The 72,089-nt window shown below is 35.5% G+C and overlaps 2 protein-coding genes across 2 annotated transcripts; both read left to right on the top strand.

Annotated features, from left to right (window-relative positions):
* The first annotated feature begins 39,955 nt into the window (after positions 1-39,955).
* Positions 39,956-42,657, top strand: LOC110925340 (protein FAR1-RELATED SEQUENCE 5-like). Its single transcript, XM_022169294.1, has 7 exons — positions 39,956-40,444; positions 40,765-40,897; positions 40,993-41,117; positions 41,246-41,281; positions 41,375-41,426; positions 42,124-42,413; positions 42,502-42,657. Exons 1-7 carry the CDS (start codon positions 39,956-39,958, stop codon positions 42,655-42,657), a joined length of 1,281 nt encoding a protein of 426 aa, XP_022024986.1.
* Positions 42,658-67,735: 25,078 nt separating this feature from the next.
* Positions 67,736-68,717, top strand: LOC110921288 (EPIDERMAL PATTERNING FACTOR-like protein 2). The gene is made up of 3 exons (XM_022165578.2): positions 67,736-68,033; positions 68,232-68,257; positions 68,373-68,717. Exons 1-3 carry the CDS (start codon positions 67,961-67,963, stop codon positions 68,610-68,612), a joined length of 339 nt encoding a protein of 112 aa, XP_022021270.1. The 5' UTR covers positions 67,736-67,960; the 3' UTR covers positions 68,613-68,717.
* Positions 68,718-72,089: the final 3,372 nt, after the last annotated feature.

The raw sequence follows: 72,089 nt of genomic DNA, 5'->3' as shown, positions 1-72,089 counted from the left end.
CCTAAATATCCTTTCGCGAGTACCACAGCCGGTGTTATTGTTACAATCACACGGATTTCTACCATACTGTCATCGCTCCCTTGGTTGTTGTCGTCTTGAATTATCAACTGCCATTACATGCCGTAAGCACCTTCATTTCCATACTGTAAGCTACTATCACAAGTACCTTGATGTCACGATAGTTGTTGCTTCTAATGTTGTTGCTCGAAACAGGACTCTACGATCCTTCACCAACGATGTCCATCTCTTCATATTTCGTGCTAAGTTCCAGGGTGCTACTCGTTGTGTTGGAAGTTACACAATCCACATCCTGGTCGATTGTCATCGTTTACGTCTCGATTGATTCCTAAAAGTCGGCTCCCATAAGTTGCTGGCTAGAATTAAGGATTCGTTTGGAGTCAAATCGTTGATGTTCATTGTCAATAATTGGAGTCGTTCAAATGCTGAAGTCGGTAGAGTACTATATTTACCCTTATGCCCATCGTTCTTACAAGTTGACTGGGTAAAACACGGTAGGTTTCCAGAGTGTTGCAGGTGTGACCGCCCTTCAGGGTCTGAGATGTGAGTATATTGAGTTCCAACAACAAAGAGGAGTGAGGGGGAAAAGAAAAGGGGTATAAACCAATCATGGACGCTGCAACATCCACTCAGGGACGTTCGTACAAGCACCTAGCATTCTACTTAGTTCGCTAGGCGTTCAAAGGGACGTTCAAGTAATACTCGATAGCATTGCGATTTCAAAAGGATTCAAAGAGAGGTGAGAAAGTCACATTTGAGTAGGAGACGATCACTGTTATGACTCCTATTAGTTTGTTACGTTTCACACTGATCAATTAACAGAGCGGAACCCCTCCTTCACTTGTTAAGCCTCACTGGGATTCGCATGCACCCCACATTATTATTATGTGTGCACCCACAATAATATTGTGATTTGCATGCTCATCTCAGCTCCTCCTAACTCATGTCGAATGGTTCCCCCAACTCGAATAGTAAACAAAGAGCATCACATAACATAAGTCACGAATGTTTAGGGAATTACCATCCTATCAGTCATATAACACGTGCAAGGGATACGTAAGTTCATACTATCGTGTTTAACGTGCACCAGCATGCAATATCATATGTAAGTGTCTACTAGTTACGTAGTACAATGAGTATACGAAAGACGAACCTTGCAATCTGGAGCTGAGTGTCATGATCGATTTTCGAAGGTGTTCGGTTATAGTCTGGTTTTACAAAAACGTTTTAAAACCTAGTTCACTATAACCAGTGGCTCTGATACCAACTGTAACACCCCCAAAATTCCACCTGCGGAAACCCCGCGAGGCGTGTTACGCATCAGAGTTCGAGCCACCAATCACATTGAACCAATGATAAGTATTTAAGTAAATCATGACATTAAATACCAAAATAAGATGTCAACATGATATCAATTCTCAAATGTTATGTAGCGGAAGCATGTAATCGTTTAGCACTCGTTTCATAATAATAATCAAAACCAATGTATCAAATGTAAGTTAATCCCAGAGCCTCGATCCATGACCACTCCAACACTCCCAGATAGCAAGTCCATGTTCCAAACGTTAATGACCTACAAGCATGCAAACAAGTGTGTCAGACTACGCTGGTGAGTTCAAGGTTTTGTTAACGTGTTGAGTTACCAGATGTATGTTAATGCGATTCAATGTTGTGTTACGATGTTGCTCATGCTAGTTACCCTAGGGAGTACGCCCTTACGTAACCGAGGAGTGTGCCTCTTAGCAACCCACTATGTTGTTCACGCTAGTTACCCTAGGGAAAACGCCCTTACGTAACCGAGGAGTGTGCCTCTTAACAACCATAGTGAAACCCAGATAATTAGTTCACCCCCGTCCTTACGGCCCGGTGTGAGGTTTCCCACCTAATAGCGCTATCAACTAATTACCCCCATTGCCCTCCAGGCAATCAGGCAATCCGATGATAGATCCCATGTTCAATAACCAAAACCGATTAAGTTGTTTACCCAAGGTTTCCCTTCCAAATGTTTACCAGTTGTCCCAAACCACCGGGACGCATGCTTGAGAAAATGCATTGAACTCACCTGAGATTGCTCGGTAAGACTAGTTATTTGTGTAACATAATTTGATCAACCAAGGCTTAAAATGATTACACACATCAATCAGTTTCAAACTACATTCAGAACACATATCTTTTACGCATGCCACACTTGTAATCCATTCATACGAATCGCACATAACATCATAGCCTTCACAATAGTCATTCATGCATCATACATGTCATTGTTCATTCACATAGCAGGGGTTTTGGTTCACGTATATAGTTACCTCACACATTATTCTTCACAAAATATGTAACAAATAACATCGCAATTAATTCCTTGTTGGACTACACACCCGATAATGGGATTCACACACTAACAGTTTGCATTTTAGTACAAGTGCACTATACTTATGCGGCCCAATAGAATAACCACTAACAAGTGGGCTGTTGAGATGATGGGCCGTTGCTATTACCCGGTCCAAGTCACCCCATTTACCTGTTGCGGCCTAGCTGACCCAACCCGACCGACCCAGCGGCCCACAAGATGTGTAGGCTTTAAGACAGCCCTGCGGCCCCTAACCGCATCCTGGCCCAACCGGCCAGCATTATGATCCGGTTTGTTTACCCCGGCCCGGTTACAACTTAAGCCCATTTACATGAAACTGGAGTAGTTGTTAAGCCCATAGTTCAAACAGAAACCCAGCTATTATTTGCCCAGCTATTATTTGCATCACATGTTTCATTTAATCCTGATTTACTTTCTTTGTTTACCCGAATCATTGATTCGTTATTTACCCTTTGAATATACAAAATCATTATCAGTCATGATCCCGCCCGGTTCCTACCCGAGAATCCCCAACAGTTCACCGGCAACATTAAACATCCAATTCTATTCAACATAATCATTGATACACCACGTGACCAATTATTTGTTTTTCATGCTAACAGTCTTCTTCTTCGTAAAACATAGTTATTGTATCCCACATGTACGCATATAATGTCAAACAATGTTCGTGTAATAGTACAACCAACGAATCAATTAACACATATACGTATCCTTGAACATCTAGCATAGTTCTAATCCCTAATAATGCACATGTAATCGATCCCAACCCATCGTTATTGAGGCCGATCCCCACATCAGATTCACTGATTAAATTGTTCGAAGAATTCGATCCATGTTCTACCCAGGATCAGCCTATACTTGTTACGATGATCAATCATTCATAAACAATCATATACGTTTCATTAACATACGGTTTCTCAACATAAATATCTAACAGTAATAACCCTACGTTACACGTACACTTACTATTTTGTTGATCGTGCTTACACATAGACAAGAACAAACAATGAATAACATAGTAAGGGTTCACTAACCAGAATCTTGATTACAGAATGATACCACCCGAAGGAAAGAGGTTGGTCTACTACTGCCGTCGGTCACTTCTAGAGAGCAATAGGGTTAACAAAAGTTGTGGCTTCTTAAACTCATTATACGTACAAGGTGAGTAGTAAAGGGTGGGCTCGGTTTTGGGTTGGTCCAATAAACAGCCAACATGTGCGGCCCATACACAATTCAATTCATAATAAAGTCACATGCAATTGGTTATTGATTGGAGTCTAATGTCAGTTTAAGATGAGATTCATTGAATATTGAATATTGAAGCAATTACTTTTATACACCAATTTGGCAGACCATGTATATTTAATGAATATTGGTTTGAATGAGATGTGTTTAGTGATTCAATGATAGGTCTCGGCCCAAACGTCTAACAAGTTTAACGTGAGAGGAAACGTTGGAAAGGAATAGTGAGAAATTACGAGTTGTCACAAAGAAACTTGATTGCAAGGTTGGAAAAGCTTTTAGGTATGATTCCATGTAAGGGAATCACAAGAATCATGTAAGACATTGTACATAAAAATCACTAGTAGTTTGGGGATCTCATCCACGTAAGTGTTTGTTTGGATATTCTGATGTTGTATCAAGTTATCATGTTATAAATCACCAGTTTGATACGTATATTTATTATGAGGGCTTGTTGTGCAAAAGAAAAACTAAAATTTTGGTAAAACGAGATAATTCAGTTATTATCAAAAGGAGAGCATAAATCTAAAGGTAACATTAGGGGTATGTTTGGCAAAAAGTAGCTGGTGGCTGGAAGCTGGTAGCTGTTAGCTGTAGCTAGTAACTAGTAGTTGTAGCTTTTTAGATATATTTGGTGTTTGGCAGAATAGCTGGAGCTCTTAATAAAATGTATAAAATAACTAAAATGGACATAACTAAAAAATTTAAAAGTTTGTGCATTAAAAAGTTCATTATATTTAGAGGTTAAAATAGTCATTTTTTCCCTGAAAGCTTGTAGCTCCTTCTAAACGCTACTAGTAGGAGCGTTCAACCAAAAGCTTCAAGCTCCTAACCTAAAAGCTTCAAACTTCTTTAACCAAACAAGGTTTTTTATTGAGTATAAGCTTTTTCTTAAAAGTTTAAAGCTAGAAGCTCCTAAAAGCTCTATGCCAAACATACATGATGTTTAATATTAAAAAAAAAGAGTGAATTGCAAGTTTTGTCCTTTATCTTTAGGTCTCTTTGCAGGCGGTGTCCTTTATCTTTGAAATTGATGACTTTTGTCCTTAATGTTTCCAAATGCTACACGTTATGTCCTTTCGCCCTAAGCTAGTTATTTTTTTCTGTTAACTCTGATCATGTGCCTTGCACATGAGGGCAATTTTTTCATTCCACCTTTTCAGGGACTAATTATGCAAATAGCCTAAATATCTCACCTAACTTTAAAAACCAAAACTAAAATCTACCATAAACCTAAAGGACTAAAACTTCATTTTTAAAGAATATCTTCACTGGTAACCATTGATCCCTCCAATCCATCTGAGCTCCAAATCCATTTCAATGGCGGACAAACCATTGATCCAACCGCCGCCGCGGCTCCTCTCGACCACAATGGTTTAAGCTTTTTCAACGACCTACGACTTCTAAATACCATGTAGGTGGTGCTACAAGATCTTTGCTTGATTTTGAATTATTTTTTGACCCTGCAATTTGTCCAACTATCACTTGTGTTTCTTCTCCATAGAAATGCAATGTAAATGACAGTTAAAATGCCAATTAGGCCAGTGATAAAACAAGATATTATGAAGAGAATTGATTCTGTAAGTTCAGATCTGAAATCGTCAATTAAACCACCACATTCATCCAGTCCCACCTCTCTCTCTCTCTCTCTCTCTCATATCTAAAAACACAGATCTTCCATCGCTGGAGATGGTCGGAACCACCGGACTTGTCTGGTTCAAATCTAGATCGATAACCATTGTCCTAAAATTTGGAGGAATTATTACTCAAAGATGCACTGTCTAAAATTCTTTAATCAGACCTTCTGTAATGAAATGAAGGTGAAATTGGATGAGATGACATTTTTGTGGGGTTTAGTCGAGCATTATGGACTCTCGTAAGGTAAGATTGTGAGATTCTATCCACCTTTTTTTCATTCCAAGTCAAATAGTCAATAGAGATTTGTATATATTTTCACAGTATGGAAGAGTTTACATCTCGGTAATTTGCTTATATATGTGTTTCAATTTTTGCAAAGGGGTGGGTGGTGGTAATTTGACAGGTGGGGGAAGTGGGTGGTGATAGGGAGTGGTGAGGTGGTGATTGGTGGCGGTAGAAGGGTGGTGGCGATGGGGGTAAATGCTCAGGGTGAACATTAAATGACATAACTACCCTCACGTGACATGCACGTGATAAAATTTAACTGGGAAAACAAACTGGGTTAGGCCCAAAGGGTAAAACGTGCTTGATTTTTAAACATAAAGGACAAAACTCATCAATTTTAAATATAAAGGACACCGCCTGCAAAGAGGCCTAAAGATAAAGGACACAACTTGCAATTCACTAAAAAAAAGAATAGGAACTCAAATTCTCTATATTAATATCACGTGTTAACAAATGATAATTCAAAGCCTAAAAACTAAAAAGCTCACTAAATGAAAGATAATTTATTTACAAAATGTTGGTGCATGTTATGTGACAACAGCTGTGGATTGGTCTTTGGGTATTAAACAGAAGATTGGATCATGAAGACTTAAAGAAAAACGAGTTCTATGAAGTCCAATCAAGTCCAAGTTTGTATTAAGTCTATTGGGCCCAAGGTTATGTAATTGCAATATGGGCAAAGCCCAAATTCGGAGGTCTTGGCTGTGTGTATATAAACAACCTTAGACTAGAGTTTTAGGGTTAGACTTTTGGAGATTGTTAGAGCATTCGAGTTTGAGAGAGAGTTTCAAAACAAACAGAAATCGGCTGTTAGGTTCTTGGAGATCTTAGTGATTGTAAAACGTTTCTAAGGTTTGATAATCACAGAAGATCAGTTTGAAAGATTGTGTGTTTGTGTGTTCGAGTTCATATTCATCTACACGTTCTTGTTTCTGTGTTCAAAGGTTTATCAACGGGATTCCGCACCCTTGATAGATTAACAGTCTTGTTACGATCCATACGGGATTACGGGGACCTACAATTGGTATTAGAGCTTTTGCTCTTGTGCGTGGTTCAAGACTCATCGATTGGAATCAAGGCAGTTGGTTTGTTTGAATATTTTTGAATAAAAATTCTCGGATTTTACGAAGAACAGGAAGAACAGTTGAAGAATAGTTTAAATTCGTGTATTTTGATCTATTTTGATTATTAGTTTTGACTGTTTTCGTGTTTGTAGGAGACTTTGCTTGGAAAGTTTGAAAAAGGAAGTGAATTTCGAGTTTTTGGAAAGAATTGCTGATTACTAGTTGCTGATTTTTCGGGATTGAGTGGCTGATTAGTTGAAATTCAAAGTTTAAAACTTGTGCGTTTGAAACTTGTGCGACCCAGATTGTTCTTGTGCGACCCGGATTGTTCTTGTGCGACCCGTTTTAAACTTGTGCGATCAGAAATCAGCTTGTGCGATCAGAAGTTAGCTTGTGCGATCAGAGTTCAGCTTGTGCGATTCAAAACTTGTGCGATCAGGCCCATTTAGTGACAGATTGGCCCAAAGTTAGTGGATTGTATGATCCAGAAGACCTTGTGCGATCCAGAGAGTCTTGTGCAATTCTATATTGTGCGATTCACTAGTGGTGGAATTTTCAAAGGCAAGCGTAGGAAATTTTTTAGTGTTTCGAGTTTAGAGAAATATCTATAGCTCATCTGAAGAAGCCGTTTGCACCGTTGAACTCGTGGGATTTTTAGGACAAAAAAAAAACCTCCGGAAAATCCCGAATTCAGTTTTCAACATTATATATCATTGGGTTCGTCTTTTCGAGACGATTCTAACGGTGTAATTTGGCAACCACTGTTTTCGGAGAAATTTTGTATGGTTTTATCAGTCTGTTACTTTAAGATGTCGAACATGTCAAGTTTGAATGAGCTTTTGAGAATGGAGCATGAGGTTGGCACTACCAACAAACCGCCTAAGATGATGAAGGAATTATCTGACATGGAAGGATCGTTTTCAATCCTTCATTGAATATCAGGACACTCGCATGTGGATATGTATCGAAGATGGGTACACAAACCCAACACACGACTTTGAGGGCAGACCACGTAGAACAGCTTATGTGAACATGCAAGAGGCTGATAAAAAGATGTATGAGGCTGAAAAGAGAGCCTTGGCTGCAATCAAAATGTCCTTACCTGATAGCATCAAGCATACCTTCAAGAAGTACACAAATTCAAAGGATATGTGGGATGCATTAGAAAAAAGATACGTGGGAAATGCAGATGTCAAGAAGAACAAAGTTGATCTACTGAAAAAGCAGTTCGCTGTCTTCAAGTACATGAAACATGAGTCACTTGAGGACATCATCACTCGTTACTACCATCTGATATCAGAAATGGAAAATTATGAGAACAATTGCTATACTGACGTAGAGAAGAATGACAAGCTGCTCAATGCCTTACCTACTAAGTGGGATATCTACACTCTCATGATCAAGGGAGAAGCAGATTATGAGACAAAGGAGTTGGAAGAGGTAGTTGGCAAGCTGAGAGCGTATGAGCTCAGTATGAAGAAGAAAGACACTGGATATGATCAGGTTCAAGATCCAGCAATTTACAATGGGCTTACATCTTCTTCATCTCACAACGCTTCTAGCGACTCTGCTACTGCGTTTCTATCGTGTGAGAATGAGTAGGTCACAGTAAATGAGGATGGTGATGTATGTTTTGTAGCTGCTTCAGGAGGATCAACAGGAGCCAAGAGAACATCAGCTTCTAAGCAAAGTAGTAGTGCTAAGTCGATGCCTAAGAGTGTGAAGTCTGCTGAAGAACATCTTGCTCTACTTGCCTCATTCGTTGCCTCTTATGAGAACTACATTCAGGGAAATATATCTGATCCTGCCACTTTAGATGAAGATTTTGATCAGATTGACCCTAATGATCTAGAAGAGATGGATTTGCAATGGCAAATGGCCATGATCTCTAGACGAGTGAAGAGATTTATGAATCTGACTGGTAGAAAGTTTGTGGGGAAGAGTGATGGTTTCGACAAGACCAAAGTGAGATGCTTTAACTGTCAAAGTTATAGGCATTTCGCTAGGGAATGTCAAAAACAAAAGCAGGATACTTCGAGTCAGAGTTCAAACAATAGGAATGCATCAAACAACTCTAACTCAAGAGCGTTGATCTCTTTGCAAGTGAAGGTTCATATGACTGGAGTGTTCACTTAGAAAATGATGAGAATGTCACTCAAGCATTTATGGCAGAGATTACTCCCGTTGATGATGGTGAAGCTACAGTAGATGATGCTGAAGTTAAGAAGGAAAATGAAGCTGAGCTAGAGAAGGGTGATTAGACAACAGATGCTCAAGAGGAAAAGCCAGAGTCTGAGCATGAAATGGAAGCTAAAGAGAAAGATGAAATTATCAATCAACTGAAAGCTCAAATTGCTACTCTCATGGCCAACTCAGACAAATCAACAGGAGAGGTAAGTGAATCTGCTACTTCTGTTTGCTTAAAATGTCGGGAATTACAGGGTGAGGTTGACAGGTTGTCAACTCAAAACAAAAGTCTGATTAACGAGATGTCTAGCATTAAGGAATCAAACTTTTTCGCTAAAAGAAATGAGTCACTATATTTAAAAAAAGATAAAAGGCTATGAAGCTGAAATTAATGCTTTAACCTGCAAACTCAACGAAAAGCTTCAAGTCATACAATTAGCTCATGAGATGATGGGTGAGAAAACAAAAGAGATTTCTGAAAAATGCAAAGAGTTGTCAGATGCACAACTTAAAATTGTTGAACTTGAAAAGAAATTAGGTCAATTCAGGGACTCTACTTTTGTTATGAAACACATGATGGGCGGGATGAAGAAAAGTAATGACAAGACTAGTATGGGATTCCAGGGCTTTAATGAAGTCCCACCTCCTCTTAGTCACGACTATTCTTTCCTACCTAATGAAGATGAGTTTACAGACTTTCTGTCAACATCACCAAGTAGTTTCACATCCAGTCAAGGTGATGTGTCTGAGAGTAATGATGCTAAGAAGGATAATAACAGCAAACCTGTTTTGAAAAAGAAAACTTCACATCCTAAGAATAAAAATCCAACTTCTCTTAAAAAGATAAATTTTGTTCAAGGAAGTGACATGAAAAACGAAACAGCTGTTATAGAAAATGAATCAAATGTGGAGTTTGCTAAAAACAAAAACATAGAAAAATCTGAAACTAAGCAAACTGAACCAAATCCTTCTAAGGCATCATCATCAAAACCAGGATCTAGTTCAAAGGCTTCAGATAAGAAGTCTTCGAAAAAGAGATCATGCTTCAAATGTTATACCAAGGGACATGTAGCTAGCTGCTGTCCTAACAAAAAGAGTGAAGCACAAGTTAGTGAGAAACAAATAGGAAATCACCAGAGAAGAAAGGTGATAATAAGGAGAAAGTCTCAAATTCTCCAAAGGAATCTGCTCCTAAGCAACCAGAGGGTATTGCTGGTGGTGTAGATAAGGCTGAAAAAGGAACTCAACAAGTTCCTCGTTTTCAAAGAAATCAACCAAGATTTCGGCCTGAATCTACATCAGGCAGATATGAGAGACCTAGAAGTAGTTCACCAAGAATGAACATTCATAATTCTAATAATTTCAGAAGTCAAGGTCAATATCAAAATCGATACCAAAATAATGGTAGTCGAACTTTTTATAACAATGGCTTTAGAAATTACAACAATCAAGCTTCTAGAAATCAAAACTCAAGGTTTCATAGGTCAAATAGTCCAAACACACCTAGTGGAAATCAAACCCCATTTCCATCAACAGGTCTGAGATCCAAGACTCCAGTTAGGAGTGATGGATATTGGATGGACGTTCCTGTAGTTGATGAATCTGGACGACCCAAGACCATCAAGGCTTGGGTCCCCCAATCTAACTAATCTTTTGGTTGGTGTGTGCAGGAGCTACTAAGGAGGATTTTCAACTTATGGTATGTTGATAGTGGCTGCTCCAGGCACATGACGGGGGATGCGAGGTTGTTTTCTGAATTTGAAGAATATGATGGTGGGCGTGTAAATTTTGCTGGTGCTAAAGGTGGTAGAATTACCGGACGAGGAAAAGTGACGAATGGGAAGATCACATTGGACAAAGTGAACTATGTTGAGCAGCTTAAGCACAATCTCATGAGCGTGTCACAAGTCTGTGACAAAGGTCACTCGATCCATTTTACTAAGTCTGAAGCATTGGTGTTGAAACTGGGTTTGGTTATTCCGGACGACTGGATAGTGATGCGTGCACCGAGGAAAAATGATACTTATGTCATGGACATGGGTGCCAAGGATCCGACTGCTGCTGTGGCGTGTTTGCTATCCAAAGCATCTGAAGCTGAATCGATGTTGTGGCACAGACGCATGGCCCATATTCACTATCGAAAAATGAATTACCTTGTTAAAAATGAGCTAGTGAAAGGGGTTCCAATGCAGAGGTTTCAAGTGGAAGACAAATGTCTTCCATGTCAAAAGGGAAAACAACACAAGAAACCTAATAAGTCTAAAACAGTAAATTCCATAGATGCCCCTTATGAATTACTTCACATGGATTTATTCGGTCCAGTGAACGTGAGGAGCATAGGTGGAAAGTACTATTGTCTTGTTGTCACTGATGAATACTCACGATATTCATAGGTTTTCTTTTTAGGTACAAAAGATGAGACAACGGAGATGCTGATAGATCTTTTTACAAAACTGGAAAACGTCCATGATGCAAGGATCAAGAGGATAAGGAGTGACAATGGCACGGAGTTCAAGAATCGAATTCTGGATCTCTACTGTCTTCGGAAGGGAATTGAACATCAATATTCCGCTCCTTATACGCCTCAACAGAATGGAGTCGCTGAGAGGAAAAACAGAACGTTGACTGAAGCTGCTAGGACGATGCTTTCAGATTCAAAGCTACCAGTTCTTTTCTGGGGAGAAGCTATGAATACAGCTTACTACGTCCTAAACAAAGTTTTGACTGTTAAACGTTTTAATAAAACTTGTCATGAATTGATGTTTAACAAGAAACCAAACTTGGAAGGCTTTGAACCATTTGGATTACCCTGCACCATTGTGCGAAACAAAGATAAACAAAAATTCGGTGAGGTAGCTGATGATGGCTACTTTCTAGGTTATGTGCCTGGCACACCGAATAAAAGGGTTTTTAATCTAAAAACTGGTAAAATTGAGGTTGTGTTTAATGTTGAAATTACTTCATACAAACCTCAACAATCAACGAATGGACCAGCTATATTATATGATTATGAAAGCACTTTTAAATCATTTAATATTCCTGAGTTTCTTAATGCAGATGATTCTCAGTTGATTCAAACAGTGATCAGTGAAGACGATGAAGGCGAGTTTATGCCTAGATCGAATGTTGATATGTCAGATGCTCCGGAATCTTCCCAAGGTGCTGTTGATCCTGATTCAAGCGATAGTGACTCTGAACCCATTCAGGGGGAGGAGTTTGTTAATCCGTTTGCAAATCAGAATATTCAGGGGGAGGTTGGATCAAACCTGGGTGATAATCTAGAAGTTGATGTTGTTGCTTCTACACGAGCAAATAGGGATCATCCAGTTGACATGATACTTGGGGATCCTACTGCAGGTGTTCAGACGAGAAGAAGCATAGCTGCGAATTCTGGGTTATTTGTTTCTATTGAGAAGACTGGGATAGTGAACGAGTGCTTGTACAGTTGCTTTATTTCCCAAGAGGAGCCGAAGAACATTCATATGGCTCTTAAAGACAATTCATGGGTTGAAGCTATGCAAGAAGAATTGGCCCAGTTTGCTAAGTTGAAGGTTTAGGAGTTAGTGGACCTTCCTAAAGGTGAAAGAGAGATTGGCACTAAATGGGTGTTTAGGTGCAAAAAGGATGAGAGAGGAATAGTCACACGCAACAAGGCTCGTTTGGTGGTAAAAGGTTTCAATCAGCAAGAGGGAATAGATTACAATGAGGTGTTTGCACCAGTGGCAAGGTTGGAGGTAATTCGTTTGTTTCTAGCTTTCGCTTCATTCAAGGGCTTTAAAGTTTACCAACTAGACGTGAAGAGTGCATTTCTTTACGGGAAAGTTTAAGAAGTGGTGTATGTCTCACAACCCGATGGGTTCGTTGATCCAGACTATCCAGATCGGGTTTACAAACTTGATAAGGCTTTGTATGGATTACATCAAGCACCCAGGGCGTGGTACGAGACACTGTCTACACATCTGATCAAGAATGGTTTTGAGAGAGGTCAGATTGATAGTACACTGTTCATCAAGAGGAAGAAAGAAGATTTTCTGCTGGTACAAGTATACGTGGATGACATTATCTTTGGGTCATCAGATGAGAACATGTGTAAGGAGTTTAAAAAGGTGATAAAGAGCAAGTTTGAAATGAGCGCAATGGGTGAGCTGTCTTACTTTCTGGGACTACAAGTTGAACAGCAGGAGGATGGGATGTTTATTCATCAAACAAAGTATGTGTATGACATTTTGAATCGGTTCAAAATGAATGATTGCTCTACTTTTAACACACCCATTTGCGAAAATCACAATCTAGGCTCAGATCATGAAAGTACTGAAGACGTTGATCCTACTCAATACAGGGCGATGATTGGTTCTCTAATGTACTTGACTGCTTCAAGACCTGATATCATGTTTGCCATATTCTTGTGTGCCAGATATCAGGCTAATCCAAAGGAGTCACACATGAAAGCAGTGAAGCGGATTCTTCGTTACTTGAAGGGGAAACCTAAACTCTGGTTGTGGTATCCAGCTGATAGTGATTTGAGGTTCGTTGCTTACACTGATTCAAACTTTGGGGGATGCAAGTCGAACAGGAAGTCTACAACCGATGGTTGTCAGTTCTTGGGAGGCAGGATTGTGTCTTGGCAATGCAAGAAGCAATCTTGTGTGTATACCTCTACTTGTGAAGCTGAATATATTGCTGCTGGAAGCTGCTGCTCTTAGGTTCTCTGGATTCAACAGCAGATGCACGATTACGATTTGGATTTCACTCGTACTCCTATTATGATAGATAATAGTGCCACTATTTCAATCACAAACAACCCCATAAAGCACAGTAGAATTAAACATATTGACATACGTCATCATTTTATACGGGATTGTGCTGAAAAGAGACTAATTGAATTACACCGAGTCGACACAGAAGATAACATGGCAAATCTTTACACTAAAGCTTTTGATAGAGCTCGCTTTGAACACTTAGTCGAACTCAACGGAATGAGGAATCCTGAATAACTGGTTTTTCATAAGAATTTTGTAAATAATTTACTGCTTTCTTAAAAATAAAAAATACAAAAAACATTGAAAAATCAAAAACATAAAAAAATAGAAAATCAAAAATGAGTTATCACTGTGTGAAAAAGAAGAAATGATAGTACATCAGCAAGTTAGACTGGCACCCTCAAAACTGAATCAAATTGCTTAAGTGTGATAGCAACTTCATCATATGATGTACCAGTAGGCAAAAGCATGAAATAATCAACTTACCAATGTGATATAAACCTAAATGCACTGAGTATGAGTGGGGAACACATCAGTGGTGTATGGTTTAATGACCTTAAATCTTGTGTTGATAGATTGCCAAAATCTGAGGTTTTGGGTCTTTATACTGTTATTTCATCTGGGGATATCAGGGTTGTCCTTCTGCTGCATCCAGATACATGCTGACCTAGGCACAACCAGGATATCTTAAAAGAGCTAAAAATGCCAAAACCCTGAAAATGAAGAAGCTCTCATAGAGATCATTCAAATGTGCAAAATGCATAATTCGTACCAAAAAATGGTATTTGTCTTAGCCCTTGCTGACAGAATTCATGTTGAAGCTGACGCTATCCAAAGACCAAAGACTATGAGATTCTGAAGACTAAAGTTTCCTTTGTAAGTTATTGTCAAAGGGGAGTTTGTTGGTGCATGTTATGTGACAACAGCTGTGGATTGGTCTTTGGATATTAAATAGAAGATTGGATCATGAAGACTTAAAGAAAAACGAGTTCTATGAAGTCCAATCAAGTCCAAGTTTGTATTAAGTCTATTGGGCCCAAGGTTATGTAATTGTAATATGGGCAAAGCCCAAATTCGTAGGTCTTGGCTGTGTGTATATAAACAGCCTTAGACTAGAGTTTTAGGGTTAGACTTTTCGAGATTGTTAGAGCATTCGAGTTTGAGAGAGAGTTTTAGAACAAACAGAAATTGGTTGTTAGGTTCTTGGAGATCTTAGTGATTGTAAAACGTTTCTAGGGTTTGATAATCACAGAAGATCAGTTTGAAAGATTGTGTGTTTGTGTGTTCGAGTTCATATTCATCTACATGTTCTTGTTTCTATGTTCAAAGGTTTATCAAGGGGATTCCGCACCCTTGATAGATTAACAGTCTTGTTACGATCCATACGGGATTACGGGGACCTACACAAAACATTAATATTACTAATAATGAAGACGTGTAGGGATAGTGTAAAAATGGTCTAAAGTATGAGAAGTGTTTTAAATCATTAGATCTTTAATCTAATGGTTAAGATCAACAGTGACCAAATTGGAAATTGTGTTTTCATTATTTGGACTTATTTGACAATTGTAAGGGTAATAATGTCTTTTTATATGTTTCAAATAAGGTAACATCTCCTAAATTCCAGTGATCCTTGTTCATCCTTATTCTACAAATCCAGAAACTTGTAACTGCTACCAGAAAATATAACACTATAACACTATACAACATTATACAACACTATATAACACTATATAACACCATATAACACTATATAACACCATATAACACTATATAACACTATACATCCATCATAGATCTGCTACCAGAAAATATAACACGATATAACACTATACATCCATCATAGAACTGCTACCAGATAATATAACACTATATAACCCTATAGCACTGTATAAAAACCTTCATTTTGCATCCATCACTATATAACACTCTATAAAACCTTCATTCTGCGATCTTCAGAAATTAAATGGATGAACGATAACTCACAGAAGCTTAATGGATCATAAAAAAATACAAATTCGTATTCCTATAATAACTGGTGGCGGTTATGGAAGGTTATCAATTAATTGAATCAATGAAAAAATTACTTATTTACCTTTTTGAATTAATTTAGATTGAGAACACATGCCATTTTCACAATATTTCTCACACTTTGGACCCTTTGTAAAGGATCTTTAATCTAATGAGTGAAGATAATTTATTTACAAAAACTAATATTACTAATAAAGACAAAAATGTTTGTGAACGAAACCAAAAATATGACAACAATATAACCATTACCAAAATAAACAATAAAAATCCTTTATTTTTGGGTGCATGGAGTTTAGTGGTGAAGTTTGAGATTTTCGATCCGTGGGTAGAAGTCACTGGACTTAAAAATTTCTATAAAACCGGGGGGTTAAAAACGTATATACCCAAAAATGTCTATACGAAAACTATATACCCTCCAGTACTGAGCGAAAAGTTCGAGGGATCGGCCACTCCCTCCCGCCCTACTTAACCTTCGCGCATGATGGAGTTGATAAGGACTTAGAAATATTTGTAATTGAATTATTTGTTAATATATTTTTGTTATTTGAAAACATTTTCTCTTTGTTTTAACCTTAAAAGAAAGTCGGTCAGTTTGACTGATAATTCTGGTGAGACTTAGTTTACAATTACAACAATTACTTTATTATAATAACTAGTCAAAGTTCCCGTGTGTTACACGGGTAGCTAAACAGGAAAACTAAGTCCTTTAAAACTGTAAAGTAAAAATTGTAATATTATATATGTTGAATTATTAACGAAAATGTTAGAGAGTGCAAGAAATAATTGAAATACATGAATACGACAAAAAAAAAATCACAACTCATTGAAGATTTCTTTATAAACAACTCGCTGAATTATTAACCATGTTGTGTTTTAATACTATTTATAATGTGTTATTGAACAACTTGTAGATTCAAAAACAGTTTTATAAAAAAAAAAAAAAAACTTTAAAGAATATAAAGGTGTGTGTATGCATAAGCAGTTTAAAACATAATATTAAACTATTGGTCTAAGTACCCTTGTGTTACACGGGTTACTCAAAGTAAATTATGTCATTTAATAAACATTGATAAAGCGATATACAACAGGCCATAGGTGAAAACTAATTATTTATCTTTTTATGAGAATAATCATGTTAACTCAATATATAAAAAGAGAAAAAGGATTGTATAAAGTAAATGCTTCTTGTAATTGAGATTACATACATGTAATAATAATGAAAAATTAAAAGTTGCTATTATAGTACACAACAAAATTTCAAAGTGTTTTATAAGGGGAAAAACTTGGTTGTTAAAAAAAGAAATTCCAATTATTAAAAGTTCAATATTATTACTATTATTATTACTGCGTTATAGATCAAGCATACCAAGCATACGCACTCTTAATGGAATATGATCCCAACCAAAAACATATTTCTCATACAAGCCTTGAAAAAAAAGCCGATATAGAAGAACAAAAGACACTGCAAAATAAATAGAACTCCAAATATAAGTACAAATATTATAATTTTTTTTGCAAGGCTGTCTGTCTTTATTTAACCAAAAAAAGGGAAACTTGGGGAGACCCAGCAAGCAAGCAAGCAACTGAGACTCGCCCCAAGCTACATACAGCAAAAAGAAAAAAACTAAGGTACCGAAAAAACAACATAACAAAAGTCAAACTTCTAAGCTAAACTCTCCATTATTGAATTGAGAACTTTGTATGGTTCACCAGCCACATCAATGTCGAGTCGTTAATATCGTCCAACACCTTTTAAGTGATACCAGCTTCCCATTAAGGACTCTCATTTCCGGAAGACACAATCCAAAAGCAGGTATAAACTATAGTCAGAATGATCTTTATTCTATTTGCAGAGCAACCCCATTCATTAAAAAATTAAAGCACTAACTCACCTCCATGTTCGACCAAAGGGATGGATTTTAATCCAAAAGAAAATCCGACTCCAAACAGAATTGGCAAACTGGAAAGTGATCAGAATATAGTTGGCGTCCAAATAAGTTATAATTTGTAGTATAAATATGTTCTAAATAGTATACTAATATTTGTGACAAAGAAAAGGATAATCGATTACTCTGCATATACCTGAGACTTGACAAAGATTGACTTTTCCTCCCAGTAGATCCAAATTATCGATGCCTAATTAACCAGTACTTGATCTGCTGAATAAATTACAACATTTCACATATACAAAATACATAAGGTGGTTCATTAAAAGTAACTGTTACCATCAAGGGTTGGGGAGTACTCAATAGGACCAACATCCGAAGCTGACTCGTTATATGGCGCATTACTTGAAGAAGGATCTGCTGATCAATCATTCTGAAAATGTACATCAAATTGTAACTTACTAACTAAAATGCTTGTATAACAATACAAGAGATAAGGATGAGCATGGTACCGGACGCGGGTACCGCCAACGTACCGGTACAATACCGGTATTTACCTATAAATCAACCAAAATACCGGTTCAGGACCGGAACTGAAAAATGGGGAAAATGGGTATCGGTACCAATACCAAATATAACCGGTATGGTACTGGTACCCGGTACTAAATGCTCATCGCTAAGAGCATTCACATCCATTTCATTATATTTTCACCCTAAATTACACTAAAACACTACATTTTCTCTCTCCTTTTCAATTAAATAATATTTTTTTATATCTTTATCATTATCTTTTCTCTCTCCTTCACTCACAACCACTTCCAAAATCTATTAAAAAATTATAGGGGGTGACAGTCTCCCCCTAAATATACATATGAACAGTAACATTTTCTCTCTCCCCCACTCACAACCACTTTTTATACTATTTATATTATAAAAACACCACTCACACCATTTGGTGGAATGGATGTGAATGCTCTAATAAGGGAAAAATCAAACTAATAATTTGTTAATAGACGCGTTCTACTCAACAACATTTAACTGCTCATCTCTAATAAGGGAAAAATCAAACTAATAATTTGTTAATAGTCGCGTCTTACTCAACAACATTTAACCTATCAAAGTTGTGCATATCTCATAGTTTCCCAATCAAGAATAGCTGTAGCTGAAAACAATAATCAACCCATAGAGTTTGATGCACCAGCCTTGTCACCTGCGTGTAAGGAAAGTTTTTAGATGGACCAGTCTTGTCCAAATTTAATTACTCACAAACAACTGACAAATTAGACTATAGACATTGTTACAAAAGGAAATTCAAAACCAAACTTCGACACATAAGCTCAAGAATATTAATAGTATTATAGCAGGTGAATTAAAGACCTTTTGATACCAGCATGTAAAACCTCAGTAGAGTGATGCACATTAATATTAAAACCATCGACATTAGCAATCTTTGACAGGTCAAAAGAAAAATAGAAAAAATGGTAATCAACTAACCTTAAGCTCGTGACAACACGTACCTACATTAACAATCCACAAACTTAAAACCATAAACAACAAATGATAACCAAACAGAACATAAGGTTGCAAATATTAACTCGAAAGTCCAAACCAAGCATCTAAATATAACACTTAAGGAAATTTGAGTCTGTTGGTACAGAATAAAAACCTCATTGCTTCACCATAAGCATCTATTGATACTTTATTTTCTGAGGTAGACACCACAGAACGAAATGGAACTATCGATGGTTGGAGATGGTGATTGGCAGAACTGAAGGGTGAGGACAATGGTTAAAGGTGGTAGGTGGTGTCGAAATGAAGGATGATAGAGTTAAGAGCAACTTTCTGGTAACAAAACTAAACACATGAGCTATAAAGACCAAATGCACATGTTAAGCAACCATACATTTACTGCCACATCACCACACCACTTCTAGGCACTTTTTTCACTAAACGCTCACTATGGTTTCATTACCCACTGGTCACTACTTTATCACCCTCTTTCCAAAGTCAGGTGTTGCAGTACAAAATGTTTTATCAACGCGGATACATCAACCCACATACCTTGCCAAGCCGCTCGAATTAATTGTAGAGGAATCTAAAGTCACATTTTTCCATAATTTTGGCTCTGGTGTAACACTCAATATCATAAGAATCATAATCACCTCCGACAATATTTAACTTATTACTTGCTCAACCACCAGGCTGGGCTTTGACATAGGCCATCCATGTGCAGCAAATACAAAATATCAGCACATGAGTTGTTCATGTCATACACTGTAAATTGTATTAAACACGCTACAAAATTTGAAGTTCTACAACTTTAAGAAAAAAATGTCTCAAGTCAACTTAACCCATGCCAAAAAGTTATAAGTTCTTCCTCATTCAGGTGTTCTTACCACTCTAATATCAAATGAACTAAACACTACTTAGTATCCATCTAAAGAAATACATATCACATACTAACCTTCATCTGTTACGAAGTCTAAAAAGGTCTCTCCATTATTATCCATTTTCTCAAATGCAGTTCCAACTTCTAACATACATGTATACATGACTACAACATGAAAAAAGGCTCTGAAGAAAATGGCCAACAATTATAAGATATATTTGCAATGCGATCATCTAACATGCATATTGTATTAAAAAAAAAAGTTAACAATATGTTAGGAAAGAACCCATGTTCTTGCCCTAAATTACTGATGCAAACTAAATATTAGTGCAAGTGCTTCGTTCACTCCATCACCAATCATACATATATGCTTTCATGCTTCTAATCGTTTTACAGTTTCCTGTTTATGCTATATATCATATCCACATATATAATACCAATTCAACTAATTGATAACCAAAAAGGTATACGTTATGTTAATGATTATCTTTATCTTGTTAATTACGAAGTTGTTAGAAATTAAAAGAGAAAAACAAATAAAAGAAGTTGAAATTAGTATAAATGAGAGGATTACCATAAAAATAAAGCCCTTATTTTCTTATTATCTTTTCCACAAAACTAGTAGAGATTGGATTTTGACCCGTTACCTGACCCAGCCATTTAGCCACAGCGGTATGCCTGTTATGACCACATTACACAACCCACCTATGTTACCACTCATATTTATAATTTAGAGAATGAAAAATCAAAGCCAAATGACTATCCAATCCCAATTTCTCATCTTACAATTATCACTTCACACCAAATTGATCTACAATTATATGGTGGTAAGTAAACGATAATAATCAATATCAAATTACATTGAACCTAAGTCTATCAAGATCTATCATGTATGCAAAGTGAATCTGTAAAAGCAAACCATGGTAATCAGATACGCTTAGGTTTTTGTCACAACCCCCGATCCCTAGTTCCCGGGAAAGGGCGGCCGCGAGCCAGTTTCGGTGGTATCACGTTTATTTATTCAATTTGGCAGCGGAAATTTTCATCAGGACCGTAGTTAGGAAATATTGAATCAGAGTAAACTACCACGTTTTATAACATTAAATACATGGGTAAAACCCAAGTTTTCAGTACATATAATTTCATAGGGATACACCCTATTTTATTTAAGAAAAACATCTATTTCTTTTTAGGTAACTTTTATTGCCACTTTTCCAAGCCTTCAGTGCTGTCCAGCTGGCTTCTATTTGGCTTTCACATTTTGTTACCTGAAACGCGTTTTAAAAACATTTTGTCAGTGGGAAATACTGGTGAGTGAATCCCAGTTTAATCAAGTTTAAATAAAAACTAATTTGCAGTATTGAGGGCACATCCGCAATTACATTTGTATCCAAGACATCACAATTAACATCAGTGGTACGGTCATACTCAACTTATGGGATGTTACCACGCCAGTAACCAATTTTGTATACAAAACCCCAACATACCCACTATAATTGTATTCTTTACAAATACTCAATAACTGCTTTGTATATATTTAATTTAGTAAGGTTTTGTAAAAACAGTAAACAAAAAGGTTTACAAAAAGTGGATCAACTCACAAAAATGAGTTCATAAAAAGAAGGATCACTCACATTGCTGTCTTAGGGTTTTCAGTAGTGATTTCCTGGGAATAATCTATAAATTACACAAATGCACGTGTGTTAGTATAATAACCCATTCTAACATTAGTAATACCCTCCCCGAGACGGTATTCCAACGACTAAGTCGGGCAGAACCACGTCAGCCGTTACGGAACCCTAGATCAATCGGGCAGCGTATCTAATACGTCTCCAGGGGTTATAATACTTACATCGTAGCAGAACCTCGCTATTTAAGGGGTATAATACCCGACTATAATAACTTTCTACAGAAATTTGAGATTCGAGATTGAAATTGTGAACGTCGAAAACGAAACCCGATAGCCTTCTTATATAGTGCTGAAATCTGGTCTCCACGCGGCCCGCGTAAGGAACAGGCCAAGGTTACGCGGCCCGCGTCAACCTTGGTCAACCGAGTAGCTTAGCTGGGTCAGCTTGTAGACCCGCCACGATGACGACACGTGTCATCACTGGGCTGCGCCACCATTTGGGACACTCGCGGCCCGCGTCAACTAACGGGAACTCTTACGCGGCCCGCCTAAACTAAAGAAATCAAAGGAATCCGGTTTACACCTTCATACGGCCCGCGTGAATGGTTGGGGTGGGTCTACGCGGCCCGCCTCAACTTAATATTTAATGTTTTTAATTTATTTTATAGGTTACGTTATATTTCGGCTCAGTTTTCACATACGGGGTGCATATAAAAACATATTGAGACATTTTAAGATATATTAGGGTGTTGGAAAAGTTATAAAGGTATCGGTTTACGTTAGGGCTGTTATATCCTCCCCACCTTGTTTTTAGAGCTCGTCCTCGAGATCTACTGGAACAAGTGTGGATATTTTCGTTATATTTCTGACTCAAGTTCCCATGTGTACTCAGGTCCTCTTTTGGAATCCCACTTCACTTTGACCAGAACTAGTCTCTTATGCTTGAGATTTTTAATTTTCCTATCTTCAATCTGTAGAGGCCTTTCTATGAATTTGAGTTGTTCATTAACCTCTATATCCTTGAGAGGTACTACGAGTGATTCATCGGCTAGACACTTTTTGAGATTAGATACATGAAATACATCATGTATTCCTGCCATTTCTTCTGGCAGTTGTAGCTGATTGGCTACAGGTCCTATTCTTTTAATAATCTTAAAAGGTCCAATATACCTGGGACTTATCTTTCCTCTTTTGATGAATTTTACTATTCCTTTCCAAGGAGAGACTTTTAATAATACTTTGTCACCTACTTGGAATTCTAACGGCTTCCATCTGTTATCAGCGTAGCTCTTCTGTCGATCACGTGCTGCTTTCAGTCGTTCCTTGACTTGAATGATTTTGTCAGTTGTTTCTTGTACTATCTCGGGTCCAGATAGTTGCTTTTCCCCAATTTCTGCCCAACAGACTAGGGTTCTGCACTTTCGTCCATAAAGTGCTTCGAATGGTGCAGCATTGATACTTGTGTGATAACTGTTATTATAAGAAAATTCTATTAAGGGTAAGTGATCGTCCCAATTACCTCCGAAATCAATTACACAAGCTCTAAGCATGTCCTCCATTGTCTGAATTGTCCTTTCACTTTGTCTGTCCGTTTGAGGATGATAAGCCGTGCTTAGATTTAGCTTGGTTCCCATTGCTTTTTGGAAACTTGACCAAAAATGAGAGGTAAAACGGCTATCCCTATCAGAAACAATTGATAGAGGAATCCCATGTAATGAAACAATTTCATTTACATACAATTTGGCTAATTGTTCCATGTTAAAGGTTTCCTTCATCGATACGAAATGAGCTGATTTGGTTAGCCTATCTACAATCACCCAGATTGTATCATTACCTTTTCTTGTTTTGGGTAATTTGGTAACAAAATCCATTGTTATCAATTCCCATTTCCAAACTGGCATTTCTAATTGCTGTAACAAACCTGAGGGTTTTTGATGTTCAGCTTTAACTTGTGAGCAAGTCAAACATTTAGAAACATAAGCTGTTATGTCCTTTTTCATTCCTATCCACCAGAAATTTTTCCTTAAATCCTGGTACATTTTATCACTTCCTGGATACATCGTATATTTAGATTTATGAGCTTCTTCTAATATACGGTGACGTAAACTTCCTATTTTAGGTATCCACATTCTCTTTTTATGGAATCTCCAAATTCCATCTGTTCCTTGTTCTAATTCCTTAATCACTCCTTTTAATTTTTCAGTATCTTCCTTGATTACTGATTCTTGTGCTTTTCTAATTTGTTCATTTAAATCTACTTGTAGATTTAATTTAAGAGAACGTGCCCTTTTTGGCTTTTCATGATACTTTCGACTTAAAGCATTTGCCACTACATTTGCTTTTCCTGCATGATACTGGATATCACAATCATAATCACTAAGCATTTCCATCCAGCGTCTTTGTCTCATATTTAACTCTTTTTGCTCGAAAACATATCTTAAACTTTTATGATCTGTAAATATGGTAAACTTACTACCATAAAGATAATGTCTCCAAATCTTAAGGGCAAAAATTATAGCTCCTAATTCCAGATCATGGGTTGAATAATTTTCTTCATGACTCTTAAGCTGTCTAGATGCATAAGCTATAACCTTTTGTCGTTGCATCAATACACACCCATAACCTAACTTAGAAGCGTCACAAAAGACTACAAAGTCTTCAGTTGCTTCTGGTAACGCTAGTATGGGTGCATGGGTTAATCTTTGCTTAAGGATTCTAAAAGCTTCTTCTTGTTTTGGTCCCCATTCAAACTTAACATATTTACAGGTTAACTTAGTTAAAGGAATGGCTATTCTAGAAAAATCTCGAATAAATCTTCTATAATAACCGGCCAATCCTAAGAAACTTCTAACCTCAGTTGGTGACTCAGGGGTTTTCCATCTGGTAATTGCTTCAATCTTTGTTGGATCCACATGAATTCCTTCATGGTTAACTAAATGTCCAAGAAATTGTACCTGTTCTAACCAAAACTCGCACTTTGAAAACTTAGCATAAAGCTTTTCCTTTCTCAATAAACTTAAAAGTAAGTGCAAATGCTTTGCATGCTCCTCTTTATTTTTAGAGTAAATTAGATTATCATCTATGAAGACAATTATGAATTTATCCAAATATGGCTTACATATTCGGTTCATCATGTCCATAAATGCGGCTGGGGCATTGGTTAAACCAAATGGCATGACAGTAAATTCATAATGGCCATACCTTGTTCTGAATGCGGTTTTAGGAATGTCCTCTTCCTGTACCTTTAATTGATGATATCCTGATCTTAAATCGATTTTAGAGAAAAATCGAGCTCCTTGAAGTTGATCAAACAAATCATCGATCCTCAGTAATGGATACTGATTCTTAATCGTGACCTTGTTTAATTCACGGTAGTCAATGCACATACGCATTGATCCGTCCTTCTTTCTAACAAATAATATCGGTGCTCCCCATGGCGATGAGCTTGGCTGTATGAATCCTTTTTCCAACAATTCGTCTAATTGTTTCTTCAGTTCCTGCATTTCAGCGGGTGCCAAACGGTAAGGTGCTTTGGCAATCGGTGATGTCCCTGGTAGTAGGTGGATTCTGAATTCAACTTCCCTGTCTGGCGGTAGTCCTGGCAATTCTTCTGGAAAGACATCTGAAAACTGGGACACTACTGGAATGTCGTTTAATTCTTTTCCTTTAGTGTTAGTGATTATAGAAATCAAATACACTATAGATCCTTTTCTTATATAACTTGCGGTTTTCATCACAGAGATGAATTTAGTGGATCTAGATGGTTTATCTCCTTTAATGGTGATCTTTTCACCCCTTGGTGAATTTACTTGAATTGACTTTTGATCACATAAAATACTGGCTTTATTGGTTATTAACCAATCCATTCCTAATACGACATCAAATCCTACCAGATTCATTGGGTAAAGGTTTGCAATAAATTTTTGATTAAAATTTCTATTCTTGCTCCCTGCAAGATTTCAGAAATCCTAACGGTTTCTCCATTTGCGGTCTCTACTAGACATTCTTGTGGTAGTTTAGTTAATGATTGATTTAGAAGTTTGCAAAACGAAGTATTAATAAAACTTTGGTTTGCACCAGAGTCTAATAATACTTTAGCAAAAATATCATTAACTAAAAACGTACCAGCAATGACGTCCGGAATCATCCTAGCTTCATCTGCAGTTAGAACGAATGCTCTAGCATTTTTAGGATTCTTGTTGTTTGCAGCTGGAGCCAATTTCGGACAATTTGGCCTGATGTGACCTTTTTCTCCACAATTGAAGCAGAATCCATTACTGGATTTCTTCTTGCAATTTTCTTCCTTATGTCTTGGGGCCTTGCAAAAATTACAGTAAGTAGAGCATCTTCCGGAATGCTTCTTTCTACAGGCTTTGCAGTATGGTGCAGAGGTAGAACCTACATTCCTACGGTTAAAATTCCCCGAACGGAATTCTTGGGTAAGCCTTTGGGATAAGTTTCTTCTCTGGTCTTCTTCTCTAGTTCGTACCAGTTCATCAGTTTCTTCTATGGTTTGGGGTCTAGCTGCCTTGACTACATGTCTAATCTCTCCAATTAATCCCCAGATGTAACGGGAGATTAATACCGGCTCAGGTGATGCAAGGGTTGGTACTATCCTAGCATATTCAAAGAATGTGGTAGTGTAACCCTTACTATCTACCCTGGTCATTCTAAGGTTTAGAAACTTATTTGCTATATGTTCCTTTTCATTAGGAGGGTAGAATTTCCTTTCTACCATATTTTTGAACTCCTCCCATTCCATGTTATAAACCCTATCACTTCCTCTTGACTGGAGGATAGTGTTCCACCATTCTAGAGCTGCATTCTTAAATAAATTAGAAGCAAACATTATCTTATCCTCTTCAGCACATTTGCTTATTTTCAGAACTGCCTCAGTTTTCTCTATCCAACGTAAAGCTGCAATGGGTCCTTCATTGCCCGAGAATTCTATGGGTTTACAGGACCAGAATTCTTTGTAAGAACAACCATATGGCATGGTTCTTCTTCTTTTAGGAATGGGCGCTTGAAACACGGGTCCATTGTTCACGCTGTGTTCTGGTTCACTTGGTCGCTTACTACTATGCTTACTTTTATTATTCGCTTCTTGAACTGTTTGAATAATATATGGCATTGCATCTATAATTCCTTGTGCCACTATATGTTGAACTACATTATTATCCATTTGGTTTCCATTGTTTGGATTCTCATTAACCACATTATTGTTACTCTGGTTATCGTTATTCAGATTATCTTGATTTCCCTCGTCGGCCATCTGAATTTTAAACATTTACCAAATATTAATATCACAAAAAATATTTGAATATAGCCAATCACATGACACGCACTTTTAGTCAAAAGCGTCGAGCATTGCGACTTTTACTCTATTCATATAGTATGCATCATTACACACTAGTACTGAAATTAAAATTACAATACCAACTGAAATGTAAAGCTACAATACTAATAGTATGCATCCGTAGTTTTTTTTTCTAACACGTACACACATATATTATTATATTTATTATTATTATTATTATTATTATTATTATTATTATTATTACTACTACTACCGTTTCCACCATCACGTTCACTGATATGGATTCATCCAAAAATCCATATTGCGCTCGTCGTATTTCCATACGAGACACTCTCCCACCTGTCGCATTCTCTCACTGCTTTCTAAAATTTCCTCACCGAAAGTCCTAAGTTCTTGTACGTTTTCTGTACTCATTGGGGGTGCAGGTTCTAGGACTGGGTTTGGAATCTGGGGTGCGGGTTCCTGGTACGGAGGGATAGGGGCCTGGTATGGGTAGGGATTCTCTAAGATCTCCCTAATGTATGCATTACTAACATAATAGGGATCTTGAGGATCTAACCCTGGGTAGGCTCCTAAGTTGGGTATTGGCACATTTCCCTGTATCGGGTTTTGTTGCACATAGTCCCTAACATCGTCCCACCAGGGGTCGTAATTGTTTGGGTCTAGGGGATTTGGTGTAGGTACCCTAGGTATCTCCTCCGGGTTGTAATCAGGCATTTCTATTTGGTTTTCAGGGTTTTCTAGCTCCATGGGTTGGTCAGGAATTTGTGGTTGTGGTTGGGGTGCTAGCATTTGCTCCAGGTTTGGGTCAGCTGCAGTGGTAGCTAAAATATGGATATTAGCTATTCCCCTATTGAGCATATCCTGGGCATAGGCATCAGTTTCTCGTTTTGCTGCGGCTATCACTCGTTGTTCCTGCAATTTTTTCATACGTTTCCTACGCTCGTGTGCTCCCCTACTGAACCATCCCCTCTTTTTCTGAGAAAATGGCTATTCAGATTGAGCCTTAAACACAAAGATTCCTTCTTCCGTATCAGCAGAATACCCCGAGAGGGCAGGCAGAGAAGAGGAGGTGCCTTCGCTCCTAGGCGAACCAGACAATTGACGATACGCGTTAGATGGTCATTGGTCGCTCATACTGTAAACTAACAGATAGTCAGATAACACATAACAAGTAAATACAATTATGCACGTATTCCCGTAATTTATTTCCTAACAGTTTGAATTTTGATGTAAGCGGAACACTTCTGTGGCTGAATCAGTGGCATAGCTCTGATACCACCTTCTGTCATAACCCCCGATCCCTAGTTCCCGGGAAAGGGCGGCCGCGAGCCAGTTTCGGTGGTATCACGTTTATTTATTCAATTTGGCAGCGGAAATTTTCATCAGGACCGTAGTTAGGAAATATTGAATCAGAGTAAACCACCACGTTTTATAACATTAAATACATGGGTAAAACCCAAGTTTTCAGTACATATAATTTCATAGGGATACACCCTATTTTATTTAAGAAAAACATCTATTTCTTTTTAGGTAACTTTTATTGCCACTTTCCAAGCCTTCAGTGCTGTCCAGCTGGCTTCTATTTGGCTTTCACATTTTGTTACCTGAAACGCGTTTTAAAAACATTTTGTCAGTGGGAAATACTGGTGAGTGAATCCCAGTTTAATCAAGTTTAAATAAAAACCAATTTGCAGTATTGAGGGCACATCCGCAATTACATTTGTGACCAAGACATCACAATTAACATCAGTGGTACGGTCATACTCAACTTATGGGATGTTACCACGCCAATAACCAATTTTGTATACAAAACTCCAACATACCCACTATAATTGTATTCTTTACAAATACTCAATAACTGCTTTGTATATATTTAATTTAGTGAGGTTTTGTAAAAACAGTAAACAAAAAGGTTTACAAAAAGTGGATCAACTCACAAAAATGAGTTCATAAAAAGAAGGATCACTCACATTGCTGTCTTAGGGTTTTCAGTAGTGATTTCCTTGGAATAATCTATAAATTACACAAATGCACGTGTGTTAGTATAATAACCCATTTTAACATTAGTAATACCCTCCCCGAGACGGTATTCCAACGACTACGTCGGGCAGAACCACGACAGCCGTTACGGAACCCTAGATCAATCGGGCAGCGTATCTAATACGTCTCCAGGGGTTATAATACTTACATCGTAGCAGAACCTCGCTATTTAAGGGGTATAATACACGGCTATAATAACTTTCTACAGAAATTTGAGATTCGAGATTGAAATTGTGAACGTCGAAAACGAAACCCGATGGCCTTCTTATATAGTGTTGAAATCTGGTCTCCACGCGGCCCGCGTAAGGAACAGGCCAAGGTTACGCGGCCCGCGTCAACCTTGGTCAACCGAGTAGCTTAGCTGGGTCAGCTTGTAGACCCGCCACGATGATGACACGTGTCATCACCGGGCTGCACCACCAGTTGGGACACTCGCGGCCCGCGTCAACTAACGGGAACTCTTACGCGGCCCGCCTAAACTAAAGAAATCAAAGGAATCCGGTTTACACCTTCATACGGCCCGCGTGAATGGTTGGGGTGGGTCTACGCGGCCCGCCTCAACTTAATAATTAATGTTTTTAATTTATTTTATAGGTTATGTTATATTTTGGCTCGGTTTTCACATACGGGGAGCATATAAAAACATATTGAGACATTTTAAGATATATTAGGGTGTCGAAAAAGTTATAAAGGTATCGGTTTACGTTAGGGCTGTTATAGTTTTCCTATTAGTAAAGTTGGGAAGTCAAGATAATGCCTTACCGGAACTGATTTCGAGCCTTGAACCATGAGCTTTGTATCACTGTGAGTGATCTTTATTTGTGAGACTGCAGTGTTAAACAAAATTTTAATTAAATACATAACTATGCAAATATTCTTATAAATATGTGTATACAAATAAACTAATAAGACAATAGTGATCAGATTGTTTAGTGGGTTGAACTTTTTATGATTGAACTTGTTTCTTACTCTATTTGGCCAGTTTATCAATAGCGCATAACATGAACAGACTTTTTTTTAATACATGAGTTGAGATAGCCATTAATTTTAAAATAATTTTGACATAACTAAAGTTAAAAAAATTCACAGATTAATAAGAAGTTTCTTCACTGCCACTGGATTCCAAATTACCAATCTCCCATGATATACAACTCCATCTCCACTCTCTGCAATAGCATTCTCTTTTGAAAACCGATTTATGGCAAGTTCAAGATCACGTAAAGTTAACCAGTGACCCCAACCCACATGCGAAAACTCAGGCAAACTCACAAAAGGAGAAGGTGCATTAATCAGATCAGAAGCTGAAGACGATGGGTTATACAAATGGATATTATTTATTAATTTGAAAACTAAAAATAGTTTCAAAAGAGTTAACTTTTATTAAAATATGATTATTCTCAATTGAATAAAAAAATCTGATAAAAATATGTAATAACTAATAAAAACATGTTACAAAAACTGTTTCAGATTATAAATACAAAGATTTTTACCTGAGTGTGAGCCTGGACCCTGATAATGGTTGCATTTTTCTTCATTTTCTCCAGCTGGGATTGAATATCCTTTTCTCCCTCATCGGATTCAAACTTCTTCCATTGTTTAGTGAATGTCTTCTTCTTGGACTTGCACCGGTTCTTGTAAAGTATCCTCTTCACATTTTCGCTTAGATGCTGGGCCAAATAGTGTTCAAAGTTCAAAGCCCATGTGGCGTCTTGACATAGGCCAACATACCAACGACTACCATTGGATGTGTCTCAATGACGGTCACAACCTCACATGTTTCTTTCTTATGAAGCTCTACGTATAAAAACCCATCATAAGCATTTAAAAAAAAATATTGTAACACAACTAAAAAAAGTTTCTAAACATTGAAAAAGGCTTATTGGTCAGTAATGTTTCTAAAAATTGAAAAAGTCTTATTGATCAGTAATGTTTCTAAACATTGAAAAAGGCTTACTGAAGAAAGACTTTAAGGTTGCAAATTCAACCAAGTTACCCAACCCGCCCAACTTTCCATCAAATTAATGAACTAAGTAATTTTTATAATTGAATGAAATATGTAACATAATATTATTTTTTTTAATTCTGAAGATTAAAACAAACAATAACTGACCCCAAAACCTCCTGAGAAAAAAATCTGAGATTAATAGACAGCACAGTTGATCTGCTTAAGTTCGATGATGTTCGAGAGGATTAGGCACTCGCGAATGAGTTGTTGTGTCCGGTGTGAGTTCAGTTTTGGGCAATCATGGTACAATCTTTCCAAAGCTTCGACTTCTTCCGGTGTGTACCGAACATAGTTTCGATTTGTATCATGGAAGTTACTACCATTCTTATTTTGCCTACCGGAAATCACAAAACAACTAAGAAGCGCAAAAAAGGCAGAATAGCGCACCCGAACTCCGGCAATGATCGTCGCTGTCCCTCGCCAGCTGGTGTGGCCGACATTCATCGCCGGACATGTTCCATCACCGAAAATATTGATTCTGATCAGTAACTACATATCACTTATAAACTAAGATAGAAATCACCTAATTCCACTAAGATATGTTGTTTGAACATCATAATTAATAAATAATTATAGAAAAAATACCAGTGGCATATTTGTCTGTGGGCGCAAAATAATGCCTCTTCCTACCAGATTTCTAGTGACCAGAGCTCTCATTAGTCATTTCATCATCAAAACCCCTGCGATGATAATTTCACTAAAATTTTAGTCCTGGAAACAAACAATAATCACACTGCACACTACAAATAAGATTTCTAGATACAAAAGTTCAATAATCACATCTAATACTAATAAAAGAATACTTATAATGCCACATGGCAATTTCTCATTTAACATCCTTCTAATTAATGCCACATGGCATTTTCATATTTAATTCATTAATAATAAATATATATAATAATTAATATTTAATCCAAATGTATGATAACTCATTAATAATATATAATAATTAATATCTATTTCTAATTTATGATTAAAAATATACATAAATGATCTAAAATTTTTAAAACCATGATTTTAGTACTTTTAAAAATAAAATAGTTTAAATTATAAAAGAAAAAAAACAAAAATTATTATCCTTATCTGAGATTATCTATAAAATCAATATATGAGTTTTTATAACATATAAATAAAAGCTAAAAAAGAGTAATTAACCAGAGGACTATCTCGCAACAAGACTAAATTTTATTGAACTCGATTTTAAAATGATAGACGGAGAGAACTTAAGGTTTTGAAGTTTTATAAATGAGATAATATTAAGATTTGTAGCTACATTGATATATGACGTGTTTTCAATTTAATAGAGCTAAGAAATATATTAATTTCATTTTATACCCATTTGTAACATAGTCAATTACCTTTAATAATGAAAAGATTTTATTAATCGTATATAAACCTTTAACTTATTTCATAACTTTACAAATACTATTTATTAATTAAATTCGCATAACAATTATTAAGAAAAATATAAAATATAATTTATGTCATATCAATAAAATAGGCTTTTTACCGAGAAAGAGAAAAAGAACAACTTAAATAATGAATTTTGTAAGCAGAATTGAGGTCTTAGAGATTTCGTTTAAATAAAAGTTATATTTAAAAGATACACAATGCTAAAAATTATTATTATTTATACATTATTATATGTAACGTAATACATAATTTCATTCATATTAAAAATATATAAATTTGTTTATTACATGTTTTTCAGTATTCAACCTTTGTAATACACACCTATTATGGTACTTTCAGTATTACTAAGGGAGATCGGGGTGCCCACCGAAAACCCATGCGGGGAGGTGTTTTGCCGAGCGGGGATGCACCGCCATCACTGCGGTGAGTTAGAGAGAGGGGGTAAAACCGGTGGCGGCTCACCGAAGAGAGAGGGAGGAGAGAGGGAGAGCTTGACCAATCAATGCTTTTCTTTTTTTTTTTATTTAATAAAAACCAAGTCACCTAAGAGGGGAGTGCCGCCATCAATTTAGGGTGTTAGGGGAGTTTAAGAGGGGAGTTGACATGGCACACGAGGATTGGTTGGGCGTAAGAGAGGGGACTCACCTCTTAGGTGAGCACCCCTTACACCCTAATTAAGATGGGCCAGTTGTTTTTGTGATAAATTCAAGTTACTTGTGTGAACCATTATATTGTAATAGAAATTCGTTTATATAAAGTTTCGTTACTAATTAACATAGGTGGCTAGTAATATAAAGTTTTTTAAAGATTATATAACTATATTATTTATATTGTAAAAACTCGTGTAATACGCGGGTCTATACACTAGTGAAACCTAATAAAATGAAAACAGTTCAATAATCACTATTGCAACCTAAATTTTGAGCATAAAAAAGAAAGAAAGCTTAGTGTTTGCATCAGATCAACAATTCAGTCTATGATGGATCTGATACTACTGATCTAATGTTGTTAGACCATCGCCGTCCCTAGAAGCGGTTGTTTCATAATCATCGCCACCACAAAACACTACCCACTACTCGTTGTTAGACCATCCCCGTTCTTAGACTCATCAAGAACTTTTTTAGTCATCACGGACGGCTGAACAAAGAGAAATAGATGAAGATTTCACACTAATGAAAAAGAAACTGATATAAATCCTACACTCACAATTAATTTCACAACTCCCACAAATCTATATGCATATCAATGATTAGTTCCACATATGTATACATACATATATACATGGACAAAATGAAAAAAACGAACAGAAAAATATTGTAGAATCAAAGAATTTTAAGAGTAAACATACATGGAGCATATTCGACTGGTTTTGAATTAGGGTTTCTGAGAATTGCCTGGATGAGAATCGGACAAAGATGCCATCTGAACTGAAGTAATCAGAAAATATGCAATTGAAGATTTCGAATGAAAATGAGAATCGGCCGATGCTCTAATCGGATTACATCATAAATATCAAAGAAAACATACCTAGATGAGAGTTCGAATGATTGAGTTTTAGGGATTTCTGAAGTGGGTATGGCCAAGTACAATCGCTAAAGATGAAGCCGTAGATGAGATTTAGGGTTTGTAAAATTGAATGTGGGTGAAAGATGATAGCCTGCAGAAATCAATTTGATTAGGTTTTGAGATTTAAAGAGAAATCAATTTGTCTTCAATTGATTGAGAGAATTGATTAGGTTACCAAATTGAAGAAGAGCGTATATAGGAAGAAGGAAAATGGCGCCCAAATCACAATTCTCTGGCTAAAGAGATATGCCACATCAAGGTCAAAAAGTCAACCTTTATTTTGCTTTAATATAATAGATAGATAGCCATAACACAATCAACTTCAATTAAAAATTAATGAAGGAAATAGACTTATAATAAAATAAAATAATATATGACCATATTTTAGGATCATGTGAGATATGGGAATTTTTTATAATTATGCTATTATATAATGTTTTGAAGCTAAGGGGTGTGTTAAAACTTAGATGTTGTGATCAATATATTTTTCCTTTTTTTTTTCTGAACAGCAGGTGGGGTTTGATAGCCAGTTCCTACAATGATATGGCTTAAAACGTTTACTAATTATGTCGAATTATACGAATATATTTTTCTTGACATATAATACATATACTTATCTAATCTAATCTAATCTAACTACTATAATAAAAGAAATCAAGTTTTGGACACGTGTCATTCATTGAAGCTATCCTCAAATTTATATTTATCTAAATAAATAAATAATATTAAATCTTATCATACTTTAATAAAATATTATTCTCAAATATAAATTGTTAATTTAATATATTTTTTAAAACAAATATCTTTCTTATTTACTTATCTTATATCAAATATCTAAATAATAAATTAATATTAAATGTTATCCTAATTTATTAAAAATATAACTTTTTTATTATTTGGTATACAAAATTATGTTTATTCAACTCGTGTAAAACGCGGGGTTTTTAAGGATATAATTTTTTTATTATTTGGTAGATTTTTCAACCCGACTATACACGAGTTTTTTAAAGATATGACGTTTTTAGTATTTAATATACAAAATTACATTTATTTAGGATATAATTTTTTTATTATTTTGTAGATTTTTCAACCCGACTATACACGGGTTTTTTAAAGATACGACATTTTTAGTATTTAATATACAAAATTACATTTATTTAATATGTGTAATACACATAGTTTTTAAAGATATAACTCTTTCTTAGATCTATTCAACATGTGTAATATATGAGGTTTTTAATGATGTAATTTTTTATTATTTGGTAGATTTATTCAACCTGATTATACATGGGTTTTTTAAAGATACGACGTTTTTAGTATTTAGTATACAAAATTACATTTATTTAATCTGTGTAATACACATGGTTTTTAAAGATATAACTTTCTTATTATTTGATATATAAAATTACATTTATTTAACCCGTACAATATACAAAGTTCATAAAGATATAACTTTTTATTATTTAATATATAAAATTACATTTATTCAACCCGTGTAATACATGGGGTTTTAACCTAGTTATTAATAAACAAATCTTAAAATATGCTTAAATCTCACCACTTAAATGATGCCGTTACAATGAATTTCATTAGAATTAAAAACATGGTACATTGTTTTGTTTTTTTTGTAACGACAAATTTCTTTTCAATCTCTATTGTCTGTCGGACTTGAACCAAAGATCTCTTACTCTTAAGCCGAAGTGTTTAAAGGTTTTGTTTTTGTCAATAGACCTCCACCCCATTGGTAACGTTGTATATTATTTAAGAGAAGAATTTTAAGACAACCGAAGTATGAGGCAACAAATAAAGTTTTGGAAAATCATGAAAGGTTAAAAATGGATTATAAGTAGAGAGAACTCTAGGTTTGGGGGTTGGTCCAATTTAGAAAACTATTGGAGTTTAAGTGTTGCTCTTCTATAGGTCAGGGGTTCGAGCCTCGTAGAAGACGGATTTAATGAAATTAAGCCGTTAAAAAAAGTAGAGATAACTCTAGCATATTGTGTGGTTAGTATAAAAATAATAAGTAATTATTACTTAAGAGATGAATTTTAAGATAACATATGCATAAACTAAGATTTGATATTTATGAGGGATTGAAAATGGATTATAAGTAGAGAGAACTCGTTAACATAAATTGGGGATTAACTCGGTTAAAATGTTAGATTATTTGGGTGAGTATGGAAGTTTTTATAAGAGATGGAAATTAAACTCTAAAGGCAAACTCGAAACCCGAAGCATTTCTGACGGATATGGGTTATAAAAATCGGGTATGCGATTACTTTTTATTTTCTTTCATGGGTAGGGGACAAATATGGGATTTGGTGATATACATGTATACCCAAACCAATTACACGATAACATATAAAAATTTACCTGACTTGATAACCTGAAATAATTTTATTTATTTATTTTAGTTGTCTCATATATATATATATATATATATATATATATATATATATATATATATATATATATAGGGTTGAGTTCATTTCAGAACTCTAAATAACTACAGAACTTTCAGAACTCCTAATAAACAATCATTTTATATAGAAGTTTTTGTATTTAGGATCTTTTTATCATCTATTATATGTATTTCTTTGATTACATACATGTTAAAAGTAGTTTACATATGTTTAATTGCCAAAATTATATATATATGTGTCATAACTAATTACATATATGTAAAAAACTAGTTTACATATGTGTAATTATAAAATTACATATAAAAATGATAAAATTACTCTTAACATGTATGTAATCGTAAAAATACACATAATAAATGATAAAATTATCCTAAACATAAAAATATATAGATAAAAAGATTGTTTATTAGGAGTTCTGCGAGTTCTGTAAATATTTATGGTTCTGAAATGATCCTGGCCCTATATATATATATATATATATATATATATATATATATATATATATATATATATATATATATATATATATATATATATAGGGGAAGGATAAATCGAAAACCCACTTGAGTTGAGAAAACTCAGAAAACCTTTGTAAAAAACCCATGTAAACTCAAGAAACATTTCTAAAAAAAATAGGAAATGTAATATACATATATTTGAACATTTTTAAAAAAGAAACACAAAAAAACACCTAGTAGTTTTTTTTTAGGAAAATTGGTTTTTAATAAACTAACCTTTGTCCTGTTGGTAAAAAATAATCTTACCTACGTAATTGGTATACAATAATCCTACCTATCAACATATTGGTACTCAATGAACTTCCGTTATTTTTTTTAACTGAAGTTAGTTTTTAAGTTTTATTTATTACACAAAATGTCCCTGTAGTTGTAATTTACTAGTTTTAACTATTTTAAAACTAGTAAATTACAGTCCCTTAAGGTTTTTTTGTTTTATAAAATAGTTAAAACTAGTAAATTACAACTACAAGGACTTTTTGTGTAATAAATAAAACTTAAAAAGTAACTTCAGTTAAAAAAAATAACGGAAGTTCATTGAGTACCAACATGTTGATAGGTAGGATTATTGTATACCAATTACGTATGTAAGATTATTATTTACCAACAGGACAAAGATTGGTTTATTAAAAACCAATTTTCCTTTTTTTTTAAAATGTTACAAATTTCAGGTTACATAATATACATGTCCAAAAAAAATGTAACATACAAATTTTCAACATTTTTAAAAAAAAATTAGTAAGCGTTTTTTACATTTTTTTCATAAATAGGTCCGTGTACACTTATATTACATTCCCTATTTTTTTTAGAAAAAAATAAAAATGTTACATAGGGTTTATTTGGGTTTTCTCAACTCACATGGGTTTTCGATTTATCTCTCCCCTATATATATATATATATATATATATATATATATATATATATGATGAGGATCATTACAGAACACTAACTATTGCGCGAACAAAAAGAACAACTCTAAAACACTAAATAATGGGATTTAAGTTTCATGTTTTTTTAAATTTTATGTTTCTTACATTCGTATGTGTATAATATATACATAAAAACCATATTTTTTTACCTACACGTAACTTACATACATGTTGGTAATTTAACCTACACATAACCTACATATGTGTAGGTTATACAAAAAGTAAAAATTTTCCATATTTTGTTTTGAATTCTAGTGTAAGAAACAATAAATCTCACATTTGCAACATTTACATTTACTTGTTAGGTTTTAGGATTGAAAAAATAGGCGATTTATTATGTTCTGCGTGTTCTCACAATATTTTGTGTTCTGCATAGAACCTTCCCCTGTATATATATATATATATATATAGGGTAGGGCTAGATAGAAAACCCTATCTATATAAAAAAACCCTAGAAAACCCAACCTCCCGACATTTTTTTTTTTTTTGAAAAAAATAACACATGTAATATACATGTTTTTAAGAGTTTTGGGCCAAAAAAATCAAAAAAGCGCCAAAGGGATAATTTAAAAAAAAAAAATTCAGCAACTTTCAGCATTTTTGTCTAACACATGTTAGGCACTGAATTTTGTTTATTTTTTTTTTTTAAATCCCTTCGGCGCTTTTTTGTTTTTTTTGGCCCAAAACACTCTAAAACATGTATATTACATGTGTAATTTTTTTCAAAAAAAAAATGTCGGGAGGTTGGGTAAAAATGGGTTCCCATTTGAGTTTCCAGAGTTTTCTAAGAATTTGAGGGTTTTTTGTCTAGCATTACCTTACATATATATATATATATATATATATATAGGGAAGGGTTTAAATGAGAACACCCAATTTTTGTGAGAACCATGAGAACAAATCTCAGCCACTCATCTTTATCCCTTGTGTTTTAATGAAAATGGTACTTTAGTAAATGTACAATTCTCTTTTATATTGGGTTCGTATCTAAACAAACCAGATCTGAAATCATAAGATGAAATCACCCACTTACCAAATCAAGAAGATGAAGAAATCTCAGTCGCATATCTGAAATCCTCGATGACTTGTTCAATCGTTTGATTAATTCAACGATTTTAGGGCTTTTTAATATTAAATCAGTTCTGTTCTGAAGCTATATTCATCATCAATTTCTCAGTGATTTGCAGGTATGAACTCGGATTTTCAATTATTGTTTATTCAATTCTAATCTTTGTTGATTTGTTGTTTTTGTTACAAGTTCATTGAATTTCGATTTTCAATGACTGTTGATTTTGTTTATATGTTTCACGATCTCAAATTGAATCTATGGATTTTACATGTTTGCTCATAATTTGCTCTAATTTGTTGTTGTTTGGTGATTATAGTCGTGGTTTGCCTTACAACTTTTGAGAGCAATAGTGATTCGAATTGCATAAATGTCGTTAATCATGAGGAACAATTAGAAGAGCTGGTTGAAGTAGGTGGTGTAGCTAATATGAGGAATCTACAATCTGGTAAATCAACTGTTCAGGAGCAAAACAACTTGATGTCGAATGTATCCAGCTCTGACGATGCACTGAACAATTCCATTAATACCAATGTTGTTGATGAAGAAGGTACTACTACTCTAGATGTTCACAAGACGATGGATAAAAGTTATTGTACAATTTGTGGTGTTTGGGGTTATCATGATGCTAGAAATTGTCTAAAAAAATAAAAGTCTAGGGTTCAACATGTTTTACAAGTAATTTTAGTATGTATGTATTTGTTTGTATTGTACTTATTTGTGTAGTTGTTTCTTATTTTAATGCAATATCAGTATGAGTGTTTATTCTTTTTAATTGTGTGTGCCTTGATGTTTTATCATTTATATTGTATTGTTTTGACTTAAATTAGTTTCGTGACTTGCTATTCTACTTTACACATGTGTAATTGCATACAAACAAATGAGGCTTGTGTGGTTGTTTAAGATCTTGAAAGCAGACATGTGTAAAAGCATCATGTTCAGATTTACACATGTGTAACTGCTGATGGCTTTCTTTTCATCGTGTTCATATTTATACACGTGTAACTGTTTGTGCTATTCTTTGTGTTATTGATGCCAAGTCTTTATCATATCATAATCCGATGTTCCATATATTCTATTTTATGTTATTGTAGATCCACATATACAAGATTTTCAGGAATCGGTTCGTAGTACTTTTTATGATTCACCGAATGGCACTAGATATTGGATACCCAATGTAATGGAAGCGTATAGACCTGTTTTGGGTACGGTATTTGCTAAAGAGGAAGATGCAGCTTCCATGTATCAGTTATATGCTGAGAAAGCTGGGTTTGATATTAGGTTGTCGACAACTAAGAAATCAAAAGATGGCACTGTTACACTTAGGTATATTGTTTATAGTAGATCGGGAAAGCCCACTTGCCAAAATGTTGATTCAATGGTTTTAAAGTCATCTTCCAAGTTGCCTCGTAGCACTAATTACAAGGTTTCAGACTGTAAAGCTAAAATAAAGGTTAAAGTTTTCAAGGGTTATCCTAGTTTACGGTTATATGAATTTGTTGAGTCTCATAATCACCCGTTAGTTTCAATTGAGAACATGGATTTGACATGCAAGAGGCGGCAACTAGAATTTAGCGACCAAGATTTCATTCATAGACTAAGTTTTGCTAAAGTTGGTCCGTCAACTGCCTTTAAGATGCAAACTGTTTTGACAGGGGGACAACACAACGTCCGTGGTACCAGGATAGAATAAAAAAATTTCAGCAAGGATTTAAGAGCTTTCATTGGTAAAAGAGATGCTCAAATGGTTGTAAATATGATGGATAAACGTAAAGTTAATTTAGAAAATTTCTATTGCCATTACATAATTCTTCGTGGAGAGTAGGTCCTTATTTTGGGCAAATGAGGTTATGAAGTGCAATTACAGAGTTTTTGGCGAAGTGTTAGCTTTTGATGCCACCTACAGTACTAACCAGTAAGAATTTGTTTGTTTTTTTCCCATTTTCAGTTGTGTATTTTTTGATATTTTATCTATCATTATGTTGTAAGTATAATATGATTTTTGTTCCTTTTACGTGGGTTGATCACCATAAGAATTGCGTAACATTTGCGACTGCTCTTCTTTATGATGAAACTATTGAATCGTTCACATGGATGTTGGAACAATTTCTTGAAGCACATGGTAAGTGTTTCTATTTTATACATGTGTAACTTTGCTTCACAAAGTTTATGTTTTACACTATAAGAATAGCGTAACTTTGTTTTATAAATTCTCAGGTAAACAACCGAGGCTAGTGTTAACCGACCAAGACCCGGCAATGAAACAAGCCATAGCTAAAGTTTTCAATGAATCTTTCCATCGTCTTTGTATGTGGCATATTATGGATAAACTTCCTCAAAAGGTACATTTAATTTAAAAAATAATTAATCTTGTCAGTTTTACACATGTGTATTTATGTTTTTCTAGTTTCTGTGTTTTTATTAAACGTGTGTAATAATGGTATTTTATTTTTAAAAATTGTATCTATAGATTAATGGTGATGTGTTACAGAATACCAACTTGAGGGTACGTATACATAAGTTGGTCTGGAATGTTTTTATCACTCCTACCACGTTTGAGAAGCGATAGGAGTTATTGATGAATGATTGCAACTTACAGCATCACAAGTGGTTGTCTGATATGTTTTCTATTAGAGATCAGTGGGTCCCAGGTTATTTTAGGGACATACCGATGTGTTGTTTAATGAAAACAACGTCTAGATGCGAAAGTTCAAACACACTTTTTAAGGTATACTCTAGCGCATCGAATAATTTGGTTCAGTTTATGTTGTGTTTTGACATGGCAATTGATGGTCAACGCTACCGGCAACGGGTTTTGAGCATAAAACCGATTTAACATCTGCCGTCTTATCCACTCCGTTACCTATAGAAGCACATGAAGCACTTGTATCCACCAGAAGCATTTTTAAGGAGGTCCAAAAGGAGATATCTATAGCCTTATTGTCATGCATGAATGGTAGACCTGATGTCGTTGATGGTTATGAACATTATACGGTTTCTCACTTTGAAAAAGGGACCGTTATTGGTGATTACACGGTAATTTTGTTTGTTTCATATTTTTATTTCTGCTTTATCCTTCATTTGTTTAGATATATACCATTATCGATGTGTCATAATAGAGAAAGTTATTATATTTGCAGGTTAAGATCAATCTGAGTGATAACTCAGTTACATGCTCATGTATGTTATTTACATGCATTGGATATCCATGTCGTCATATTTTTTCTGCATACTAATTTCGAGGCATAAACAAAATTCCTGACAAGTATATATCACCAAGGTGGAAAAAAGATGCATTGCCTAAGAAAGTGTTCAACCTTGAATTCCATTATGGTATTGACAACTCAGAAAGCTTTAAGCTTATGTCAGAGGCGCTGAATTTAGCTCAGCAATGTGGTGATCAATTACGGGGTGATTCAGTAAAGCTTGCTTGGTTTGTGGAACAAATCAAGGCTATTAAGAACAAAATTTTTGAAGAGGTCCCAAGTGATCCAAGTTCTAAGAATAAAGGTGGTGTCTTTGAAGAATTGGTAGGAGAATTGCAACCTGATAGTGTTTCTTTTGTGGCTCCCCAGGGTATTAGGAATAAAGGATGTGGGAAATCTGCTCGTTTGATTGGCCTGGGAGAGAAAGCCAAGGTTAAGAGCAAGAAGAAAAAAAGGAATTGCAAATTGTGTGGAAAACGTGCCTACCATGATTCTCGTAACTGTCCTACAAAAAAAAAAGAAAAAACAAAAACGTAAACAAAGTCACAGTGACGAAGATAATGATGAAGAAAATGATGAAGATAGCGATGAAGATGAAGATAGCGATGAAGATAGCGATGTAGATAGTGATGAAGATAGGGATGAAGATAGCCACGAAGATAGTGATGGTGAATGAAGTTTTTCTTTTATTTTCTTTTAGTTTTGATGTTGGATTTTAGAGTTCTATATTTTTTTATTTCAGTATTTTAATATACACATGTGTAAGTTTCTGTTTTACACATGTATAAGTGTTCAGTTCGACTTCTTTTGTTTATGATTTACATATGTTAAGGGTTTTTACATATGTGTAAGTTTCTTGTTCATACAGTGCCTGCAAACATGACACCCCTAGTTAACGACACTGGTCCTTCAGCCGAGTCGTTACTTGGGTCAGCTGTGGTCCACAGAATCTGACCAGTGTTTGCATCTAAAGCCACCCAACCACTTGCGGTTGTGGTCCGGTTAGGTGGTGTGAGCGTGAACGGCATAAGAGTCGAATGCAATTCTCTTGGTGTGATTTGGTTTGGCTTGGTTTGGTTTGGTTTGGTTCGGTTCGGTTATTCTAATCGAATTATAGAATTAAGTTTTTACAACTATAATAATAAAACAAGTTATACCAATGACTTTTTATTAGTCTAATCATAGTTCAAAACTTTCACCAGAATGGCGTAAGAAGCGGCATGCAAAAATCCATGATATCTTCAGTTTTATACCACCCCACCATCTCATTCTATTACTACATAAACCTCCATCACATTTTCATAAAATTGTTTAAGTTGCAGTCTACGTTGTAGGAGCCGACAAGTAAGTTTCGTCCTATTGAACACGTTCAGTTTGATAACTCATAAGCTCAAAATCATTGGTTTGGTATTAAGGTATAAAGTCGAAACCTAGTCTAGTCTTATTCGGGTTGGGGTGCAAGTTTAGCGACGTTATCCGCCTTTAATCTGGCGGAAAACGGTATCACAAACGTCCCAGTTAGAGCTTTCGTGTTTGGTTCACCACAAGTGGGTAACCGAGCATTCAACAGTCGTCTCAATCAATTCCCGAATGTTAAACTTCTACACTTCATTACGCTTTACCCAAGCAGGTTACTGGGGTACGTCGATGCTTGGATACAATTCGAGATCGATTCCTAATCATCAACAAGTCACTAATCTTTAAAACTATCAGTTCAACAAAATCTTCAAAACTATCAGTTCAAGTACACTTACAAATCATCAACAAGTCACTAAATCTTCAAAACTATCAGTTCAACTGGAATAGGGGGTACTGATCAGTTCAAGTACACTTACAAATCATCAAGAAGTCACTAAATCTTCAAAACTATCAGTTCAACTGGAATAGGGGGTACTAGATTCCTACGGTTCAAAAACCTAAAAACAGATCAACATAGCCAAAGAAAGTTGTTTGGTATGACCGATAACCTAAAAACCTAAAACAAATGGTTCAAAATATCAACTAGTTTTCTGGATCACAGTATCTCTATGAAGATTTGCTTTCGAAAGCAAAATCTTTGCAACGTACTTTTGTCTAACCAAGCTAATTTGTGCGTCCTGTTTCTTGCTTTTTTCTGTTTTGGATCCACATAACCAGTTCTTGACACCGCTTTCCTTGTATGCCTCCATATGTCTCATAAAAAAATACTCCACAGTCTATGCTGTTTTTCTTTGTTTGCCAATTCAGCTTCAGTTTTTGAGGTTCCACGGATTTCATTTGTTTCCAATTTGCATTACGCATTGCTTTTAGGTAGGCTACAAACATGTGTTTCTGTTTCAACAAAGAGAATTTGTAAGTTTTATTATTTATATCTTTGACAAATCAGAAAAACTAATTCTGTTCACATAAATATCTGTTCAATTCACAGAAACAAATCAGAAACGCATCTGAACCAAAGATCTAACACCGAGTATTCGGAAAAATCATAAACTAATTCAATTAAAGCCCTAACTGCTTCTTTCATCAAACAAAAACTACATGACAGGAATCTGTATTCATTATTAGATATAAAACACAACTAACTATCGATTCAAATATATTAAACTTAAATATTAATCACAAATTTCAAGCAAGATATTTATCATAAATAGCTACAATCAAATCCGAATAGTATGCATGTTCATAAATAGCTACAATCAAATCCGAATAGTATGCATGTTACCAGATTCACAACTTCGAATCACATATTTGAGATAAACTCGTTCGATTCACAGAAAAACTCGTAACTCGTTTTATTCACAGAAATACACGTTCAATTCAGAGAAATACCAAGTAGACTATAAACGAATAAAAATTCTATTTTACACATGTAAATAAGACTTACCACTTTCAGCACGGTATCTTTTTTATCGTAGTCATCGTTATCTTGCGGACCAACAAAGCTTTTGGTTTCATGAATGTTGTCAATTACTTCAATTGCTGAATTTTTCAAATCGAAACATATAAGGTAGTAGTGGCTATTCTCAGCGATCGGAATTAACACCACTCTAAAAGCCTTCAAATCAGGTTTATTATCTTCTGATCCTTTTAACAACTCCTTCATGCTTGATGCAATCACATCCAGTCGTCCAGCTTCATCCATTTTTTCGTGTGAAAACGGTGAGAACGGTTGGAAGTGTGAAAACGGTGAGAACGGATCCTGGTCGAACACGTGGCAGGGGGCGCTAAATGATATGCAGGGGTACGATTGTCATTGTGCACGTTCCCCTCCATAAATCGCGTTACAATTCTCTTTCAAATAAAACTCCAAAAATTTCCTAACGTGGATTCCGTTCGACAACTATTATATATACAAAATTGTATAGCATGATTAATAATATAAACAGTGTACAATTTACCTTCCTCTGTTCTAATTTATGGTGAAACTTAAATGACAATATTATGTCTCTTTCTGGATGATGAAAGAAAAGACTTTGGTTGGCATGGTGAAGTGGGTCCGCTTGCATTTGCCGACATTCGATATCACCTTTTGGATGTACACATAGTTGAGTGAGTTATTTTTGTTGAGTAAGATCTAACCTTCAAGTTTCTTTTACATGTAGCGCATGTAACATAACTTTATATTTTATAACATAATAAAGCATACATTATCATGTACCAAACTATATTTAATATAGTGAGACAAAAGTAAAACACAAAAGGTAAAAAAAAAAAAAAAAAAAAAAAAAGCATGTCTAAATCATGTAAAAATTATATAAAAAACTCATAAGAAAAATAAGTTAATTTACGATCGGTTTTTGTAAGATTGTAGAAGAAAAAACGGCACTTATAACTTTTTTAGGCTTATTAGATCAACGTTCATATGTGCTTTACGTTAATCATTTTTAATTTCAAATAAGGGTGTGTATGGTTCGGTTTGGGTTGGTTTTAAGCAAAAATTATAACCATAATGTCAGTTAATAGATAATCATAACCATAAGCAATCGGTTATGACGGTTATGGTTAATCAGTTTTGATGGTTATAGCAGTTGGTTATGGGTCGATTAACCATGAATTTACATCTGGCTAAATATAACTCAAAAATTTTTTGACCATGAAATTAGTTGTTATTACACTTTTGTACATATTATGTATTAAGTAGTGTTAAAGAATACTATAATCTATAATATTAATACTGATTGTTACCGAATATTTAAACAAAACGATATGATATAAACAATAAATTCAAACAAACACTCAACCAAAATGATATGATATAACTCATAAATTCTAACAAACGTTATATGAAAAAAACGGTGAAAAGTTCAATATCCAACAAAGATTTTACTACATATTGGTTTAGTTCGTTTATGGTGGCTATGGAAACATTGGTAACCATAACCGACCCGCTAATTTCGGTTTTCAAAAAAATAATTAACCGACCGACTGGTGTTTGATTTGGTTCGGTTTTTTCAGTTCGGTTTTGTTGAATAATTCGGTTATGAGTCGGTTAATTCGATTTTTTACACACTCCTAAATTTTCTGATAAAGACATTACTGAATAGTCTTTGGATAAATATTAACAGTCAAATGAAACAACATAAAAATGAAAATTAATTAGACACTTCAAATTGTTATTGAGAAGGATATAGATTTGATTATTCTTTTGAAACTTTAATTTGTGTTTCAAATCAAATATCTTTTCAATTTTACACTTATTTGGGACATAAACTTTTTAAGATGAAAATGACACATACGTTAAAATTATGAAAACAACGTTAGAACTTGTGTTGTAAATTCGGTATCAGTCTTGTCTATTACGTGTTTGTGTATGTTTCTAAGAAAGTAAGAAGATATAAAGTTGTCTACAATAATTTGTAAGTACCTGTTTCACATGATAAACTTGTTTTGATGATTTCGCCTCTTAAAAATCTGAAGGTCTTGAATTCAAGTAAACATAAGTTTATGTGAATTTTTTCATCATCAAATCCATCTAAACTTTATAATCCTTTTTAATTAAAAAGAATACGTCAGCATCACAAACTTTCATCCTCCATCAAAGAATTATTCTCAAACAATCCAACAATCATTCACTCATCATTACCCTGCAATTACAATCTTTATTTTTATTTTTAGACCAAGCGGTGCGGCAACGTTTTGGTGGCGTGGAGGCTTTCATCACACCAGCACACCTCCCCGTGTCATGGTGTGGTGGTGGTGTGGAGGGGAGCGCTTGGAGAATTCCACCAGTGTGGAGGGAGAGGGTAGGTGACGTGACGGCTCTTGATTGGTGGATGGTGTTTGGGTTTGTTTTGATTGATTGGTTGAATTTTTTTTAAACGTCCCCTTTCAAGCCCCTTCCACCCTATGCTTTTTTTTATCACACCCCCAGCTAACGTGGCTATGACGTGGTACTTCATGCCCCTTCACTCCATCCAGCATTATAATTATAAATTTTATACAATAAAAATCATAGGGAGTGAATAGTAAACGCCTCAATCTAAGCCTGTCCCGGTCGTGGCTGGTAATTGTTCTCCTTTTGTTTTTCAATTCGTTTTTCTATGAAAAATATACATACAGACAACTACAACACAAAAACTTGGTAAGAGGCACGCTTCTCTTCTCATGAGGCCAGGCAAAACCCCCACCTCCTCTTCAGTGGCGGATCTAGGCCACTTTTGTGAGTTCTCAGGAAGCCAATCGGTTTGAAAAAAAATGGAAAAAAATAGTGAGAATCTTGTATGATTTGGAAAAAATAGTGAGAATTAGTAAGAACCTACCAAAAGAAACACAGTGAAAAAAGTTCTTAGATCCACGACGGCGCCTCCCTCTTTTGCGCTTTGCTTTTCGTTTTTTCTTATTTGTTTCTTTTATTTTCCTTTCTTGGTTTTAAGAATATTCTTTTTATGTAAATAATTATTGTTTTACTTGAGTTGATAAAATAAATCGTTATAATCTGTAACTATACTATGTAACAAAAGAAAACTATAGAGGTCACGTGTCATCCATTTAAGTCATTTATTTTCTTGTGTTTTCTGTCTCTCTTTTCTACTTAGTTATTGATGCTTACTTTTTAATTAAAGATAATTATTATATCAAAAACCAAATGAGTATTATATGAAATTAATTATTAATTTTTTTACTTAAAAACTTCATCAAGATTAAAATTTTGTTGATTAAAATATTAAAAAATAAGAATAACACTTATAATTGTTTTTACCTATAACTTCTAAAATTTTCCAAATATATGACGTGGCTGGATTGTAAGAATATGTTACGTAATAAAAGTAGGTGGTATTAATAAATCAAAGTTAGTACTCCGATGAAAAAACTAATGTTAAAATTAACCAAACAAAATTTAAAATTATCACATTAATGTTTATTTTTTGTAAATAAATATCTTAACGATTATATATGTTAACAAATTACATTATAATTTATTCTATTAGTATAAAACATGGGTTTATTCAACCGTGCATTGCATATGTGTTTTTAAAACTTAACTTTTTTATTATTAATTATATAACATTACATTTATCAAACAGTGTAATACACGAGATTGTAACCTAATTTATTTATAAATTAGATTTTGTGTTCTTCAACGCTTATTTTCATATCAACATTTCAGGCTCAAATGAACCAAACCCAGCCCACCATGGATTGAAATTCAAGCCCACCCATGATCCATGAGTTCTTGCAGGATTATAAAGATTGATGATCTTCATATTTCAACACGTATTAAAGTTTTAGATCATGAGTTACTACACATTGAAATCCAATACTAGATTCTTATGTAATAACATGAGAAACTACTTTGAATAATGATTCCATTTGAGATTTCTGATTTTGTTGATACCTCGTCTTCTTTTTTATTCAAACAAAGTGTATGTTTAGCTTTTGAACTCTTCGATTGATTCTTTCAAAATTCATTATTTTACCATCAATATTGGTGTTGTTGCAAAACAACATAAAATTGAAGAAAAAAAATCATACTACATCACTTATGTAGGCAATGAGGCTTTATGAGTGGGGTAGGGGCGCTCCATTAGTGATGGTTTTCCATCACTCACAACATCCAATCAAGTTCCGTCACGTCATCGAGCTTCATTCCATCACTAGTGATGGATTTTACTAGGGGTGCCCATCACTCACCACATGTGGAGAGAAGGAAGCAGGAGTAAAGGAGAAGGAATGAGAGAAATCTTAAACGCGTTGTGAAGTTCACGCATGGAAATTTGGCCGGCGGCGGTGTTTAACGTCATCACGGGGCGCCCCGACCCTCCTAACTAACTAAACCACAAAAAGTGTGTAACCACTTTATTAATATAACTAGCTTTATGCCGAGGCGCGCGTTGCGGCGCGTTAAACCGAATCGCTCTCAGTTTGATAACATGTACATAAGTACATTTGCGATTCGATTACCTGTACATTACAACAAATAACACGATGTCATAATATAATTGTACTGAGATAAAAGTATGTTCCTAAAAAAATGAAAAAGCATAGCATATTTGAAACCATATGCCAACCCAAAACTCTACAATGAATGCGGCCATATAATAAATCTGGTTATCACAAAGTTATTTAAAACAATGGCTCAACCAAGATAATTCTAGGGTCCGAACATATATCCACTTACATATCTACAAAGGCAAATAAGGAGAAATGGGGATCCTGGCGTACATCGACTTGATTTCACCCTTTGCATCTAGAGAGCAGCTACATGTAGGTTGTGACTCAATTAACCAACCCGAGACAGAGAGCAACTATATGTAGGTTGTGACTTTAGTAACCAACACGACTCACAATTAAAATTATTAGCTACCGAATATTGATCCAATCAACAAAAACTATTTATGGTTATTTTTCTCTCTTTTTTTTGCTTAAACATAGATTTTACCAAAAACCTAACTGTTACCAAGTTCGTTTCTTTTCTGATGTAAATTGCATAGCAAAACATAGATGTCATTTGTTTTGTGAAATCCTTCTCGGGTTAAACCAATAAATAGCAAATACTTTATATTTATTTTTTGGTTGAAACCAAGAAACTTTAAAACACATTTTGATTAAGGAAAAAACTAAAGTGTGTATGATACATGTTTGGTAAATGAGTACAACACCTTTAAATAGCCCAATCACACTACAACAACAACACATTAACTGTTCATTTGGGTTTGTCTATTAATAGATAGAGATGTTTAACAAAATAAATAAAAGGTAAACTAAATCAAAGTAGGTGAGGTGACTTGGGGTGACACGGCTAAACTCGTCTTAGAACTATGTTGAAACATCATAACATACGGCTTCAATCATAGAGACAATAACAAACATTTAAAAATTATAACAAATTCAACACATCTGTGTTTGGATCGAGCAATAGCTCTAATTAATACAATGAAGAAATTGAAAAATATAAGAAAAACAGTAAAGAGGGTTTATGTTTAGCTAACTTTCAAAAAAAAAAAAAAAAAAAAACTGATTAATTACTACACATGGACGATCTCTAATTTGGACGACTTTTTGGTCATTTTGAACTTCATTTTAGTTTAAAAAAAAAAATCCATACCACACTAAATAATTGAGAAAAAAAATCTCTGATACGAGAAGATCACCGGCCAGTCAAACAACGAACACCCAAATCCAATAAAATTAATTTGTTAGGAAGATTATAAACTCATTTTTTAATATATATATATATGGTTCATTGAATTACTACAATACAAAGAAAACACCGAAAGAGAGAATCAAAGCGCATAAATGAGTTGTCTGTTAGCAGTCTTCAACTGTTCCTTCCATTTTTCTGTTTCGTTCATTGTCTTCTTGCTGTTTTTTTCATCGGATTTGAGGACATTTTGTGTTAAACTTTGTGTATTATTGCTATATTCTTTAATTCGCAACTGTAACTGTTGTAAATCTGTTCTATTAGTTTAAACAAATGGTAGGTAATGTTCTGACAACTGGTTTATCGCTTAAATCCACAAAACCTTGGAGATAGGATAAGGCTTTAGAACCAATAGGTCCTGGATTCGATTCTCACAAGTGGGTTTTCCCATATTTATTAGATTTCCTCCTGAATTGGTGTATAGGCATTGTGCCTAATGGAGATGGATATGATCGGGTGGTTTCGCTGGTAGCACGATGATACTCCAGTGGTCCGTTAGTGATCTAAATTTACCGTTCAAAAAAAAAAAAAAAATTAAGAAAATATAATTAAGTACTTTGATAATCTATCTTCCTTTGTGTAGTTGCGACTGATCTTTCTTAACCTCTCCACCCAAATAATCGTTATCTTTTTAAGATGCTAGAGCATAAATAGAAAAAACAAATAACAGAAATTGGCGTAACTGATGAAGAAATTGATGGTTTGGTTATGGTTATCCATGGTGGCAGACTAAAAAAAAAAAAAAAATTGGATACGGAACATTTTTAAAGATTTTAGGCCCTTAGGTAAAAAATAAATCGGGTTGTATCGGGTTGTATCGGGTCGGGTCATGTAAAACAAAAGAATATCAAGCTAAAATTTATATAATCATCAAAAACACATCAAAAATTATTCCAAACATATTTAAAACGCCACCCTACGTGTTTTCATTTTTTGAAATATATCCAAAACATGATTTAGAGTTATTTTTCTAAGCAAATCTTTCTCTATATAACACACACACAACTAATTTTCAATATTTAACACTTAAACAATCATCACCAAAAATTTCAACTTTAAAATCAAGCTCTAGTTTTAATTATTTATTCCTTGTAACTAACTACTTAAACACACTAAAATTTAACTAAAATTACAAAATCAGCCAATTAAAGTTTCAAAAAACAACTAAAATTTCAAAAAATTTTAATAATTCTATTTCTCCTTAAAATCCAAATAAAACAAGAAAACAAAAAAATAATCAAACCATACCCGGAAAGAGTGATGAAGATGCTGTTTTCGTGAATTTTTTTTTTTTTTTTTTTGAACTATAACTTTCATTAACAAAAACCAAACCAGCCTCCCCACAAACCAGGCAGACCGAAAAACAACCAAAGATAACTAACTGCTTTGACTTGACTGAAAATACTTTCCACTTTGACCGGTTTGTTTGAAAATCGAGCTTCATTCCTAGACTTCCATATACTCCAGCACGCAATGATAATTATGCCTTTGAACGCCTCCTTAGCACAACCCAACAGCCCCACGTAATTATGCCACTCTAAAAGGTCTCTGAACGAAAAAACCAGAAAAGTAGGAGTGTTACACCAGTTCCTTATTAAGGACCATAATCTGACCGCCACCGAGCAGGAGGTGAAGAGGTGGTCGACCGATTCTTCACCAAAGTTACAAAACGTGCACGAAGGATCTTCAATCTGGATATTCCTATTTCTAAGAGCCAAAAGAGTTGGAATTTTACTCATCTCCGCACGCCAAGCAAATATATTACATTTCAAGGGAACCCACTTGCACCATTGCATAACGAACCTTCTACTAACGTCCGAATCAAAATTCAGCAGCTTCTTGATGTTCGATACTGAGAACTCACCATTTTTATCCGTGTTCCAGCGCCACCTATCCACCCCGGCTCGAAACACAACCCTTTGAATCAAACCAACGAGCTGCTGAAACTCGTTAAGCTCCTGTTCCGATGAGGGAGATTGTTTCCAATCCCACCCACATTGTCGCTCCGGATCCTGCACATCCACACGGGTACCGACTTTACACTTCTTATTGGACTCAAGCTGAAACAAAGATGGGAAGCCAATCTTAATGGCTCATCGGTAAACAAGGGGTCAAGCCAAAACGAGATCACCTCTCCATTTCCAAAATTACCTTTAATACAGTTACGCATCGGCATACCATTAACTTTAGTTTTAACGAAAAGTTTCGCAATATTACACCAAACTCCGCCCCTCGATGACTTAAACGGAATACACTCCCATGACACCCTACTCCAGTGGATCGAGTCTACCACCCTCCTCCAAAGATTCATAGGTTCGGACTTGAATCTCCATCCCCACTTAGATAATAAGGCGACATTAATGTCACCCAATTTACTAATACCAAGGCCCCCAAGATTTTTATCCGACGCCACCCGATCCCATCCAACCCAATGCATCTTCTTACCATTTTTCGACCCGCCCCATAAAAATTTTTTGATGATGCTTTCCAAATCATGAATTGCCTTTTTGGGGGCCTTGTATAATGAAAAATAGTAAGTAGGCAAGCTTTCCAAAACAGATTGTTGAAATAAAATTCATTGGGGAAACACATTAATACCTTCGTTACCCACGACATTCCTAACCAGAATGTTGAAATAGTCCAGTTGAACACCCACCAAATTACCCATCTCCACTGTAGCCTCCGCCTCCTTGTTGATGCCTGCATCAACCAGGTTGATAACCAAATTAGAACTGCCAGGTTGTTCCGGGATAACTGGTTCGTTAACCGTCTGGTTGGCATGATAACTCGGGCCAGACGACTCCTCGGTGTCAATATCCACCCCCACAACTGTTTCCTGACTTGCTACCCCCATCTGAGACCGAGACCCAGTTATAATTAGGGTCAAAATCTTTATTCAGATCAAATATGTCTTCTAGGTCTGTTCTTGGACGTTTTTTAGGCCTAGATAATTCCTTTGGGCTCCCCTTTTGTCTCTGGCCCACCACTTTTTTGCACTTTAAAATACTGGGCTGCCTTTTCTTTTTGGGTTTATTATTTCCACTTTTGGCTTCAAAAATACCCTCCACTGTAGGCCCAAAATTCAGATAAGGCCCACCAGCATTTTCCACTTCCAACGAGTTCCTATTACCAATCCCAATACCCAGATTAGAATCACTAGAATTAACCATGCGAAAACTTTCTGCCGTAACCTTTTCCACTTCCTCATTTAAACTATTCCCACCACCCTTGGGACTTGAACCCCCACCTACATTCTCTTTTTGCATGGGAACGTACCCAGGAGAAACAAACTTTTGGGCTATCGCATTAACTTCCAACGGCTTGCCAGCTTCCCCCCTCCCCCCGACTTCGAACTCCTGCATCTCTTCGTCATCCATATGCCGATGCTGTTGCGTTTTGATGATCGGTGATGACAACATCTCCGAGGAACCATCCAAATTAGGGTCATCTGATCTGCCCAGACAGTCCGGGATCCAGTCCTCACTTTCCTCCTCCACCCAAATCCTGAATGACCTATTTTTCCATTTCAATGAGACCTCCACATTAATCCTGTTTGCTTCACCTGCTAGAATCTCAACCCTACATACCGATAAATCCTGCTCTTCCTCGATATACTTGGGAACATGAAGAATTTTACCAAAACACTCGCCGACCTGAGCCAATACTTCCATATCGAATAAGTGTAACGGAATACCACCTATTTTTAACCAAGCAACTCTCTTATGAGGGAGAGATTGCCCACTCCACAAGTCCAACTTAGTGAACCATGGTTACCATAAAATCTTGTTTTCCAAGAACTGGTTTGCCAATGCCTTGTCATGAAACGAAATAAACAAAGACAAACCTCCAAGGTACTAGATGTTAGTGACATCAATCATAGCGATCCTAAGGAGTCTGTCAAAGTCAACCAATGTCTCCAAGTCTGCAGTTCTCCCTACCAATGCTGAACCGAAGAAGTTTTTAAAAGCCCTTGTTCTATCCGGAACCACGATAGAAATCTCCTTTACCCGTTTATCTTCCTCGTTCCTGTCAGTTTGAGCCTTCGCTGAACCACCAGCTTTTGACGTCCCCACTACGTCACAGTAACTTCTGGCATCCCTGAGATTATAGGTTCTACCACGATACGCTTGGCCAGCATCCCTAACAATCTGATCCTCAGACTCCGTCTAAACGGTGCCACTCGAATTCGCAACCACGTACCTCGCCACATTTATCTTCAGTTTAAAATCTCCCATTTTAATCCCCCCCCAATACTCTTCACCAAAACCTGCCTATCTCTGACATCTTTGAAGCTAACAAAGCCGAATCTGTTGCCTTGCTTATCCTTTTTCTTAGCAACATAAGTACCAATGACTTCTCCATAGCTTTCCAAACAACTTCTAAGCTCCCATGGTGTACAGCCTTCAGGGAGATTCGTAACGAAAAACTTGGTAATGTTTCCTTGTGGCTGCCCCATGCCAACCATCATCAAAACTCCAGTGGGAAAAGGCCAAAGCTCCGAACAAAACAACCAACTAAGAAGTGTTAACGGGATTCGAATCAGTCTAGCTGACACTATACGGGATAGCCGCGACCAATATCAGACCCGCTAAGCCAACAAGAAGGAGTCCGGCGAATCAAAACCCTACCCACGACCAGAAGAGAAGAGAACAGGAGAAAATGTCCGATCCCGGAAGCGAATGGAATGAGCAACATGAGGAGTTAGGATGAGAGGTCAAGCCGACGTAGAAGCGACCTCGCACACTAACCCTATCTTGTTGCCTTCGTCGAGCCGCCGGCGATGAACAGAGAGAGAACGGTTGTTTTCGAGAGTTTGGTGGCTGGAATTTACTATTCTCCGGGGAAATCCGAAGCTGTTGCTGCCTGATGAAGACCTGTTGTGCGTTGTTGGTGTCGTGGGTCTGGGATCACAAAACAAAGAGCGGGACGAGAGAAGGGGAAGGGCGGTGGGTTGGGTTATTATATTTTAGTTCAAATTAGATTATTAGATTGGGTTGGGCTTGGGTTATCGAGTGTTTATTGGGCTAAAGTTTAATAGAATTTTAATTTGGTTAAGTGAAAGTTAATTAGTTAAGTGGAAAATTAATTAGGTTGTATTTTAAATAAAATTCAATATTTACATAATTTTTTTTTATAAATTCAAGTGGAGTTTTCCTACAACAGTACTTATCACACCGCTGGTTAAACCGCTTCGTGTGAAGCTTTAGATGGAACATAATAAGTCAATCCCCGTTGTGTTGAACGGAGACTGGAGATAAACAATCTACTGGCCCGAGTTGGTTCAAGAAAAAGTAGAGGCAGGATCGTTCAGATATGCGATCATATCGAGACAGCCCATGGAATACAGAAAGATTACGCCGGCGAGCGGCGGAAATCGTAGGAATTTGAGATAAGAAGTATGGCTTTAATGGGAGCCTCGCCTTGAGAAGGCGTGATGCGATTTGGAAAACGTGGAAGGTTGGACCCCCGGTATATTAGACCTTTCCAGATCCTGGTAGGGACCAGGACCGTTGCTAACAAGCTGAAACTTCCAGAAAGGGATCAGTGGTGATCGCGACACATTCCATGTGTCTAGTCTTTAGAGGAGTCTGACCCAAGGAACAGTCGTTGTTCCCACAAACAAGATTCACGTCAATGACAAACTCCAATTTACTATAGAACCTGTTAAGGTTGCGGACTGAGGGTCCACAAAACACGGAGAACACATAATTGATTTACTTAAGTACGTTAGGATTCATATCATGGCCTGGAGTTACATGGGAACATGAAGACAAATTTTGAACCTAAGTGACCACATTTGATTCACAACTCCCCTGCGACCGATGGCATCGCTTGTATTTCGGGACGAAATTCTTTTAACGGGGGGAGTCTTTGACAACTGTCACTTTTCCGTACATTCCGTACACTAATTGAACAGTAATCTGTGCTTTAATAACTGTGCATGATCTAGTTGACAAGACAAATGAATTTCTGATTTCTGTTATATGTACACACAATGGCATTTCATGTTGTAAGACTTTTATCATTACTACATGCATCACGATATAGTTCTAATAATGCACAGAACAGAATTGGCACCATTATCAGACAAACTAAAAGCACTGACGGGAGTTCAGTACATAGACAGACAGTGTTTTGAGGCCCGGTATGAGTCAGAGACTACGTACTACACTAGTATAGTGTGTAGGGAAGTAAGGACCACAAAACTGCTTTTCTAGGTGATAGATAAAGTGCCGGAAAGTGCCTAAAACCCACATAAAGTGCAGAATTCTGCATAAATCAGCAAAATTCAGCATTTTAATAAGTTTATTACATGCAAAAAATATGACTAAATGGTCCTGAATGCTTTCCTAAGTGTCGGGAATTAAAAGTGTCACAAAGAGGTACATAAAGAACACTAAACGGAATAGTTTGACACTTTAACGAACCGGTATCTAACCGAACAACCAGACATTACCCGAAACACCAAAATTATACTAGAAGCATTGTTTTAGTGTTTCTAAGCTAGTTATGATCCCCGAACACCCTAACACACTATATAACACATCATACACTTAAACACTAATCAATACACTTTGGATTTCAACTAACAACTTAACTTATTTTTCAAAACCAACCAAGACCCCCCCCCTCCCCTCCCCTCATGTTCACGGCATCAAGGTGGCCCCACCACCATAATCTTATGTGATTTCTTTTGATTTCCTAAGATGTTATGAAGATTGTTAGTAGATCTTGTCTTGTACTATTGGAACACTTTAACCATTGGATTAAGATGGATGGAGGATTATAAGAATACCCATGAGCATTATAACCATCATTTGCATCGCATTGCACCAACACCCTTTCTTCTCCTACTTTCGGCCGTAACCCACTCCCCATACACCCACCATCATCAATCATCTTCTATACAATCCATATATCTACAAAGGTGTTAGAAGGTGCATGAGGAAGCTCGGTGCTCTTGAAAGTTGAAGGACCTCTCCCGATGCTTTTATCCATCACTTTTTTCATCTACAACTTCTAGTGTTCTTCCCTAGCCTTGTGCTAGTAGTAAGGCCCTTATTATCTCTTGTTACTTCTAGTTTTGTTGGTTAAAAGATGATATACATTGTTAATCTTGATGAACACTAAAAGACATATTCATGAATCTCTAACACAAGCTTATAAACATATGAATACTTGTTGATTTGTGTTTATTTGCTTCTTGTTGATTGATTATTAGTGTTAGTGATGTTAGACATCATATGGAACCTACTAGATTGTGATTAAACACATGATCTAGTAAGTTAATGCGATGATCTTGTGAAAGACCAAGATCATCATGCCTTATGTTTACATGAACTTGAATAATAAAAGTTGTTTTCATGTGATGATGATTTAAACAAAATACAAGTCTTGTGAGTGGATGATTTCTAAAATAGTTTTCCAAAGAAACCAAGTTAAATAACAAGATTTACATAAACATTGTTTTTAAAGAAAATAACCATGTTTCTAGTAGTGAAACAAGTGTAAGAATACATTGTTTACAAGAAAAATTCAAAAGAATGATTTTTGGAAAAATCATCTAGTAAGTTGTAAACACCTAAACCCTTTAAGAATGAGATTTTTAAAGACATAAAAACACTTTAAAGGGTAACTAAACCTACTAAACACACTACCAAATTACTTCAAGTTTTTATGAAAGTTCAAGTTCATGATTATTATGTAGATAGCATAGTTTTGACATTCGGTAAGTGTAGATTGATTTTTGATTGTTTGTGATGATTTTGAAAAGAAAATGATATGCTTTGATAGCATGGACACCTCCATTTTTAGGGGAAACTATGGCAAAATTTTCTAAAAACATAAACACTTAGAAAAATATTTTCTAAACAAATATTTACAAGTGTGTTTTAATCATGGTTTTCAATATAAACTTTGCCATAGAATTTGTTACAAAAATACAAGTATTGGAGGTTGGATTTTATAAATAAAAATGGATAAATATGTATTTAGAATATATTTACATCAAAGACACATTGTGTGTGATTATTTGTATACTTTGTGTACTAGTTATATTATTTTAGGATTTAAAATAATATGACTTAACAAAATACCAAGAAGTTTACAATCCAGAATATTATCAAAAATCACAAGTAATACATATATAAGTTACCCACATAATATTGCGAAACCGAACGAAAGAACGTAACTTACAAGATATTCCGGAAACTACATTTTGAGCATATTTTTGGTAAATAATTATTTTGGATACAAAAGAAATGAAGGTGTGATTTTTATTATTATTACAAAGTATATCATATTTTCGACAAGGAGAAAATATATTATTTTCGGAAGTTAAAATATATTTTCTTGGAATATTTAGAGATATATGATTTTTGAGAAAAATTTATATTTTCTTGAAATACATTATTTTTGGGACAAAACAAGTTTAAATACATTTTCTGAAGTAAGGCTTGAAAATATATTATTTTGAAACTACAAATACAAGAATACGAAAATACATGTATGAGATACCCCGTCCTTGGGAAGAAAATACGAAAATAAATACTTGAGAAGTATTGTCACAAAAATATTGTTTAACAATTATTCCAAAATTAAATATAATTTAAAGTTAAAATAATTATTATTTTAACAATTAATTATAACTTGGAATAATATCAAGGACATAAAAGAAACGTAACTCAAAAACGTAAATACTAAGGCAAGGCACGGCCCGTTCGTCTAATAGACCCTAGTACATTGTAGGGAGTCGTGTTTGCTGAGGAGATTTGAGTTACGAGTATCGAAGATGCAAAACAGTGAGTTCATGCTCCCCCTTTTCTCTTAACTGTTTTTGGTTTTATAACTCTCGGGGGTGGAATACATGTTACGAATGTTTATACGGTATGAATTGACTACGAAATGAACTACTAGATCATGTGAGCATAGACTAAATACTAAAATGCCATTAATTCTTAATTAGGGACGAAGGTTAGATCTAACGGGTACGGCCAAGCCCCACTCATGGTACTTCTGACCACTTGAGTGCTTCGGTGTCCCAGTCGAGGGAAATCGACATAGTCAAGGGAAATTGACATAGTCAAGGTAAATTGACATAGTCGAAGGGAAATTCGACATAGTCGAGGGAAAATCGACAAGGGTATAAGCCTACTCATTTCGAGTGCTCCCTATGTTCTCACATGCCTTAATGTCCTTGTAAAACATCTATTTGGTATGTTCATACACGCTTTTCATACCTGTTTTCAAAGGAGTCTCTCAAAGGTTTACAAGATTACAAGTACTCACACAAAACGCGTGAACTCGCTCAACTTTTGTTGATGTTTTCCAAAATTACATGCATTTCAGGTAACAAGATGGATCTTGAGCGCGGGTGTTTTTTCTAGAAGTAAATTCCAAGTTTAAGATGTCATCCACTTTTGTTGAATTGTATCTTAGTCGAAGGTTGTTTTGTTTGAAACGTAATAACTGGTATTTGTAATACTTTTACTTAATGAATGGATGAACATCGTTTTGATCATGTAGTTGTTTATTATGATTGAATGCAATGATATTAAACTAGTCACACATCATACGCTTCCGCAAAAGTCAGGGTGTGACATTTTAGGCCTAGATAATTCCTTTGGGCTCCCCTTTTGTCTCTGGCCCACCACTTTTTTGCACTTTAAAATACTGGGCTGCCTTTTCATTTTGGGTTTATTATTTCCACTGTTGGCTTCAAAAATACCCTCCACTGTAGGCCTAAAATTCGGATAAGGCCCACCAGCATTTTCCACTTCCAACGAGTTCCTATTACCAATCCCAATACCCAGATTAGAATCACTAGAATTAACCATGCGAGAACTTTCCGCCGTAACCTTTTCCACTTCCTCATTTAAACTATTCCCACCACCCTTGGGACTTGAACCCCTACCTACATTCTCTTTTTGCATGGGAACGTACATAGGAGAAACAAACTTTAGGGCTACCGCATTAACTTCCAACGGCTTGCCGGCTCCGCCCCCCCCCCCCGACTTCGAACTCCTGCGTCTCTTCGTCATCCATATGCTGGTGTTATTGCGTTTTGACAATCGGTGATGACAACATCTCCGAGGAACCATCCAAACTGGGGTCATCTGATCTGCCCAGACAGTCCGGGATCCAGTCCTCACTTTCCTCCTCCACCCAAATCCTGAATGTCCTATTTTTCCATTTCAATGAGACCTCCTCCTTAATCCTGATTGCTTCACCTGCTAGAATCCCAACCCTACATACCAATAAATCCTGCTCTTCCTCGATATACTTGGGAACATGAAGAATTTTACCAAAACACTCGCCGACCTGAGCCAATACTTCCATATCGAACAAGTGTAACGGAATACCGCTTATTTTTAACCAAGCAAATCTCTCATGAGGGAGAGATTGCCCACTCCACAAGTCCAACTTAGTGAACCATGGTTCCCATAAAATCTTGTTTTCCAAGAACTGGTTTGCCAATGCCTTGCCATGAAACGAAATAAACAAAGACAAACCTCCAAGGTACTGGATGTTAGTGACGTCAATCTTAGCGATCCTAAGGAGTCTGTCAAACTCAACCAATGTCTCCAAGTCTGCAGTTCTCCCCACCAATGCTGAACCGAAGAAGTTTTTAAAAGCCCCTGTTCTATCCGGAACCACGATAGAAATCTCCTTTACCCGTTTATCTTCCTTCTTCCTGTCAGTTTGAGCCTTCGCTAAACCACCAGCTTTTGACGTCCCCACTACATCACAGTAACTTCTGGCATCCCTGAGATTATAGGTTCTACCACGATACGCTTGGCCAGCATCCCTAACAATCTGATCCTCAGACTCCGTCTGAACGGTGCCACTCGAATTCTCAACCGCGTACCTCGCCACATTTATCTTCAGTTTAAAATCCCCCATTTTAATCCCCCCCCCCATGCTCTTCACCAAAACATGCCTATCTCTGACATCTTTGAAGCTAACAAAGAATCTGTTGCCTTGCTTATCCCTTTTCTTAGCAACATAAGTACCAGTGACTTCTCCATAGCTTTCCAAACACCTTCTAAGCTCCCATGGTGTACAGCCTTCAGGGAGATTGGTAACGAAAAACTTGGTAATGTTTCCTTGTGGCTGCCCCATGCCAACCATCGTCAAAACTCCAGTGGGAAAAGGCCAAAGCTCCAAACAAAACACCCAACTAAGAAGTGTTAACGGGATTCGAATCAGTCTAGCTGACACTATACGGGATAGCCGCGACCAATATCAGACCCGCTAAGCCAACAAGAAGGAGTCCGACGAAGCAAAACCCTACCCACGACTGGAAGAGAAGAGAACAGGAGAAAACGTCCGATCCCGGAAGCGAATGGAATGAGCAACACGAGGAGTTAGGATGAGAGGTCAAGCCGACGAACAGGCGACCTCGCACACTAACCCTATCTTGTTGCCTTCGTCGAGCCGCCGGCGATGAACAGAGAGAGAACGGTTGTTTTCGTGAGTTTGGTGGCTGGAATTTACTATTCTCCGGGGAAATCCGAAGCTGTTGTTGCCTGATGAAGACCTGTTGTGCATTGTTGTTGGTGTCGTGGGTCTGGGATCACAAAACAAAGAGTGGGACGAGAGAAGGGGAAAGGGCGGTGGGTTGGGTTATTATATTTTAGTTCAAATTAGATTATTAGATTGGGTTGGGCTTGGGTTATCGAGTGTTTATTGGGCTAAAGTTTAAGAGAAAGTTAATTTGGTTAAGTGAAAGTTAATTAGTTAAGTGGAAAATTAATTAGGTTGTATTTTAAATAAAATTCAATATTTACATAATTTTTTTTTATAAACTCAAGAGATTTTTTTCCTAAGGGGCGGTCGAAAATTTCCAAGGGGTACGGATGAAAATTTTTAAAGGGTGCGTTTAGGATTTTATCAAGAATTCAGCACTAATTTTTTTTTCAAGTGATGTGCCCGCCCACATTAGGCAATAGATGGGTACACCCCTGGTAATTGTAACCAAACTTTATGGTTTGGTTATAGTTGTAGTTAACTATGAAAACCTTGAAATCAACTTTTATATGATGTTATTTTTTTGTAAACAGTATTTGTATACCTGGCATAAGGCGTGGGGAGTGGGGCGTGGGATGTCCTTCAACGTCAGCTGCTTCATCTTGGGTTGTTGTTCATGGCGTTGCCTCTTTGGCGTGGGTATTCAGTCTGGCGTGAGGCGGGGGACAGGGTGAGTTGGCTGACTTTGGTTGGCTGGTACAATACGGCTTACTTTGGTTGGCTACTTTAATTAAAAAAAAATCACATGGCTGGCCACGCCAAGCTAAACCACGCCACACCACACCCCTCATTTTTCACTATAAGCTTGTGGAGTTATGGATCCCACCTTCGTCACGTGTCGAGTAATGTCCCAAACCCAAACCCCTCCATATCCCACACCCAGACGTTTTCTTCCGCTGCATTTTACGCGAGTTAAAGTGTATATGTGGCCATGTTATGATGTAATGTCTGACTATATGCGTGATTAACTTCTAACGTGACTATAAAAATATATTTTGTCTCAAAAAATAAGTAAATTTCATTTGATATTGTCTTTTAACAAATTAATGACAAACCATATAAAAATATAATAAATTTAAATTAACTATTATATGTAACAATTTTAAAAATAACTGGAACTTGCCGTTTGTAGATGACATGACCCTAGTTCATGATGGAATATTTCACATCATTTGATATTTTACATACATTTGCCCTCAACTAATCATCTTTCATATTTTCTCATAAACACTCTTTAACAAAATAAGAAAACTCTGAATCAAAAAATAAGAAGAAACATAAGAAAATCATTAATCGTTGTAAATTTTGATATTCTTTCTTTGTTCACAAGGAAATATAAAGAACAATACCATATATACACACACATATACAATTTTTTATCCATAGATTTTGTAGCTTATGTGATGTTGTGTTGCATGGATGCAATGACATTGAAGAATGAGTATTTGCATGATTTAGTGTTAATGCAAGTGATTGTTGTGATGGGGAAGGATGCTATTCCTATTTCCTACACTGCCTTTTTTATGTCTATCTTTTTGTCCTTGCTGTGTTCCATCATACTCTTCACCTTTTCTTTCTTTAAGGAAGAGACCACACACCCTATGAATGACCTCACATCTATGTACTATCTATTTATCTTTGCATTTTCCCTTGGGACTTGCTACTCCCCCCTTTTATTCTAATATTTTAATAATTATTTGATTTACAAATATCTTTCATTTATAACAGTTTAGTTGCTATATGATTTGGTTTACTTAACATGACTCTTTCCCATCATCTTCTTGAAGAGGCAGAATAATATAATTATTATTTAATTAATAAAACAAAACACTTATAAAAAAACCTTGAAAGCCCCAAACCCATTTTTTTTAATTATACCGTCACTTTTTTACTTTTTAATTTAATCATATTCATTGCCTTCTTGAAGAAAAATATTAAGAGAATGTTTTATGACTATATTTTTTAAAATATACAATTACCATTTTCTCATGAAAATTACTTTGTTTACTGATTTTTGTGTATTTATATTTCTAATAATAGTATGATGGGCTATACAAAATGAGGAGAGTATATGGTGAAAGAGACTTGTGTAGATGTTTCTCTTCACCGAATTGTCACCTCTTTGATGGTAAGATAAATCAGATACAAAGTTATGAATACACGTATTCCTCTTTTTTATAAAGTCATCATGTCTATTGTTATTACGAGTTACATTATTTTTTTTTTAAAGAACCTTTGAATTGTAAAATAAAACTTCATATGACAAATGGTTTATTTAGACTCATCAAATGTTTGATTATTTGTTTGATCTGTATAAAGAGAAGGAAGATAGGAACTATCATTTGGGAGGGGAATCTTGAAATGCCAAAATAGTTATCTATATTTAGTTACATGTACCAACATGATCCATTAACATAGTTTGAGGACAAGTATGTTATCAAAGTCCAAGTGGATAATGTCTAAGGTTAATCTATTTCCACTATAATTAGTGTTTACACTTTAATAATGATTTAACTAATTAATCTTTTTTCTATTATTTACAAATTGTGTTGTTACTTATTATCTTCTTCGGACTTCTCATGCTTTATTCTAGCAACAACAAATCAATCCATAGCTCTTGTTGAAACAAGGTTTAATCCACAACCCAATGCGGGCTTTTCTTCACAAAGCTCTGTAACATAAACAAACACTTAGACCGCAATATTCTTGATGAATACAAGTAATCAAAGATCACTTTTTTAACAAACTATAATCGACACAAATCTTTTACGATAGTAACTGAACTAGAAACAAGATTGCCCATATAAATATCACAGTAAGGGGTATGAAGTAGGGAGATTACATTCAACCATAGCGAAATTAGCTTTGGAGTCATCGGCTAGTATACTTGAGGTTAACCTCCAATTGAAGCGGTTTTGATGGGTGATGGTAAGGGAGAAGGGAGAAGTGTCAGGCGGATTTCAGTTTTCCCTACGTTTCTTTTGTAAGGGGATTGGGGGTGGTCACTAGTGATGAAATTCCATCACTCACAAACATCCAATCATGTTCCGCCATGTCAGCAACCATTTTTCCATCACTCACAACTTTTTTAGTGGCAATGGTCATCACTCACCACCACACCCAACACTTTCCCCCCAACCAACAATTCCTCTCACAAAATAAAATCATCACGCGTTGAAAAATTCACGCGTTAAAGATATTTGCATGTTCCACGCGTTATAAACAACTGGTGGCAGTGGGAATTGTTATGTTATCACGCGTTGAAATATGCTATCACGGAAGTTTAACGTACCGCCCCCACCTCTCTAAGCTTCTAAACAAAAAAGATGAGAATCGTAGGGCATAAACCATCCAAATCATGTAATTAAGGGAAATCGGCTTAATCACTCCAAACCATATGTGATCCTTAATTCAATCATCAAAGTGTAATATACATATTTATATATATATATATATATATATATATATATATATATATATATATATATATATATATATATATATATATATATATATATATATATATATATATATATATATATATATATATATATAGGTAGATGTTCCTGTAAAAAAAAGGGTTTTTTTTGTGAGAAAGGTAAGAAAAAATCTACATCATTAGATCTTTGATCTAATGGTTGAGATCATAATGACAAAATTGTAAATAATGTTTACTATTAAACATATTAATTTTATAGATTAAGGGTATATAGGTAAATTTAACATTTTTAAATTAAGAAACTAACATTAATGCACATGTAAGTTCCCCTCGTCTTTTTTAAACGTCAATAACTTTTAATACGTAACTTTTAAAAAAAATACACCATAATAACGAGCGTTTTTTATCTTTAATATGAATACCATATTGCTATACTTATATAGAGAAAAAAATATGTTTCGATCAGATGTTTAGTCCATGAATGGTGTTATATACTTACAGAATGGTGTTATATACTTGCTAAATGGTGTTATATACTTACTGAATGGTGTTATAAATTTGCTGAATAGTGTTATATACTTGCTGAATGGTGTTTATAGAGATCTTTTAAAAAAATCTAGTTCCTATAATTAAGGTGGCAGTTATTGAAAGTTTTTAATTAATTGAATTAATGATAAAATTACTTGTTTACCCTTTTGAATTAATTTAGATTTAGGACACATGTCATCTGCTCAATATTTCTCACATTTCTCACACTTTTAACCTTTTTTTACAATAACCTTACCCTATATATATATATATATATATATATATATATATAATAGAGAAAAATGGCCGGATAGTCCCTGTGGTTTCGCCTTTTTTCACTTATAGTCCCCAACTTTCTAAAATTACCTGAATAGTCCCCAAGTTTTCAATTTTTGTTCCCGGATAGTCCTTGGCGTGGATGGAGTTTACTTTTCTCAGTTAAGTTGGTGTAAAATGACTATAATGCCCTTACTATTAAAAAACTAATAAAGAAGGGGCCCCACCATCTACCCAACCCTTTTTCTCCCACTTTCTCCCTCTTTCTCTCTAATCTCAGACCCACTGTCCCACTCATACTCTCCAACCTCCATATCCTCTTCAAATAACAACAATTGAACCGCCATCAACAGCCGGTGACAGGCAACCTGCAACAATCAATTAAACCACCGACAACCTGCACCCTTGGCTCCAATTCACCCCTTATAAACAACCACCATAACAATAACCACCTGCTGACCTGCATCACCGGAAAAACACCAATAACCACCTGCTGACCTGCACCCTTGCATCACCGGAAAAATAAGTCACCGCCGGAACAACCGACCAACCCACCACCACCACCATCACTGGCCTCTACCAGTGCCGCGGCGACCTCTCCAACACCGACTGCAACACCTGCGATCAAAAACTCCCCGACACCATTCAACACGTCTGCAACAAAGACACCATTGCGGCTCGAGCACAGCTTGTCGGGTGCTACATGCGGTACGTGGTTGTCGGGTTCCAGCAGGCGCCGCCGACGGATTTGTATAAAAAGTGCAGTTCGGGTCGGGTTGATGGGTCCGGATTTGATGTGAGGTTAGAGGCGGCGTTGTCGTTTTTTCTTCAGCAGTGTCATGTTTTTCCGGTCTGTGGATGGTGGCGGATTAAGTGGTGGTTGATTGGCTGAAGAGGCAATGATTGGAGGCGGTAGGCGGCAACGGTGGTGGTGGTGGTGGTTCTCCGGTGGAGGGTAGTGGTGGGTGCTGGTGGGTATAGTGAACGAGAGAGAGAAAGAAGGGATATGTTTATAATAAACCATGTGGACCCCACCTGAATTAGCATATTAATTGTTTTGTTTTTACATTAAGGGTAAATTGGTCATTTCACACCCACTTAATAGGGAAAACAAACTGAAGTTAGACACAGGGACTATCCGGGAACAAAAATTGAAAATTTGGGGACTATTCAGGTAATTTTAGAAAGTTAGAGACTATAGGTGAAAAAATGCGAAACCACAAAGACTATCCGGGCATTTTTCTCTATATAATATGTGTGCGTCATCTTTCAAAAATACAATATTGATATTAATGCGACATATAGAACCAAAAATGTAAGCTTTCTTATTTATAAACTCTACTAATGAAACACCCACACGTGTAGGATTTCATAATAATAATAATAATAATTGACCCGTCTGTCTGAGCTCTGATCTGCTGCTCTCCTGCAATTTCTCAACACGGTTTTCATCTCACACATTCATTCATTCATTCATAAACCCACTCAACACCACACCACACCCTTTTCAAGACCAGACTTCACTCATTAAAACCCTTCAGTTAACACAGAGCATCCCCCCTCCATTACTCTACTCTCTATCCACAAATGGGTTGTGGTCACACCCTCCATTTATTAACAACAACCATTTCCCTTCTCTTTCTCCTCCTTTTTGCTCAAGGTTAATTTCTCTCTAACCATTCCATCTTTATTCAAGAACCACTCTAATATTTAACTTCTAATTAACTAACGCTGTGTAAAATGGTGTCCCTTCCCGTAAGGTTGAGGGTTATACGTCCCGTAGAATTAGAAGTAGATTAGATTGCTGTTAAAAAAAATCATAATCATTTCTAACATGCTATTTTCTCATTTGTTGCAGGTAGAATGCTGGCCACTCAATCTCAGGTAACCAACCAACCACTCAAGTCTTGTTTTCTTTTGTCAACTTTTTTTTATATATATGGTTCAAAATTTGTAAAGGTGTAATGGTTTTTGATTTTTTTATTTGTGATTTGTGAAGGTGGAGGAGGAGAAGACAATACTGAGGGGACAAATAGGATCAAGGCCACCAAGATGTGAAAGAAGATGTGGGTCTTGTGGGCATTGTGAAGCCATTCAAGTGCCTACAACCCCACAAACCAAGACTGCAATAAACGGAGTGAAGAACCCAACACTAGAATATGCAAGAGGTGATTACAGCTCAAACTACAAGCCCATGAGTTGGAAGTGCAAGTGTGGGAGCTTTATTTTCAACCCATGAGTTATGAATTTATTTAAATAAATAAATAAATAATTAGTAAGTGTACATATATAAGAAATATTCCCCGTGCTTCTTTAATTTCTTTTTCTCTTTTTTGTTTTTGTTTGACTGCTGCCTTTTTCTTGAGGGCCTGATTTTTGTACTGCTTTTTAATTATTCTGGATTAATATTCTATAATTAATTTGTCATAAAGATTATAAAGATTTGGTTATTAATGCTGTGTGCAGATTAAAGTTTGTCTTATCTCCACGAGAATTAAATTTATGAAAGTGTTGAATTTTAATCGACCATAACTAGGATTGCTTGATTTTTTTTTTCTTTTTGAATGACAAAATTTGGATCACTGACGGATCATTAGAGCATCATCGTGTCACGAGCGAAACCACCCGATCATATCCATCTCCACTAGGCATAATGCTTATACACCAATTCAAGAGTAAACCTAATAAATATGGGAAAAACCCCTTTGGGATTCGAATCCAGGACCTATTGGTCTCAAAGATTTATCCCACCCCTAAGATGCCACTACTATAAAGCCATGGACAGAATTGCTTGAATATTAATAACGAAAAAATTGTTTAACTTTAATTATTTTTGGCAATATATACCCTACAGTAGGTTCTTTATTTATATATGGTTATCACTTGAATTATAACAGTAATTATTTTTGTACGACCAATTTGAATTACTGATGAACCAGTGAGTATCATCGTATCATCAACGGATCATATCTATCTCTACTAGGAAATAATGCATATACAGATATTCAGGAGGAAACCCAGTAAATCTAGGAAAAACTCTTTTGTAGGAATCGAACCCATAACCTAATGATCATAAGCCTTATTCTACCCTCAAGAGCCACTAGCCTTATACCACCCCTAAAATATATAAGTTTATGTTAATGATGAATCATACAAAAGTATAACTTTAAATAATTAGTTTAATTTTGTGTTGAGGTTTCTTTTAAAAAACATATTTATATTTAATTTTAAACGTAAAAGCAAAGGTTGGGTGAAGAGTTGGTGGTAAATTAAAAGAGATAACACGTTAATGATCAAAGTAAGAGAGGTAGCGTGTAAGAATAGGAATGATTGCTTAACTGAGTTGTACATTTAGCTTGAGGCCTCTTTCAAGCTTATAAGTGTTGTAAGTTGAGTTGATTTCTTTGCAAGCTTTTCTTGGGAGTCGCGTTCTAGTTTCTTTTATCAAGTATGTTTATGTTTATTAGTATTGTTTAGAGCATTCACATCCATTCCACCATATTTTCACCCTAAATTACACTAAAAAACACTATATTTTCTCTCTCCTTTTTAATTAAAGAATATTTTTTTATACTTTTATCATTACTTTTTCTCTCTCCTTCACTCACAACCACTTTCAAAATATATTAAAAAATTATAGGGGGTGAACAGTTTCCCCCCAAATATACAGATGAACAGTAACATTTTCTCTCTCCTCCACTCACAACCACTTTTTATACTTTTTATATTTTAAAAACACCACACACACAATTTGATTATTTGGATGTGAAATAGTGAAAAAGTCATTCCCTATATAAGTTTATGTAGATTTTATTAAAACTAGTGTTATTAAATCCGCGCGTTGCGCGGTGGGTGAGTATCAGTTCGTTTAATTACGGTACTGATACTTGTTATAGCAACCAATAGAGAAAAAAATCATGATATGACCAAAAATATACCAACACGGCGGAAATTTGATCAGTATCGGTTTGTTTTGTTACGTCACCTACATTCGTTACAGCAACCCATAGAGAAAAAAAAATCTTGATATGATTAAAAAATACTGACACGTGAATTACATCGATAAAACCATATAACACATGTAAAAAACCACTAAATAACATATATAAAAAACCTTTAAAACAAATTTACTGTTCATTCAGTTTATCTATTATTAGATAAACCGGTACCGAACTATTATTAGATAAACCGGTACCGAAAAAACCGTTACCGAAATCCTCAAAAGTGGGTACCGGTACTGAATATACCTGGTACGGTACGGTTTGGTACCGGTCGATACTGGTAAGACACCGGTATTTGAGGGTAAAAACCGGTGAATACCGGTGCCGAACCGGTACCGAAAATACAACCGGTTTGCTAACTTTGATATCGGTACCCGATATCATTTGCTCATCACTTAGTGATGTTACTATTGATTTAATTCTATTTTTAATATATAGGCCCCAAAGTGGGTACCGGTATCAAATATACCTGCTACGGTATGGTTTGGTAACGGTCGATACTGGTACGGCACCGGTAATTGAGGGTAAAAACCGGTGAATGTCGGTGCCGAACAGGTACCGAAAATACAACCGGTTTGCTACATTTGATACCGGTACCGGTACCCGATACCATTTGCTCATCACTTAGTGATGTTACTATTGATTTAATTTTATTTTTAATATATAGGCCCAAAAGTGGAAACCTGTATCAAATATACCTGGTACGGTACGGTACGGTTTAGTAACGGTCGGTACCGGTACGGCACCGGTAATTGAGGGTAAAAACCGGTGAATCCAGGTGTCGAACAGGTACCGAACATACACCTGATTTGGCAAATTTGATACTGATATCGGTACTCAATACCATTTGCTAATCATTATGAATATCATTATTAGTATACAGTAATGTAGTAATATGTTATTATAATATATAGTAATTTACTGTTCATTCACTTGTAATATTATCATATAGTAATAATATGTTATTATAATATATAGTAATTTACTGTTCATTCACTTGTAATATTATCATATAGTAATAATAATTATATTTAAAAAAATAATAAAGAAATTCTCTTTATATCTTAAAAAAAATTTATACACGTATGGTGTACAAATCCAAAAGAAAATAAATATGAAATGCAACATATTTAAATAAATTGATTCAACCGTTGTCTTCGACAGGAGCTTGAATAGCGTCTTCTTGTACGATCCTTCTTGGCTACAATAAGAAACAAACTAATGTTGATGGTTGTGGCTAGGGGTGTGCAATAACCGAACCGTTAACCGAAACCGAACCGAAAACTGACAAAATCGAACCGAAATTAACTGAAACCGAATTAACCGAAAGTCGGTTAATGGATATTTTTTACCATCGGTTAACCGAAATTAACCGAACTGAACCGAATCATTTATTTTTTTATATATTTATAGTTTTTATACCTCTATTTCATGTTTTATACTTTCATTTCAAGTAATAATGCATCTATTTCATTTATTTATGCCTTGATTTCATTTATTTATACATTCATTTCATTTATTTATACATCCATTTTATGTATTTAAACATATATTCATGCATTTATACTTCCATTTCATTTATTTATACATCCATTTCATGTATTTATACATCTATTTTATGTATTTATACCTCCATTACATGTATTTCTAAGCAAAAAAAAAATAGCCCTTGTTTGAATTGGTTATTAACCGAAAATTAACCGAACCGAAAACCG

This window comes from Helianthus annuus, chromosome 9 (assembly GCF_002127325.2).
Source record: "Helianthus annuus cultivar XRQ/B chromosome 9, HanXRQr2.0-SUNRISE, whole genome shotgun sequence".
In the NCBI taxonomy this organism is placed as follows: domain Eukaryota; kingdom Viridiplantae; phylum Streptophyta; class Magnoliopsida; order Asterales; family Asteraceae; genus Helianthus; species Helianthus annuus.
This window is presented reverse-complemented; position numbering and strand designations above follow the sequence as displayed.

Coding starts and splice junctions, on each gene's coding strand:
- LOC110925340 (XM_022169294.1), top strand. CDS start 39,956: ATGGAAGCGTATAGACCTGTTTTGGGTACGGTATTTGCTAAAGAGGAA. Junction 40,898..40,992: donor ACAATTTCTTGAAGCACATG/GTAAGTGTTTCT, acceptor ATAAATTCTCAG/GTAAACAACCGAGGCTAGTG. Junction 41,427..42,123: donor TAGAGATCAGTGGGTCCCAG/GTTATTTTAGGG, acceptor TTGACAACTCAG/AAAGCTTTAAGCTTATGTCA.
- LOC110921288 (XM_022165578.2), top strand. CDS start 67,961: ATGGGTTGTGGTCACACCCTCCATTTATTAACAACAACCATTTCCCTT. Junction 68,034..68,231: donor TCTCCTCCTTTTTGCTCAAG/GTTAATTTCTCT, acceptor CATTTGTTGCAG/GTAGAATGCTGGCCACTCAA. Junction 68,258..68,372: donor TGCTGGCCACTCAATCTCAG/GTAACCAACCAA, acceptor TGATTTGTGAAG/GTGGAGGAGGAGAAGACAAT.